General features: G+C 37.5%; 2 protein-coding genes and 1 pseudogene across 2 annotated transcripts; all 3 read right to left on the reverse strand.

The window, feature by feature from the left end:
* Positions 1–1,360: 1,360 nt before the first annotated feature.
* On the reverse strand, positions 1,361–2,870 carry CLDN17 (claudin 17). Its single transcript, XM_025449829.3, has one exon. The coding sequence runs from the start codon at positions 2,426–2,428 to the stop codon at positions 1,754–1,756; it is 675 nt and encodes a 224-aa protein (XP_025305614.1). The 5' UTR covers positions 2,429–2,870; the 3' UTR covers positions 1,361–1,753.
* A 29,623-nt stretch (positions 2,871–32,493) lies between these two features.
* LOC112661780 (elongation factor 1-alpha 1-like) lies at positions 32,494–42,063 on the reverse strand (annotated as a pseudogene).
* A 7,078-nt stretch (positions 42,064–49,141) lies between these two features.
* CLDN8 (claudin 8) lies at positions 49,142–51,411 on the reverse strand. The gene has a single exon (XM_025449920.3). It carries the CDS (start codon positions 51,071–51,073, stop codon positions 50,396–50,398), a length of 678 nt encoding a protein of 225 aa, XP_025305705.1. The 5' UTR covers positions 51,074–51,411; the 3' UTR covers positions 49,142–50,395.
* Between the last annotated feature and the right edge of the window lie 20,678 nt (positions 51,412–72,089).

The following is a 72,089-nucleotide window of genomic DNA, read 5'->3' on the forward strand; positions in this document are numbered from 1 at the left end:
GACACCTTTTCAACACACCCAAAATTTAGGCTTTTTGGAATGAAGTTTGAAAAAGAAAACAATCTTAGGGAAAAAAAATATGTTTAAATCATTGTTTTTCTTATTTTATCATATCATTTGAAGACATTTACATTTATGTGAACTTTATCATTACATATTGCTAATTTTTTAAATATAGTTTTATATTACCAAGGGTTTGACTTACTGAAGCCTTGCTGGTGGTTTATAGAATAGAATGGGGGTTTGATGTTAACATCTAGTCTTGAGTTACCTCTGATTTAATGTTTCAGAGTTATTAGATGGTCTTCTAAGGATAGAAATTCATTCTGAAACTGACCCCACAGTGAAATATAGCAACATAATTGAAAATATGTAATTATTTTATTCTATTATTTTATTAAAGATAGACATGCAATAAATATTTGGTGAACAAATTTAATCTATTCATTGCAAATATGCACTGAAAATTAAATAACTTTATTATAAAATAAACACAATATTGAAGAGTTGGATATATAAACATTGATTGGTTCACAAGATATTGGAGATATTCAGATGTGACCCATAGGAGTGAATTTGCCCCACAAATACTCATATCCTCATCCTCCCTGACCCCACACATACTTTCAAAGCTGATATTGGCACATTAAATATGGCATGTTATATGCAAGAGAAATGCAGAATTGAGAAAATAATACAGATAATTCAAGCAAAACAAGATGCTTTAGCCATACCTATTTATTTATTACAGAGTAAAATGGAGGTACTTATTTTAGCCTGACTAATTGCCTGAATCATTACCTTAATTCTTCATTTTACTTCGCGTGTATAGACCTGAACAATGACTAAAGAATAAAACAAGGAACAGAAACCATTCCATTCAACACCCAAACCTCAATTCCCTAATTAGGAGTGTATTTCCTCTTGATGAGAGTTGAGGATTCACAGCCTTGTACTGATGTACCTTATCAAGACAGATAACTTCTGTTTGTGTCGGTGCAAATCATAGGTTATTAAACATACTACTTTTCATTTATCAATTATTTTCCCTTGAATATATAATCCCAGGAAAGTTTAATTGTATAAATTAGGTGCTTTAAAACCTTTTTCATAAATTTCCTAAGAGAAATCAGGGCTCCCCTTTCCCCTAAAAGTGTTTAATTACTGATGCATTTGAGTTTCTGAAAGGAATATCAAATCTTTTCATTAGATGGACATCTCCGTATTTTGATAAATTCAATTAAAAATTCTTGTTTGATATCTATTATTTTTCAGAGTAATTGCTTAAGAAAGAAAAACTCTATATTTCAATTGTTACTGTATTAATACAAGAAATAATTTGGAGGAAAAATAACTTAGGTTTTGTTTTAGAATATGTTTTATTTCTGTGTATTATCAATTGCAATAAAATTTTCATTTCTTAGCAGATGAGATACGATTGTCAAAAAACCGTAGTTATCACTATACTAAGGATATGGATATACCTGATTTTTGACTATGCAAGTTGGAATGGGGATTATTTGTGTCTAATAACAGTAAATGCTTTTAATACATATGAGGTCAGAATGTCCAAAGCAAGTCATTTCTATTCCTCCCACAGGTGACAAAGTACAATCTATATACCCTTTATACTTTCATCTCAATTTAAATGCAGCCATAAAGCAAGTTCCCGTGCCTGACATACTTACAAGTGTCTGGCAGGACTCTATAAAACACTTTGATTGTAATCCATAGTTTGAGCCGAAAGCAGGTATTAGACATAACTGGTGGAAGTCTTATTAAGCACTGTCACATTCCTCCGGTTCTCTGTGTGTGGCACACAATATCCAGGGGCTGGATATCTGTGTCTTTGCTTCTTTCTGTTGCAACAGCAGAACCCACAGAGCAGACCCCCTCCAATGAAGAGGACAGCAGTGCTCGCCCAGCCCAGGAAAAGGGCTGCTCCCAGCTCTCGTTTCTGACCCACGTGGATGGCTGGGTTGTAGAAATCCCTGATGATGATATTGGCTGTCCAGCACACAGGAATCAGAACGAAAATGCCGGTTAGGATGAAGAGGACCCCAGAAGTTCCCAGAAGGTACGCTTTGGCCCTCTCATTAGAGCCCGTGCACTGGATCTGCTTCATGCCACAGATGCCAATGAGCAAAGCGATGAAGGAGAGAGCAACCGCCACACACATAAGGGCTCGGGCTGCTTCTAGGGCAGGTGGGAGAGCTAACAAAGAGCTATAGAACTTGCACTGCAACCGGATCTTGGCTTGTCGAACGCAGTTCATCCAGAGCCCTTCCCAGAGCCTTTCAAAAACAATAATGTTGCTGCCAACAAAAGCTGATACCCTCCACTGAGGCAGAAGGGTTGTGGCAAGAGTCCCAACCAGGCCAAAGAACCCAAGAACCAGACCAGCAATCTGTAGGGGATAAAATGCCATTGCCTCTCCTTTGAAGATTGAGCCAATCTGGAATGGTAGAAGCTGCTGGAAGTCCAGAAGGTGGAGGAGGCCTCTTTGAGTCTACAGCAATCTCTGATGAGGTTCTCCGTGGTTACTGCCCATAACGTTTTAGTTGAAATTAGCAACAGTGAGTGAACTTGGTCTGACTAGAAGTACCTGTTGTAAATGCATGCTGCCTTTGTACACACTCATTTCTGTATGGATTATTTACTAGTCATATATAATTGTTTCCCAGCCAATAAGAAGGTAGCCAGAGGTGTGTCAAGAAACACTGCATTCAACTTTGGTATTCCTCTTATTATTATTGTCTTAGCAGTGTTGTAATTAAATGTCAGAGCTTCCATTGTGGATTTCTAATTACAGAGCTGGAAACTTCCTGTTGAAAAACCACTCTGATAAAAAAGCATAAATACATTTGTTAAGTCACAACTGGAGACAGCGCCAAAACCTTGCCAGTTTTTTGGAGAGCAACTGAGAATCGCTTTGCACTTTAGATAACCTATTACTGTCTTCTAATCTAAGCCATTTTTCTTTAATATGGCTAGTCAATTCTGTTTTTTTTTTTTTAAGATTTTATTTATTTATTCATGAGACATATATAGAGAGAGGCAGAGACACAGGCAGAGGGAGAAGCAGGCTCCATGCAGGGAGCCCGATGTGGGACTCCATCCCGGGACCCCAGGATCTCACCCTGGGCCAAAGGCAGATGCTCAAGGCATCCCACAATTCTGGTTTTAATATAGACTTCTGGACATGGAGAACTGTTTAGATATTAGTTTCAAGACTACTTACTTCTACTAAAACCACTGATGCTTTATAAAAGGAGGAGTCCTAAGAAAAAGAAATTCAGATTTCAGTTTATTCTTAAGGGCCGGGAAAGAAGAACATAGAGAAATACCCCTTATAATTTAATTTCCTGGTAATCATTATATTATCTTTTAGGTAACCCTTTGTCTCCAGTGAGATGTTTTGTGTATAAACTCTCATTAGCTGTTTGTTCAATGGCAGTTTGAAATATATCACATTTATAAAACCTAAAAGTGTATACTCCGTTTTTATGGAACAATATAAAAGTGGCCCTTTGAACTAGCTATGCAATTACTCAAATTCAGATAATAGAAAACTTTTTAGGGAGGAAAGATATTTTCAAATTTATCAGGCTGAAGTCTCCCATTTGTCAGATTCAGAATGTGAGGTCTTCAGAGTGCTTGACGAGGCTAACTATGTGGTAACAATCTAGAAATAAATTTGGTCTTTACCTTACCATGCTTACTGCCTCTGACTAGTCTGACTCAAAAGGGGAAGGGAGAGATGCTTTTCAAGTCTTTTCATATGAATGAGACTAAACCTGAAATTAATTACCTTAATAGTTTTTCAAATAGTTTTTAAAGCAAGCAAAATTCTGTTTTCAGAATTTTCTGAGGCTGTTTCAAAGTTCAAGAATCAAGTTGTCATCGTTGACTGCCACTTGCCTGCCACTGCTCAGATACCACAAGTGCTTAACGTGGGAAGCATGGACCTTTTCCCTTTTTCTTTCACACCCTATTGCAAGGAATCCATTTCAGGGATGAAAACTATTCAAAAACAAGCACAGCAAGCATATTCCAGCTGGGAGACATTGCAGTTTGCCACAGGTCCATCATCTTAGTCAACCACAGGCCAAGAGCCATCCAATACCATCCAGATTTAAAGAGTCCATTAATTGAATTAGGAAATATGAACACCATTGAGTTTTTAAGATGGGTGATTATCTCTCTGTTATTTATCCATTATCTGTCTTTGTTGTTGTTGCTGTATTAATACCATTCTAGACCAAGTGAGAACTCCCTCTTTAAGGAATGTGAATCATTGAGGAAATAGATGACTTCTGCGTAGTTCAAAATTTCCTAACACCAGCTCAGAAGGCAGGGTTTTCTCTGTCTTTGTTCTAGGCTCCTGAGACACAAGATTAGCCATTCTCACCCTGAAGGGATTTGCCAACATTACTCTGACTTGTTGCTTCCACTTCCTCTTCTGTGTTCTATTTCCTCTTCCTCCTTCTATCTCACTTCAAATTTCATCTTTATTTTGTCCTGGAAGTTCCCAACTTATTGTTCTTTTCCAATTGTTTGACTTCTTCATGAGATAGAATATCTTTTGTATTACAAATAAACATGGGAGCATTATGTTTACTTAGAATATGGAAGTACATTCTGACTATAAGAATAATCTGTGAAACATAAGTAATATGGGAGCTTTTATTTTTTGCCTCTCACAGCCAAAACTAATGCTCAATGCTAGCTTTACTTTCTTGCTTTATATTTAAAAAGAGGTATTATTTTCCTTTCCAACTTTTTTGTTGTCTTCTACCTCCTTGGGAGCCCTGGTTCCATTGATAATTCCCTCCCTTCATTGTATCTACATCTTCCTCTCTCTGAGTTGTCCTTTATAAAATAAATATATTCAATTCCCTCCATATTAAAATGCCATCCTGCCAGAAATGTGTTCCCTGCAATTTATGCATACACAGCTTGTAATTCACTTATATTTTCCACTGCTCCAACATGGAAGTCTGACTTCAGTCACAGTGTTGGCCACTAAAACCTTATTAGAAATGTGACAGACTTCCTGGGCATTCTTACCTGCTATCTTCAAATAACACTTGTATATCCTAGCCTCATTGGCTTTTCTGTAGAGGCTGAAGGAAACCACCATTTTTTAATTGACACAGTAAAGAGCATATGCTTTGGAGGGGAAGGGGCTTGTTCCAGTCTTGTTTTGATGCCTTAGCCATCAACTGGTTCTGCATCACAACCTGACTTCTCCTTATACCAATATACTCCTTTCCCTTCTTTCTCTCAGGTGTTGATCCCAAGAGCACCCCTTAGTAAAAATAAGACACCCTAACCTCCACCTTAAAGACTGCTTCACAGGATACCCAGCCATTAATAGACACCATATTCTTTTTTTTTTTTTTTTTTTTGAGAGCAAGAATGAGAGGAGGGGGGATGAGCAGAGAGATAGAGAAATTGAGAATATCTCAACCAGTTTCGATGCTGAGCACAGAGCCCCATGTGCAGCTCAATCTCAGAACCCTTAAATCATGATACAAGCTGAAATCAAGAGTTGGATACCTAACCAGCTGAGCCACCCAGGTACACCATTTGATACTGTATTCTCGCTTATTAAAAATGTTTCTTGTTGTAATATTGCTATGCCTTAGTTCTACCGCCAACCTCTCTCATGTGAATCAACTCAGGGATAACACTCTCCTTGCCTCTGGTCTTACTCCTATCTTATCTGTATTCCATCAGGGACTACACAGAGCCTTCTGAATCAAATTCTAAACATGCCATCACCTTGCTTAAATTCTCTCAATAGTTCTCCACTTGCTCCAAGATAAAATCCAAGTCCCTCTGCTTGGTGCAAAAGACCAATCTTTGGACTGGCTCCTGCTCAAATTTAAAACTTATCTTCTGACCATGACTCCATCCCATGCCTTCACAAACTTACATTTTAGTGAGAGTAGTAAATAATAAGCAAGCAATTAAAAATATATGGAATTAGAAATTGAGATATAGCTGTGTATAAAACCACAGAGTATAGAGAAAATCTCAAGGTCGTGAGATCGAGTCCCTCATCAGGCCTCATACTCAACATGGAGCCTGCTTGAGATTCTCTTTCTCCTTCTCTTTCTACCCTACCTCACTTGCGTGCTCTCTCTCTCAAAACAAACAAACAAACAATTTTTTTTAAAATCTGTATTTGGGGAGAAAGGATTGGAAAGACACAAAATAGAACATGAAGAAACCAGTTAGAAGGCTATTGTAATCGTCCAAATGGGAGATAAAGGAGGTGGTCACAGAGGACAGGTCATCATCACCTGGTACAAAGGAGTGGATGGATTTGCACTGTGCATGGGAATTAAAACTGGAGTGTTAAGTAGTGAGCTAGAGGTGAGAACTGATTCAGGTATAACTGTCTTCATTGGCAGGAGCAGCATTGTATGAGGGGTGCATGTACTGAGGGAAGAGACCCTTGAAGGATGGGTGACCTTTTAGAAATAGGTCAAGAGTTACATTTCAGATGTAGAGTCTGGTTTGCCCATGAGCCATCCCAGTAAATAATGTAGAGAATTAGATATTTTGCAGCCCATAGGAACTGTCTGGACTATACACAAATGTAAGAATTTGTAACCTCCATCCTGGCCAGAAATTATGATCAGATCATAATCAGGACTCTGACAATACAGACTGATGATTCGCTTTATTGTCATGTCCTCCTGGGACTTGTTCTGAGGTCCTAAAGAATCTAATTTAGGTTGCAGGACTTTTGACTTCTCCCTATAAAAATGTGTCAGAGTTTTACCTACAGCATCAGCTTCCAGTGAATAGGAGTGGGAGTGTAACATCTGTGTGGAAAAATTAGGACGCTCAAAGCATCCTCGTCTTGCCTTACTTTTCTCCCTTTACAGGAGATACACACCTGAAAATGTTCAGACATTCTTCCAACTTATTATGTGTCTATTTTGAAAGATGATGTCTTGTCCCCCTCAGTGGCCAGTGCAAGTCTTAGCAAGTACAAATGAGTTGAAAAGTTTTAGTTGGGTGTCTATTAGATTGATTTGAAGCCATATGGGAGTAAATGCATGAATATACACATATATAGAGAGATTCCTATGCTATTACTGACTTGGGTATAATGCTAATCTCTCTACCTAAAGCACACTTCCCAATCCCCCTGACCTGTTCATACTACCCACCTAATAACCATTCATTCTCCTTCAGGTTTGGATCCAAATTTAGTCACAAGAGAAACTAGTGCTGAAGGAGATCATATCAAACTTCAATTCTATCCCCTGTCATTGGTTTAGCCTTCCATAGTACTGCACATTTTTCTCCAGAGCATTTTTTCCCACCAATTCTAAATAAATATGCATTTCTAATTATGTTTATTTAAGTCTGTTCTGATCTAGAGTATAGATTCTATGAGAACAGAGACTGTGTCTACTTTGTTTACCATTAGATTCCCAGTATACAGCAGAGAGCCTGTATCAGACTAGGCCAGCAGTAGTGAGCTCAAGAAATATTGTTTGAATGAATAATGAATGAATTAATTAATACAATGTTTCATTTAAGTAGGCTATCCTCTAACTTAAGGATCAATATTTAATTATATCTTCTTAAATTATAAATTCACAGTTTGAATACTTCTCTCTGGAGTTAAAGACTGGATTTATGTAATGAAATGTACTACATAACAATTTAAACACCTCATTAAAAAAAAAAAAAAAAAGTTTCCTATTCCAGGAATGCATTTGGGGTAATCTAAAAACCAACTGAATTAGGTTTAATACCACTGGGTAGTCAATCAAATTCATCCTATTATCTTGCATTACTACCTCAAATTTCAACTGTCTTTGGGCTACTTACATGTCAGTATTTAAAATTGACTTTTGTATGAAACCAATCAGGGAAATCTGAGTTCTCTCCAGGTAATGAAAAACCTATATTCAATGTATGTGTTCTTGCTTCCGCAGATAGTTGAGAATATGCTATAGAAATCTTTGAATTTATCTTCCTCTCTCCCTTTACCTTCTCACCTTCATTTTTTGCACCTCATACAGCTGTAGAAATCACTGAAGACAACTTGTCAAGATAGGCAACAAAAAAAGGAGACTTGTGATTAATGAAAAGTAAATAAGGATTTGGGGGACAGGGTAAAATAAGACTAGAAAATAGAAGATAGGTGCAGCCCTAGGTGGCTCAGCAGTTTAGCACCACCTTCAGCCCAGGGCATGATCCTGGAGTCTGGGATCGAGTCCCATATCAGTTCCCTGCATGGAGCCTGCTTCTCTTTCTCTTTCTCTCTCTCTCATGAATAAATAAATAAATAATTTAAAAAAGAAAATGGAAGATAAAAATGCATGAAGTTTTTCCACCAAATAGGTGCCACATTTGCTAAGCATTGGCCATGAACGCCTCTACGCTTTTTATTTATTTTTTTAAGATTGTATTTATTTGGGAGAGAAAGAGTCTGCATACAGGGAGGGAGGGGCAGAGAGAGAGAGAATCTCAAGCGGACTCCACATTGACCATAGAGTTTGACGTGGCATGATCTCGCAATCTTGAGATCAGGACCTGAGCCAAAGGCAAGAGTCACTTGCCTAACTGACTGAGCCACCCAGGCACCCCTTGTCTCTAAGCTTTTTAGCAGCAATATTGTGTCCATGCAATAAAAGCAAAGACATGTCTTTAGGAGTTGCTTAACTCTCCCTGCTTCTGACACCAGAAAGAACTTCTTTCACTATGGAATACAATGAATAACATCCTTATAGTAAATAGAGTAGACAAATTTGTCCAGGTGTTCTTATTTTACAGGAGTCTATACGATGTTCCAGGTGTTCAGGTCTTAAATCAGTGGCTCTCAGTCTGACTGCACATTAGAATTACCTGTGGGAGCTGTGAAACAATACCAGTGCATGGGGCCCCACCCCAGAGCCATTAAATTAGGAACTTGGGGGGTGGGGATGTGGCTTCAGAATTTTCATTCATATTAGGTTTTGTTATATCAGATTTGATACTGTAAAAGCACCCCCCTGTGATACCAACAGCCAGACAGCATGAGAAGCACTGGTTCAGAGTTTCTGTTTCAGTGGTTCTCAGTTTTGGTTTTTAATTAGAATCATACAAGGGAAGTTATTAAACATATCATGTCTCACATCAAACTAATTAAATCAGAATAGCTCAAGATGGGACCCGGACATCAGTATTTTTTAAGTGTCTTAGGTGATTTTAGTATGCAGCTGGGACTGAGAGGCACTGATCTATATGAAAAGATGGATTGTATATCCTTAAGGTAATTTTATATTCATATTATTTCTCTCCATAGAGCTTTTGAGACTCGAGAGTGAATCTGAGGTTATTCTCCTTGACAAGAATCCGGAGTGTAAATATTTTATATTTCTAGTTAAACTCCATCTTATGTGAGTAGGTGGTGAAAGAGCTTTGAAATAAAAATGATGAATTTATTGCTCTTATCTTTTTGCAATTAGGCAATGCTATTTTTTAAAAAGCAAGTGAGGGCATGATATTTATCCATTATCATTGAAAACACCTCCACTAGAGTATTTGTATAGTGCTTCTCAACTGTGAATTATGTTCAAATACCTTTGAAGAACAAGTTTTTAAAAAACCTTTTATATCATAATATTACTTCAGTTATGTTCAAACATAAAACGTAGTATAAACTTTTACGTTTATGGCTCTTACAAAAACCATAAAACCCAAATAATCAACAAATTAAATACAAACAAAACTGCACAACTGATATAATTTAAATTATCAATGTTACTTTGATTTGGTACATAGTATTGAATTTCTGAAACTAAATTTTTGTTGTTAGATTTATTAGCAGAAAGATACACTTTTATACTTCACCCTCCACAAATCATTTTTTATTTGTTGGCTATCCAGTGTGATACACCATTATCTGAAGCATTCATTTATCACTGTCATTTTTTTTTCGTTTTAACAAAGAAATTGTTCTTAAACTGATCCAATATTCTGATGAGCCAAAACATTTGAGAGCCTGTTCATAAGCAAAATACTGGCAAATTAAAATGTACTGTTCTTTATTGCATATTTACTTCTATACTTACTAATGAGCTGTGCAAAAATCAGATCCGTTCATTGCATTGGACCCAAATATAAGAAAAGTTTAGCAAGCTCTTTCTTTACTTGATATTTCCTGAGTGTCACTGTATATCGCAAGAATTCAATATCCCACTAGCTAGTTCTGTGACTCTGAACTCTACATAAGTACAATGTGCTATGACCACATTTTACCTGCATTTTAAAAAATTATGTCAGTGTGCAATGTCATGTTCACAAAGGCAAATCAATGTCTCTATTATATGATTTAGCAAACTAAAGACTAATTTTGAATTTATTTAAATTGAAAACTATCACTGCAAAACAATTATATCTGTATAAATAGTAAAAATAATTAAACCAGTAACTATGTTATGCAGACCAAATATTCTTACTTTAGTTTTTTAAAGACTTTATTTATTTGAGAGAGCGCAAGTAAGGTGAAGGGCAGAGGGAGAGAGATGAGCAGACTTTCCACTGAGCAGGAACCCAAATGTGGGGCTTGATCCCAGGACCCTGAGCTCTTAAGATGAGCCAATATCAAAGAGTCAGACACTTAACCACCGAGCACAGGTATCCATAATATTCTTACTTTAAAATTTGAACAGGCCAACCTGAAAGAAGTCAGATCAAGTATATTACATGTTGAATGTTTTCACTTTAGATAATCACTTGGGTCAGTCACAGGGCAGGAGGCAAGTACAACTATCATCCAGACAAAATCCAACATAATTGAAAACTCTCATTGAACAGAAATGTCTCTAAATATTTTGGAGACTCTCAAGTTCTTATGGATATGAGTTTAAAGACTACCAAGAGATCTTTCTAACCCTGTTTTTCTCTTCTGTACAAATTGATTAGACAAAATAATTAACATAAATTTGTTAACTTACTGCATATAGTAAATGTTTTCCATATGCTAATTTTATAATCAAAACGATCCAAATATATTCATTTGATACTTATTTTATGACATTCCTTTCATATAAACAGTCCATTTTGTTATATTTCACATAGACCTTTTTATAACAGTTTTATTTATTTATTTTTCAATGTTTTTAATATTTTATTTTATTATTTTATTTTTTTAATAAATTTATTTTTTATTGGTGTTCAATTTGCCAACATACAGAATAACACCCCAGTGCTCATCCTGTCAAGTGCCCACCTCAGTGCCCGCCACCGAGTCACCCCCACCCCCTGCCTCCTCCCCTTCCACCACCCCTAGTTCGTTTCCCAGAGTTAGGAGTCTTCCATGTTCTGTCTCATCTAGAAAAATTTAAGAAGCTCATACAGAGAGTTTTATATCTCACACCCAGTTTCCCTTATTGGTAATACCATTCATTTGGTATGTTAGTTATATATTTTGGAGGTTCCTCAAAAGGTTAAAAATAGAACTACACTACCATCCACCAGTTGTACTACTAGGTATTTACCCCAAAATACAAAAATAATAGTTGAAAGTCATATATGCACCCTAATGTTTATAGCACCTTTATCTACAATAGTCACATTATGAAAACAGCTCAAGTGTCCATCAACTAATGAATGGATATATTTTTTCCCAAAAAACTTTATTGTTTCAAAATGTTATTGGTCTCTGTGGGGCACCTGGCAGGATGGAGGGAGGCCTGGGCCGGGGCAGGGCTCTGCCCATTACAAAAATCAAAGGCTTTTATAAAAAAAAATGCTATAAATTGATATTAAAAAAAAAAACGAGAGAGGCTGGAGGAGGAAGCGGGGGGGGGCGGGGTGTCAAGAGAGTGAGGGAGGAGGGACCAAACCTTCAACCATTAATGCCTGAATCTGGTCAGGAGGGAGGGGGAGAGTCGGGAAGGGTGGGGGGAGGATACAAATAATATTCCATTTTATATATATATATATATATATATATATATATATATATATATATATATAATAGAATATTACTCAGCCATAACAAAGAATGAAGTCTTGCCATCTACAATGACATGGATGGAGCTAGAGAGAGTCTTATTCTAAGAATAAGTCAGAGAAAGGCAAATACCATATGATTTCATTCATATGTGGAGTTTAAGAAACAATACAAATGAGCAAAAGGAGAAAAAAAGAGACAAACCAAGAAATAGACTCAACTATAGAGAACAAACTGATGGTTACCAGAGGGGAGGTGGGGGGGATGGGTTAAATAGGTGATGGGATTAAGAAGGTATTTGCAATGAGCACCAGGCATTATAGTATGGAAGTGTTGAGCATATTGTACACCTTAAGCCAATATTATACCTTAACTAATTGGAATATAAACATTTTATTTATTTATTTGAGAGAGCATGTGAGTGTGCCCACAAGTGGGAAGAGGGGCAGAAGGAAAGGGAGAGAATCTCAAGCAGACTCCACATTGAGTGTGGAGCCCCACTCCAGGGTCAGTCTCATGACCCTGAGATCATGAGCTGAACTGAAACCAAGAGTTGGACACTTAACCAACTGAGCCACCCAGAAGCCCCAACTAAGGAATTTAAATGAAACTTAAAAAAAGAAAAAAAAAGATGGCTAGGGATGCCTGGGTGGCTCAGCGGTTGAGCATCTGCCTTTTGGCTCAGGGTGTGGTCCAGAGTGTGGTCCCGGTCCAGGATTGAATCCTGCATTGGGCTCCCCACAGGGAGCCTGCTTCTCCCTGTCTGTGTCTCTACCTCTTTCTGTGTGGCTTTCATGAATAAATAAATAAAATCTTTAAAAAATTGCTAGACTTTTAAAGGACGTGCACCTTTTGTTTTGCTTTTAAGGAAATAAAAATCATAATAAACTTGCAAAAAACATATTGTGATTTTGTATATTAGAAATAACACTATGAAATCTGCATTTATGTTATAGCTCTGTGTGTTGCTTGCCTTAAATTTTACTTCTGCTTTGCTTTGTTGTACGTACTTCACATGATGCCAATGTGCCAGAAGTCAATTAGTATTTTCCCTCATGCTTTCTTTTTAATTTCTTAGCATGCTCTGCCATAAACTATTCCAGTTCTCAAGAAGATTGTGATTTTTACAAGGAAATTTTAATACATTGGTCTTTAAAAATACATGATGTGGGATGAGAATTCACTTGAATTCTTTCTTAATATCTTTTAGCCAATTCTATCTACATCTTTTATTGAATAAAGCATTGTTTTCTTGTTTTTTAAAACAGGCTTTCTTTTTTACACATTGTAGGAAGCAGAGTAACAGCCCTGCAAAGATATTAACAACTTAATACTTGGAACCTATAAATATATTCATTTATATGGAAAAGAGTTAAATTTGCAGGTGAACTTATATGATTGCAGGTGAATTTTAAGATTGGAAGATTATCTTGGACCACATGAATGGGCTCATGGTAATCAAGAAGATCCTTAAAAGTGAGAGACAGAAGAGGAACAATCAGAGGGATGGCAGCATGGAAAGGAGAGCCAAATGTTGCTAACTTTCAAGATGAAGAGCAGAGCTCATGAGTCAACTTCTAGAAGCTGGAAAAGCCAAAGAAACAGATTGTCTTTATAGAGATTCTGTTAAAAAAAAAAAAAAAAAAAAAAAACCTCTCAAAAGAACCCGGCCCAATTTAATACTTTGATTTAGTCCAGTGGGACCCATTGTGGACCTCTTACACCTGGAATTATAAAATAATAAATGTGTGAAGTTTAAACCACAAGTTTGTGGTAATTTGTTACAGCAACAATAGAAAAAATAGACATACTATATCAAATTGCCCTATGGTTGGGCTCACCCAGCACCTTGGATCTCCATACCTCTTCCTCTGCAGGCACACTCGTGGTGATTTAATCCAGCCTCAGGCTTGAAAACCATCTTCAACTTTTTATCATCAGTTGTTGACATTTCCTTGAAATCTGAACTCATCTGTCTAACCTGATGGACATTTCCCACATTGAGGTCCAATAGACATCTCACACATAATTTATCCATAACTAAACTCTTGATTATCGAAACTACCCCCAAATTACTTCTTCCCAATCTCAGTAAATACAATCTCTACATGCCCAGTTTCTTAGACCAAAAAAACTTGAAGGCATCCCTATCTCACACCTTTGGTTCACAGCCAACATGCAATCCATCACAATTCTTTATGTTCCACCTTAAAATCCAAAGTCCAACTATTTCTCACCTTCTTCATCCCAAATATTACAGTCTAACCTACTACTCTACTGAAATTGTTTTCTAGTTAGTCTTACTCATGGCATTTTTCCTGTTGCTGTTTATTCTCCACAGATCATGTTTCTCGGTTCTTCCTATAGCTTTTCATCAAACTTAGAATAAAATCCAGTATCCCTACAATATGGTCCCTAGATCCTTTGACGTAAGCTCCACTGTTCTGACCTGAGAGCCCTCCATGCTCTCTGCCTTCATTTATGTGCAGAGCTTCCTATATGCTTCTTTAAGATCACTGCTCAAATGTTACCCAGTAAGAGGAGACTTCCCTGACCAGTGACTGACCACCCTATCCAAACTGGAATTTCTCTACCACTCTGTCATTATTTCCTTCTTTATTATTTCTTTAAAATCACTTATCACTATTAAACATTATAATACAAATCTATGAGTTGATTTTTTAGTTGTCTTTCCATATAAGCAAACTAAGAGAACAAGGACATATCCTGTTTTATGTCCTAATACACCCCAGTATTTAGACCTATGCCAGGAAGATAGTATGGGTTCAAGAAATACTTTTGAATATCATATTTAAAGTATACTCATATTGTTTCTAGATTTTCTATTCTACCTCATGGTCTTATAACTTGATAGAAATCTGTTCACAGTTTTTGTCTGCTTTTGTAACTAGGCCGGTTTTCTTTTTAGTCTAATTTTCACATCATCTTTTAATTATTGTAATTTTATTTAAAAAAAACTGTTGTACACATTTTAAATACTTTTGGCCTTTTTTCAGATGAACTTTAAAATAGACTTGTTAAATTAACAACAAAAACTACATTGGATTCTGATAGGAAATAAGCAAATCCTATTATTAGACTAAGAATGACCAACAGTCATATGAGATTAAAGTTTATTATAGTCTCTCACTTGATTTAAAGTGTTTTATTTTGTTGATTTTATTTCTAGATGTTTTATCTATTTGTTATCATTTGGATCCTGTATCTATTATACTCTGAAACTGTAAAATAAGAAAACTGTTAACTTTTATGCATTTATTTTTTCCCCTATCTGAACTATCTGCTTATTTCTAACGATTATCTACATTTTGCAAATGAGGACATGAGGCAACCAGAGACAGTCAACAATGTTCAGAGCCTGACTTCAAGCTCTGATGTATATCTCAGTTCAAATGAGATATATCATGTTTTAAGTCTCTTCCTGCATTTGATGGTATGCTTTTGGCTGTCAGGGACTATGTCAATTCATAAAGGTTCCACCTCCTCCCCATAAAACTTATTATATTATAAAACAGTGGTTCTCAGTATTATTCCCCGAGGCACATTTGGCAATATCTGGAGACATTTTGTTCACACTCGGGAGATTCTGCTGACATCTAGTGAGTAGGGATGCTACTGAATGTTCTGCATTGTGCAGGGCAAGCCCCCAGCATAGAGAGTCATGGCTAATAGTTCGGTAAGCATGGACATATACCACAAAGATGATATATGTCATTACCCATGTGATCTGCATTATCACTTATCATTATTAAGACTCAAGATAACCTCAGAAGGTTGGCATTATATTCATCTCCATCTTTCAGGAGAGGATACCAGACATGGCAAACTAGGGTGGGATGTCATCCAGCTAATGTAAAGCCAGGATTCAGGCTCAGATAAGGTGGCCTCAGAGCCACATTTTACAATTCCATATGCTACTTTAGGTTTGTTGCATTTAATTAAATTCGAGTTAAGTGCTCCTTTAACCTTAAAAATGTATGGATTTTTCTTACAAAAACAAATTAAAAATCAGTAACAATTGGCACTTAATTATAAATTGAATTGCATAGAGATGGAAAATTGTCAGGTTCTACCATGGTTAATTTGAAAGTTAATGTTTCACCGTGAAAGATGGAAATATAAAACCAAGGCTCTCCACCATCTGAATTCAGTGATTTCTCCTGAACTTTTTAATGAGGATCATAAAACCTGATGGTGAGAACATTTAAAGTTTTATGTAATACTGCTTAACTATATAATAAGGTAGTGAATATTTTGTAGGGTTTAGTGGTTAAGAAAAAATAGATAGACACACCTTCCTCTGGCACAGAAAATCCAAAGGAGAATATGATTCACCAAGACCCTTTATAATGACTAGTGTCACAGGATAGAAAAATTTTAATAAGAGGATAGATAATTGTACCGTGGCCTGAGGAACAAAGGCTTTATACACATTATCTAACCTTACAACATTCCCAAGAGAGAGAGAGCAGGAGTAGGTGCTACATCTGCACTTAGTCGTGGGAAAAGTGAGAATAGAGAGCAGCTCAGTGACTTGACCAAAGGCATTCCAAATCAGTAACAAGAAAAATGTTTTTAGTGTCCTCTGCTTTTAAGTACTCTTCTTTGAATTAATATTTCTTTTGTAGGAATATTTGTAGTATGCTTTGCAATTCTAACACATTTTCAAGAGTTTTTGGGTAGATATTGTGGCCCAGCAATGGCTCAAACTAACTATACATAATTAACAAGTATGTATGTATCATTTATCAGCAGTTTATTTATCACTGTTGAAATGCCCCACTTCAGGGTGATCTGGCTATGACATTTGTCACCCCATTGATCAGGGTTGATTGGGCTGATCTGGTTGCCTAAGCAGGTGTCCCTTCCTTCCTCACCACTTCAGGTACATCCCTCCTGAAGCTGAACATTCTGACTCTCCCCCATAAAGACTGTTCTTGGATCAAGGGTGTATGAGTAGTTGCATCTGCTAGAACCTCCAAACAAACTCTCAAGGTCTGTTTGTAAGAGAACATCGGGCAATCAAGCTTCCAAGACTCTGAACACAACCAAATGAGGCATTGCATACGGTAATCTGCCTTTCTTTACAAAAATAAATAAATAAAGCTCCACCTTCAAAGAGCTTACCATCTTCTTTAAGAAGCAGGATGGGACTGGAGGGTATTATGCTGAGTGCAATAAGTCAATCAGAGAAGGACAATCATCATATGGTTTCACTCATACATGGAATATAAGAAACAGTGGAAGGGATTGTAAGGGAAAGGAGGGAAACTGAGTGGGGAAAAAAGGGATACAAACCATGAGAGACTCCCAACTCTGGGAAACAAACAAAGGGTTGTGGAAGAGGAGGAGAGTAGGGGGAATGTGGTGAATGGGTGATGGGCACTAAGAAGGGAACTTGATGAGTGCTGGGTGTTATACTATACATTGGCAAATTGAATTTAAATAAAAAAAAAAGAAATAGGACTAGTAGTACCTTGTACTGATTAGAAAAATGCCTAATGTGTGTTAGGAAATTTAAAAATTTAACAATATTTATTCTTGTAACTGACATGATTTTCTCCCTACAACAACCTAGTGAGATAGTTACCAATTTCATTTGCTTTTTTACAGAGGCAGAAAATTGAAACACAGAGAAGTTAGATGAGCTGCCCGAGGACACAGACGGTATCTGAGATAGAAACTCAGACCAGGAGATTGCCAAGTACACACTCTTGATCACTACGCTACATGTACAAACTTTAAAAGTTGTCAAAAAAAAATAGTTGTCAAGTATTGAAGAAATGAAATAATGTCTGCAGGGATCACTGGGAAATATGAAGGTGCAGTATTCAAATTGGGCCTTTAAAAATAAGTAAGATATTCCTCCACCAGTGGTTCTGAGTCAGAGGAATACATTTTAGGAGCATTCTTGAAAAGGAAAGTATGTGTTTGGGGGAAGTGGTATTTGCCACAACCATTGAGAACTTGGCTGGCATTTAATCAATGGGAATCTATTGGTTATCTTGTACAAACAAGACATAAAAGACAATCCTTTACAAAGATGGATTGTCCTGTATCTTACACAACTTCCTAGTGATTTTGAGGATAGTGTGAAAAGCCTTGTTTATGACTATGAACATAGAACTCTACTCCACTTTGAAGTAAAAACTTTTTTTTTTTTTTTAATGCAAGACAAAAAAATCCAAGAATGCCATAACCAGTAATTCAAGGGCAAGGGCAGGTTGAATTTTCTTTTGTTGAGAACTTATATTAAAAACTCTTCATCATTTAAAAAGTCCCATTGTCCATGGCAATGGTAGTCAGGGAATTTTAGATAGAAATCTAACATTTGTATTAGTCTATTTTTGTAGCTCTCATATTGACAGTGAATCCACATGTAAAGCAAGCGTCTAATTTTTATATCTTTCAGTGTGGAAGTTCCAATCAATCACATAATAAAGTATGTATTATCTTAAATAAACTATTTTCCTTTAAAATGTTCCTTACATTATAGATAGGAAATAATAATGACAATGACAAATAGTCCAAATGACTATTTTATATAATCTGTGATATGCATTTCAGAATATTCCATAGGACATGAGCAAATATTTTATATAAAAAGGTGACAGGTCCAATAGAGAGGGATATCCTCATTTAGATTAATATATGAGAAAAGGGCATGGATAGTAGGACAGTTTCATTGATTCATTTTCTATCTACATCAGCTCAGGTAATGTACCTGCTACCTACTATGTGTTAGCTCACTCCACTGTGCAGTAGTCACAGAAAAGTAGGTAAGAATGGTAAGCCCCTGATGTTATAGACTTCACACCTGTAATGTAGAAAAAAAAAAAAAAAAGTACTACTTAGAAATAAGGCAAAATAAGAACTACATGTCCTTTCAATGTCATGTAGGAACATTGCTTAACAGACTCAACCAAAGATTATTTAATTTTTTAGGGGATTGTATGTTTGTTTTACTTGATATAGACTATTGGTTAAGGCTCAAACTTTGTGAAATTATATGCTAACTTACTCTTTTTCCTATAAAAATGCAAATAATTTCTGGACAGAGGATAATTTATGTTTTATTGCTCTTGGGACACTAAAGAGGTTTGTCTTTAACTTATCTCAATATGGCTTTACTCAAATACTCTTGCAACCAGCCTTTCTGACCCAGTGGCTCAATTAGTGGTTTAAGTACATTTTTGAAATGCATTTATATTCTATATTGGCACAAGAGTCATGTTTTTAATTATTAAAAACTTTATTTTTATACATTTTAGTAAGATTTATACAGTAAAGGAATGAGGTTGGGGTAAATATTAGAGAGCCTTAGAAGGAGGAGGAGTTTAGAATTTTGGAGATAGAACATTGAGGCCAATTATAAATCTCCTTTTTTAAATAAATATTTTATTTATTTATTTTGGAGAGAGAGAGAGGAGGAGGAGGGAAGGACAGAGAGAGGGAAAGAGAGAATTCCAAGCAGGCTGTGTACTGAGAGTGGAGCCCAATGCAGGGCTCGATTTCCTGACCCTGAGATATGACCTGAGCTGAAACCAAGAGTTGGATGCTTAACTGACTGAGCCACCCAGGTGCCCAGCAATTATAATTTCTTAAGCAGGTTATTTACTTGACAGGGACAGTATTAAAATGAATCATAAAATCTGACAAAGATATTTGTATATTTTTGTTCAATTTAAGTCAGCGGTTATTTAATTTCCATTAGAGAATCTTCTTGTGCTATTAAGCATAGGCTATCAATTCAGTACTTTATTTTTTTTAATTAATTAATTTATTTTTTAAAGATTTTATTTATTTATTCCTGAGAGACACAGAGAGAGAGGCAGAGACATAGGCAGAGGGAGAAGCAGGCTCCATGCAGGGAGCCCGATGTGGGATCCCAGGACTCCAGGACTATGCCCCAGGCCAAACGCAGGCGCTAAACGGCTGAGCCACCCAGGGATCCTCAATTCAGCAGTTTAATTGACATTCATCACTTTATGTTGACCTTGGAAACCAATATTCTATCATTTACTCATTAAAAAAAAAAAAAAAACTTAAAAGTTTTGAATGAAAAATCACTTTAACACATAGGAAGTTTTCAAGAAAATAAGAGAAATATTTTGAGAATAAGAACTAGGTAGAAACTTTATCCTTAGGAGATTAGCAAAAGATAAAGCTATGAGTAGCCTTAGGGAATCTACCATCCCTGGTAGCCTAGGATGACTGGTTGGGATGGCTGGCCCCACAGGACTTTGGCAAAAGCTTGGATTCATATTAGACACCCTAGAATAAGGATAAGATTCTCAAAGAGCAACAACTTAGATTAAAATAGAAAGAATTTCTACCAGTAAGTCCAACAGAAAGTAAATTTGTTTTACCTCAGACTCGAATTTCACAAGTAGCCTGAGACATTGCGGACATGCAAACATTTGGGTCTAGATTAAGACTGTTTGCCTGGTCCACAAAATTGCAGGCAGGGAATTTTAATTTAAAGCAAATCTGGGTTGGCGATGACTTAAATTGCCTAACAGAAACAAGTGTAACTCTTTTCTGAAGGATTCATCCGTGAATTCCCATGGACAGGTTTTCAATAAATAGAACTCATAGTCACAAATCCCAAAATACACAAGGAAACATCATAATATGTGAGAACTGGCAGAAGAAAAAAAAAATAGCAGAATGAGACCTCCAAAAACTTGATATTGAGATTATTGGATACAGAATATAAAATGAAAATATGTATGATAAAATAAAATGTAGACTCAAATTAAGAAGGTAAAGCTTATTTAAAAAATGAGCAGGTGTGTTAGAGACAAAGCAAAACAAAGGGAAATTGTAGAAAAATTAAGAATAAAAAAATTGAAAAATTGATTTTACAAGAGATTAAAAATATTGGAAAATACACTTTAAGAATTATTTATGTGTCATAAGGAAAAAGTTGGAAAATAAAAAAAAAAGTTTAAGTGTTGGGAAAAGACAGAGGAAGTCAAAGTGAGCTTAACAGGAGTTACATTTAATTGCAGATAATATATAGAATGAAGAAGGCCATAGTCAGAAATAATGAATAAGAATTTTCCCGAAAGTCAGAATCTGAAATCAGAATTTCCAAGTAGTCAAAGTTAGGTCTCTTCAATATATGATGTTTAGAAAACTTGACAGCTACATGCAAAAAAGAATGAAACTGGACTACTTTTTTTACACCATACACAAAAATAATCTCAAAGTGGACTAAAGGCCTAAATGTAAAACCTGAACCCATAAAAACCCTAGAAAGGAGCATAGGCAGTAATTTTTCTGACATCAGCCATAGCAACATTTTTCCAGATGTCTCCTAAGGCATGGGAAACAAAAGAAAATAAAACAAAACTAAACAAAACAAAACATTGGGACTACATCAAAACAAAAAGCTTCTGTACAGTAAAAGAAACAATCAACAAAATGAAAAGACGAATAGTTAGAAAACACATTTAATTCTATGCAGATAAATACAAAGATAAATACATAATACCATATGTATTATGGTAAGTTGCAGAACACTAATGACAAAAGACCTTAATACAAAGAAACAACAATTAGAATAACTGTTTTAATTTAATTTTTAAAAATTTTTGCAACTTTATTGAAGTATGACTGGCAAATTCAAATATTTAAGGTATACAATGTGACACTTTCAAATATATATACATTATGAAGTGATTGTCATAATCATGTTAGTTAACATATCTATTAACTCACCTAATTACCTTTGTGTATGTATATACTTATGTGTGTGTATGTGTGTGTTTAATAAGACCACAAGAGATCTACTCTTACAGCAAATTTCAAGTACACAAGTCATTATTTTTGTAGTCACCATGCTATACATTAGGTCTCTACAACTTATTCACCTTAAACTGGAATCTGTACTTTTGACCAACGTCTTCCCATTTTCCCAATTTCCGATCCTTGGTAGCCACCATTTTATTCTCTTACTATGAGTTCAATTTTTTGGATTCCAAATATAAGTGAGAGTTTTCAGTATTGATCTTTCCACGTCTAACTTACTCTACTTGGTGCTATGTCCTCCAAGTTAATCCACACTGTTATAAATAACAGGATTTCTTTCTTTTTATTTTTTTTAATTTTTTTAAAAATTTATTTATTTATTCCTGATAGACACAGAGAGAGAGAGAGAGAGAGAGGCAGAGACACAGACAGAGGGAGAAGCAGGCTCCATGCAGGGAACCCGACGTGGGACTCGATCCCGGGTCTCCAGGATCGCGCCCTCGGCTGACGGTGGCGCTAAACCACTGAGCCACTGGGGCTGCCCTTCTTTTTTTTTTTTTTTTTTTTTTGTATGATAGTCACAGAGAGAGAGAGAGGCAGAGACATAGGCAGAGGGAGAAGCAGGCTCCATGCACCGGGAGCCCGACGTGGGACTCGATCGCGTGTCTCCAGGATCGCGCCCTGGGCCAAAGGCAGGCGCCAAACCGCTCTGCCACCCAGGGATCCCCCCTTCTTTCTTTTTAAAACTGAGTAATGTTTAATTTGGGTGTGTGTGTACCACATTTTCTTTATCTATTCATCAGTTAATGGACACTTGGTTTTTTTCCACATACTGGAATAATTATTAGTTATTGTGAATAATGCAGCAATGAACATGGAAGTGCAGCTCTTTGATACACTGATTTTACTTTCTTTGAATATATATCCAAAAGTGGGATTCCTGGATAATGTAGTAGTTCTGTTTTCAATTTTTTGAAGAGCTTCCATAATGGATATACTGATTTATGTTCCCACCAATGATGTACAAGTGTGTATCCTTTTCTCTACCTCCTTACTAATACTTGTTATCTTTTGACCTTTTGGTAATAGTTATCCTAACAAGTATGAAATGAAATCTCATTGTGGTTTTCATTTGCATTTTCCTACTTTGGTATTTGTTGTTTCCTTTCTTCTGATAACTTTTGGTTTGGTTTGCTCTTCTTTTTCTAATTTCTTGATATGTATAGTTATTTTAATTTGATGTCTTACTGTTTTCTTAACTTAGGTGCTTATCACTATGAACTTTCCTGATAGAACTATTTTTGCTATATCTATCTCACAAGTTTTGATATGTTGTGCCTCCACTATAATGTTCTAAGATTCTTTTTTCTATTTCTTTTTTTACTTCTTTGATCCGTTGGTTGTTCAAGAGCATGTTGTTTAATTTCCACATAGTTGTGAATTTTCCGATTTTCTCCTGCTAATTGATTTCTGGTTTTATATATACCACTGTGGCCAGAAAAGTGAATTGATATAATTTCAATCTTCCTAAATTTGTTAATACTTGTTTTGTGACTTATCAGGTGATCTATCCTGAAGAATGTCCCATGTGCACTTTAGAAGAATGTGTATTCTGCTGCAGTTGGATGGAGTGTTGCATTTACATTTGGGAGGTCCATTTGGTCTAAAGTGTAATTCCAGTTCAATGTTTCCTTATTGATCTTCCATCTGAATGATCTATCCATTATTTTAAATGGGGCATTGAAATCTTCTATTATTATTGTATTGCTGTTTCTCCCTTTGGATCTATTAATAAGTGCTTTATAAATTGAGGTTCTCCAAAATTGGGTGCATATATATTTACAATAGTTATATTCTCTTGATCATTTGGCCCCCTTATTATATAATGACCTTCATTGTCTCTTGATATAATTCTTTATTTAAAGTCTGTTTTGTCTACTATAAGTATGACTACTGTTGCTCTCTTTTGGTTTCCATTGGCATGGAATATCTATTTCCATCCCTTCACTTTCAGCCTATTTGTGTGTCTTCTTCCAATCCTAGAGTTGGTCAGCTTTCTGCATGTACTTGCATGCCTTCTGCAAAGGCTCCCATTCATTGTCCATGGAGGCATGTGCAGGGTACCAGCTACTAAGGGTTGATGAGACAAGTGGCACATTGAAGTGGGTGAGTCAGTTGATGGGTCTGTAAAAGAAGCATCCCAAGGGGCAAATGGGTGGGCTTCCTAATGGAGTATGTTAAGTAGTAGGATCCATGTCCCTTTAATGAGTTCTGAGCCCTGGTTGTCATGCTGCCAGCCTCTCCCAATCCCTCAGCCACATCAGTCACCTCTTCAGAATTGAGCAAGACAGAAGTGGGCCTTCTGAACAGCGTCCCACTTGGCTGGTCTGGGGAAGCTGGGCGCTCACTCCCTATGCTTTCACTTTCCCCATGAGAGAAATCAAAGGCTCAAGTATACTTTCTTGGCACTGAGCTGTGCTGCTTTGGGAGAGAGGTGATGTGGGTAAAGTGAAACTGTTCTTCTCATCCTCTTCAAAGAATTTATTCTTAGATTTTTTTGGTACAACTGTGTGCTGAAACTTATCCACTGAACTCTCGGACTCCCACAAAGCTACTCTTGTCCATTAATGACTGTCAAAATCAATGTTTTGTGGTAGGGATATTGGTAGAAAACATCTATTCTGCTGTATTGCTGACCTGATAACTATGTTTTCAAGAGTAACAATGAAGCTAGAAAACCATGCAATAATATCTTTAGAAATCAAGATAGATTTTGCCTCTGAGATAGATGCAGTCATTTTAGATTGGGTGAGGAACACAGGCAGAGAAATATCTTCCTAATTTGTCTTGCTAATTCCACATCTCTAAACCCCCAGTACATACAACAGATGTAAATTCAGTGACTATTATTTGTTTAGCAAGCAATATCTACTTGTGATTTCAGAAGTAAATAAAACATAGCCTCAGCTGCCCAGAACAATAGCCCTTCCCTCAAAGATATCTACACCCTGCTCCCCTAAATCTGTGAAAATGTAACCTCACATAGCAAAAAGGACTTTGCAAGTGTGATTAAGGTAAGGATCTTGAGATGGAGCCATTGTGCTGGATTATCTGGCTTGGCCTGAGGTAATCACAAGGGTCCTCATAAGAAGGAGGCAGAGGGTTCAAGTCAGAAAAAGGACATGTGGCAATGGCAGCTGAGGTTGGAGTGACACAATCTAATGGTGGAGGATAAGGCCATGGATTAAGGGATACAGATATCTTATAGGAAGCTAGGAGAGGTGAGGAGACAGACTCTTCCCTTCTAGAACCTCTCAAAGAAAGGCAGACCTGCTGACATCTTGCTTCAGTCCTAAAATATTCATTTTGCACACCTGACCTTTAGGACTGTAAGAGAACAAATGCATGCTGTTTTAAGCCATTAAGTTGGTGGTACTTTGTCACAGCAAGTAAGGAAACCAATTCCCAGTATTTCATACTCTCTTATAAGGACTCTGTGCTATGTAACACTTATGAGTGGTTAAGAAATAATTATTATAATGTACTTGTTTGGCTCAGAAGAGGGGATGGAGAATAGAGAAGAAGGGACAAATATTTTTATAGAGAAATCAAACATGAGCTAAATCTGGAAACTTGTGCGTTTGCCAGGCAAATAAACCCATGGATTATCTCTCTCCACATGCCTTCCCCACCTCCCTAAGCATGGGGTTTCAATTAGGTTCTCCTCATATGGGCTCGCAGAGCATGCTGGTCATTGTCAGACTTGCGTCACTTGTGCTTTTTACTCCCTGTTATAATAGTGGGAATCCTCTTCTATTGGGGTTTATGTCTCTGGCAATAAAGGAGGACCTGGTCAATAATGGACATGGAACATGGTTTTTCAAATCAATGAATTGTGGAAAAGGAAATGTTATGAAGGTCATAGAGATGTGAGTCTACTAGTATTTTCAAGGAACCAAGTGTCATTCAGTTTTATTGGAGCATAAGATTCAACTCAAGAGGAACAGAGATTGAAGAGCTGTATCTCACCTGTTGCTGAATAATATTATATTGGGCACCTTCGACCGTGTAATTCTCTCTCCATAGCTTCTGATGTTATTAGGGTGGCTTAGTGAAGCATTTTCCGTTGGAATTTATGGTTCTGGACCTGTATTACGGATTGAAATGACCGTTCTCATCAAATTAGTTGCTATTTCCTTTCATTTAATCTCAACCAAATTGAATACACTCTTCAGTTTTCCAGCTCCATGCCATTGTCAAAGTTCTTCATTCATCCACTTTTATTTTATTTTTTTTTTAATTTTTTTTTTTAATTTTTATTTATTTATGATAGTCACAGAGAGAGAGAGAGAGAGAGAGAGAGGCAGAGACACAGGCAGAGGGAGAAGCAGGCTCCATGCACCGGGAGCCCGATGTGGGATTCGATCCCGGGTCTCCAGGATCGCGCCCTGGGCCAAAGGCAGGCGCCAAACCGCTGCGCCACCCAGGGATCCCCATTCATCCACTTTTACCTGAAAATTTCCAAGTCCTTCATACCCAACCAAATCTCCAACTATTTGTCGTTCAAGTTTATCTAAATTTCCATCTAAATGAACATTTTCCTGATTTTTTTCCCATACTCACCTTCAGATAGGAATTATTTTCTCTCACTAATAAAACCTATAGTGCTTTATCCTTCTCTTATGAAAGTCTATCACTTTGGATGCCAGTCATGTGACTCAGTTCGTGCCACTTTCTCCTCATGTCTGGATTTAAACATCTCTAGGATGATCTCTTACTCATCCATTCAATTTTGTCTCTTTCAATACCCAACTTAAATTTAAAACACTATATGCTCAATAACAGTATACTGAATTAATTTTATTTTGAAACTAACACCAATATAAAGTGTGATGAGTGGATTAGTATAAATCTAATGTATTATTTGATTCATTCTTCTGATATAATGTGTGAAGTGTATTAAATAATGTTCCCAAAAGCTGATGGATACATTTCCCAGTTATGCAAATTTACATTTATAGTGCAAGATGAGTTTTGTCATCTGTCAGAGAAAGTAGAATCTATTCTTAAGGCATTTCAAGTTTTGTCCTTTTAAAGCAACAGGTGGGCATTATTCCTGCAGGCAAGTCTGCATTGCACCTTGAAAACAGCAAACAGCCACATAAATCAGCTGTATTCTTTCACAGAATGGTTAGAGAAATGTACAAAATTACACAAAAAGAAACACATAAAGCCTAAGAGAATTCATGATCACAAAAGGTTTCACCTTACTTAATATTTTAGTTGAGACTCTTGATAAATAAAAGTGGTTTTTGCTCTTTTTGTTGTGCTTAATGTGTGTGATTCACATCTAAGAGAAAAAAATGTCAAACCTCCCCTCACCTAAGTAGGAAAGCCTTCAAAATTTGATCAAGCGGTGACCTCTAGAGTATAACATTTTCTAAAGAATATCCCAAAGCTAGCAGCCATAAATAAATAAATAAATAGATAGATAGATAAACAAACAAATAAAAATGCAGCCCTTAGCAGACATAGATTTACTAATCAGTCACTTGGAGAGGAAATGTGTAAACACTGTGGATATTTTTCATATTGATCATAACTCTTGCCCAAATCATGAGAAGGCTTATAAAATAAGCTATACAGGGTTGCCACGCACTTGTGAGTTCAGTGTGTATGAAAGGCTTCATTGAACAATGTTATGCTTTGTACCAGGTGCTCTGCTGGTTTGTTTTTGTTTTTGTTTTTGTTTTAAGAAAGAGAGAGAGAGCTGAGAGGGAGGGGAATGGAAAAGGGCAGAGGGAGAGGGATAACGAGAATCATGAACAGGCTCCATGCCCAGTGCGGAGCATGACCTGGAACTTTTTCTCATCATCCTGAGATCATCGATTGCTTAACTGACGGAGCCATCCAGACATCCCTCTGCTGGTTTTAAGCATGTGTTTGCAAATAGAAGTGCTAATTGTTTATGCACTTGCTCAAATGCATAGTCCATGGATTCAGGGTAGTTTTACCATTTACCTTTTTCTTTTTTTTTTTTAAGATTTTATTTATTTATTCATGAGACACACACACACACACACAGAGAGAGAGAGAGAGAGAGAGAGAGGCAGAGACACAGGCAGAGGGAGAAGCAGGCTCCATGCAGGGAGCCCGACGTGGGACTCGATCCCGGGACTCCAGGATTAGGCCCTAAGCCAAAGGTGGCACTAAACCACTGAGCCATCCAGGCTGCCCCTACTTTTTTCTTATAATTAATGTAGAGTAATGAAAGAACACTTTAAAAAATGAAAAAACACAGTGTTCTCTGAAGCATATTCACATCAAACATGGAGCACATTCACATTGAATGTAAATGTAGAGGCCAGATTAGAAAATGATTTTGGGCTTCAAATAGATAAGTCAAACATCAAAAATTATTGACATTCAGGGTCTTCTGAGTTCTAAAAAGTTACCAATAAAGCCCCTAAACATTATTTAATAAATTTAAGTGCCACGTATTTAATATTTATCAATAATTGGCCTCCCTAAAACTAAAGGTGAACGATTTAAAAAAAAAATAAGCCATTATCTTGGCAAAACATTAGCCAATAAACTTAAGCATGAAAAAAAGAAAAAAAATGCTATATTTTTAAAAACTTTCTTTAAAGTTAGTTTCTTGAGTTTTTCAAGAACTCATAAGAAGGATGAGTATATGTTGCTTTCTCCTCATTGCAATGCAGCCACTCACCCCATATTTGCACAGACCAGGGGCTTTATGCTGGGCTGTGCCATAGGCAGGTTTGGTTCTCAGGACACATCTCCTTGACTCTACTCTCACCATGACCCTGATTTCCACAACCAGACCTGAAAAGAAAGAAGAAAAATATAGATGAGATTTAGGTGAAAATAAGTCTAGTCAAGACCTAGTATACATGCCATTCTGTTAGCTCCTTTTCTTTTCCACCTAAGAGTCTATCTTGAAAATTTTTATTGCATTACATATTTGTCCAGCTCAATTGATGCTGTATTCCACTGTAGGAATGAGCATAAACATGATTTAAACATAATTCATGTATGGGCAGCCTGGGTGGCTCAAAAGTTTAGCACCGCCTGAAGGCTCCTGATCCTAGAGACCTGGGATCAAGTTCCATGTCAGGCTCCCTGCATGGAGCCTGCTTCTCCCTCTACCTGTGTCTCTGCCTCCCTCTCTCTCTGTTTCTCATGAATACATAAATAAAATCATTTAAACAAATAAAATTAAAATTAAAAATAAACATAATTCATGTAATCTACTGATTAAACAATTTTTTTCCATACTGAGAGTGAAGGATACAGTAAGGCATTTTTAAAACTCTTTGAAGAAAACTATATTCATTAGCAATTACATTTGCCTTTTTATAACACATATTCTCCTGAAGTTGCTTAAACAAGTTAGATGTTTATTTTTCTCTCTTAAAAAAAAAAGGGGGGATCCCTGGGTGGCGCAGCGGTTTAGCGCCTGCCTTTGGCCCAGGGCGCGATCCTGGAGACCCGGGATCGAATCCCACGTCGGGCTCCCGGTGCATGGAGCCTGCTTCTCCCTCTGCCTGTGTCTCTGCCTCTCTCTCTCTCTCTCTGTGTGTGACTATCATAAATAAATAATAATAATAAAAAAAAAAAAGTGTAGTGTTTGGCAGCTCAAGGCTGGCAGGGCTGCTCTGATAATTCCTCAGGGATGGAAGTCTGTCTGCCTCCTGCTCACAGCAATCAAACATGTGGCATTGGTCCGCAGAGTATCAGAATGCCTGAGTCACCTCCAGGCAAAAGGGAGGGGAACGTGCAAAGGATCGAAACCCTGTGCTCCCAACGAAGTCTGTCTCCATCAGAAAAAAAACAAACCAAACAAAACCAAATTTTCTCTGAAGCCTGACTTAGGAGACTCGCACTAGATCTCAATGGCCAGATGTGGGTCATATGGCAAAACGAGGTCAAGGAAGACTCGGCATGGGCACATTTTTAACATAGTGCATTCTTGCTCTAAACAAAATTGAGATTCTCTTAGTAAAAGAGAAGGAAAAATAGATCCTGGGCATGTGACTATCAGTGTCTGTGCCAGAAGTATACGCTTATACTTAAATGGTGCTTAAATGCCTGGTGATGCCTCGGGCTTGATCTTGTGTTTTTTTTTTGTTTTTGTTTTTGTTTTTTATTTATGATAGGCACACAGTGAGAGAGAGAGAGAGGCAGAGACACAGGCAGAGAGAGGGAGAAGCAGGCTCCATGCACCGGGAGCCCGACGTGGGATTCGATCCTGGGTCTTCAGGATCGCGCCCCGGGCCAAAGGCAGGCGCCAAACCGCTGCGCCACCCAGGGATCCCGATCTTGGGGTTTACCTATGTGTCTCTGAGCCAGAACACTGGTGCACATAACTTGTAGTTTAAGTCCATCAATTTGTCAAATATATTAAACTAGAATTCTATAAACATTTCCCATTTGTAATGGTAGAGGAGGGTGGAGAGAAACTCATCTATTTCTTGTTCCTTTCACATCAACCAGGCAACATGCTGCCCAAGATTTCTAGACAAATAATTAATGCAATTGTCCTTGTGCTAAGAAGGACAAAAGCCTAATTTATGATAATGACGAAAGTTTCCATAACTGTAGGATAAAACAGCTGACAGTTCCGTAATACTTTTCCTTGAAAGAGGTCAATTCCAGCTCATGGGTTTTCTTGTTCATCTTTACAACATACATATTATCTCCTGTGCTTCCAGTGCTCTTGTTTTTCACGCCATTCAACTACCCACTTATGTGGAATTCAAATCTTGCCTGCCTGTTAGATTCATCCAGGAGAATTTTGAGGAAATACTAATGTCTGGAATCCATCCCCAGAGATGCTGATTTAATGCAGGCTTGACTTGCACTCCCCAGGTGATGCCAATGTGCAGCCCCACAGATCAACTTCCTACACATTCTTATTCTCATTAGCTTCACCCTCCCAAAGCGTATTCTCAAACTTCCTACTCTCTGGCTTTTATCACCTCCCTATGCGATTGCCAATAACTCTGGTCCCACTGATATCTACAGTTCATTGATTTGCCATGTTTTTAATGTCTCTAATTTAGATGCTGTCCTCATTTTCTTCCTAAAGCACCTGAGTTTCCCAGCCTCAATTTTTAACCCCAGTTTTCCCGTTTTGTTTCTCTGGCAAAACCTGTTTTTGATTAAACCCAACTCTCCACAGACTCTGAAATAGGTCTCTGAGGCTAAATATGACTAAAGAAAGAAATTAAACAAACAGTCCACCACCACTAACCTCAAGTGGGTCCTTATTTCTTCCATCCAGTCTACATTACTCTTCTCTCTTCTATTATTTGCCTAAACTCCTATCGCATACTTTCCCTCAACATCTCTCCCCAGTTCTCCAATTGTGGCTGATGCTGTTGATTGAAATTTCACTGAAGAAATGGAGGAAAGGCTTCTGCCACTGAATGTATCAACTGGTTGCAACTCCATTTAATACTACCCCTGTTAACTAAAGTGAAATCCTACCAATGTCCACCCGTTTATGTACTGCATCCCATTTGATAGCTTCAGGATACAGGTTGAAAGACATCATTCCAGATGCTGCCATCTCTCCCCTGCATTATCATTTTCCCTTCTTGATTGTATCATTCCCAATAACATTGTATTCACTTTCCTTGCTGCTACTGCAAATTGCAACACATTTAGTGACTTAAAAGAACACCAATCTATTAACGTACAGATCTGGAGATCTGAAGTACAAAATGGATTTACAGGGCTCCATATCCTTCTGGAGGATTTAAGTGAGAATTCATATCTATTTTTTCACCTTCTAGAGGCTACCTGAATCCTTGGCTCACAACCCCTACTTTCATCTTCAAGTACAGCAGTGTAGCATCCTTGAATCCCAAGCATTCTCTCTTTCACACACACACACACACACACACACACACACACACACACACACACACATCTGCTTCCATCTCCTCCCTTCTCTCACCCTCTTGCCTCCCACTTGTCCTTATAAGGACCCATGTAGTTACAATGGATCTACCTGAATAAATAATGATACTGGATCCACATAGAAAATCCACACTAATCTCCTTCATCAAGATCATTAATCCAATCTTGCAAAATCTTTTGCTATGAAAGGTAACAAATTCACAGGGCTTGGGGATTAGGACATGGCCATATTCTGTGGGCCATTATTCTGCTTACTGTAAACATTCAAACCTATTGCAATACAACCAAACTTTTTAAAAGAAAAAACAAAAACCTTTCCCTTGGCCCAGCAGCCCCTTCCTAATGCAGTTTTTTACCTCTTTCGTTTTTTCTTTTTTTCTCATTAAACTTTTGTTTTAATAGGTCTCAAAATTCTGTGACAGATTTTTGGTCAAGTTGTTTCCATTAAAAAGTACTGATTTTAAAAACTAATAACTTAAAACTGTCACACACATACAAAAAAAAATCCCCAAATGGTCCACAAAACATTCTCCTTACCTTCTGAAGATTTTATGATGCATTGTTCTCATTAACCAGTCTTTTACTATTAAACTTAAATGGCCAATTGACACAGACAGTTCTGAGACCGTTCCTCCACCACTGATTAAGACTGGGGTAGGGATCCCTGGGTGGCGCAGCGGTTTGGCGCCTGCCTTTGGCCCAGGGCGCGATCCTGGAGACCCAGGATCGAATCCCACGTCGGGCTCCCGGTGCATGGAGCCTGCTTCTCCCTCTGCCTGTGTCTCTGCCTCTCTCTCTCCCTCTCTCTTGGTGACTATCATAAATAAATAAAAATTAAAAAAAAAATTTATAAAGACTGGGGTGGCAGGGGATCCCCAAGTGGCTCAGGGGTTGAGCGTCTGCCTTTGGATCAGGGCCTGATTCCAGAGTCCCGGGATTGAGTCCCACATCAGGCTCCCTGCATGGAGCCTGCTTCTCCCTTTATCTCTGTGTGTCTCTCATGAATAAATAAATATTAAAAAAAAAAAAAAAAGACTGGGGTGGCAGGTGTTAGGGATAATATTCATTTAGCCTTCTGAGCTTCCTGGGCAGACTTGGAGACCTGGCCAGCTCCAGCTGCCTTCTTGTCCACCGCTTGGATGACACCCACAGCAACCGTCTGTCTCATGTCACCAACAGCAAACCGGCCGGGAAGAGGATAGTCAGAGAAGCTCTCAACACACATAGGTTTGCCAGGAACCATATAAACAATGGCAGCGTCTCCAGATTTCAAGAACTTGGGACTATCTTCCAGCTTTTTTCCAGAACAATAATCTATCTTCTCCTTCAGCTCAGCAAACTTGCAAGCAATGTGAGCTGTGTGACAGTCCAGCACAGGTGCATATCCAGCACTGATCTGACCTGGATGGTTCAGGAAAATCACCTGAGCCATGAAGCCAGCTGCTTCCATTGGTGGGTCACTTGCTGTTACCTGCCACATTGCCACAATGAACATCTTTGACAGATACGTTCTTGACATTGAAGCCCACATTGTCCCCAGGAAGATCCTCACTCAAAGCTTCATGGTGCATTTCAACAGACTTTACTTCAGTTGCAACATTGACTGGAGCAAAGGTGACCACCATGCCAGGCTTAAGAACCCCAGTCTCCACTCGGCCCACTGGGACAGTACCAATACCACCAATTTTGTAGACGTCCTGAAGAGGCAGACACAAGGGCTTATCAGTTGGATGCGTTGGTGGCAAAATGCAATCCAGAGCTTCAACCAGTGTGGTTCCACTGGCATTCCCATCTTTACAGGTGACTTTGCATCTTTTGAACCAAGGCATGTTAGCACTTGGCTCCAGCATGTTGTCACCATTCCAAACAGAAATTGGCACAAATGCTACTGTGTTGGGGTTGAAGCTGATTTTCTTAATGTAGGTGCTGACTTCCTTAATGATTTCCTCATATCTCTTCTGGCTATAGGATGGCTCAGTGGAATCCATTTTGTTAACACCAACAATTAGTTGTTTTACACCCAGTGTGTAAGCCAGAAGGGCATGCTCATGGGTCTGCCCATTCTTGCAGATACTTGCTTCAAATTCCCAACACCAACAGCAACAATCAGGACCGCACAGAGACCTGCCTGTAATCATGCTTTTGATAAAGGCTCTGTGTCCTGGGGCATCAGTGATGGTCACATAATACTTGGCTGGTCTCGAATTTCCACAGGGAGATATCAATGGTGATACCACGTTCATGTTCAGCTTTCAGTTTATCCAAGACCCAGGCATACTTGAAAGAGCTTTTTCCCATCTCAGCAGCCTCCTTCTCAAATTTTTCGATAGTTCTTTTGTCGATTCCACCACATTTGTAGATCAGATGGCCAGTAGACTTGCCCGAATCTACCTGTAGACTTGCCCGAATCTACCTGTCCAATGATGATGATGTTGATGTGAGTCTTTTCCTTTCCCATTTTGGTTTAGGTTTAGTGGTGATTTTCATGACACCTGTGTTCGGTGCCAAACCTGTTACGGAAAAAGATTTTTTACCTCTTTCTTAAGTAGAGTTGACAGAGAGCTTCTTACTTATCTTTAAATTATCTCCTCGCATTCTACTAATGTTCAAGTTTTGTTCAATCAGACTTTATTCTTTACAATTTCCACGAAAACTATTTTGAAAGCCATGAACAATTTCTATACTGTTAAACTTCATCATCAATTCTTAGTTTTCATCTTACTTAACCCATCAGAAGATTTGTCCCCAGTAACAACGCCTTACTCTTACAGTGCTTTCTTCACTTAGTATCAGGGAGGCCACTCTCTCTATTAGTTTGTTCCCTATCTTTCCAGTCACTTTTCTCATTCCCCTTGTGAATTCCTTCTCATTTTCCCAGCCACTATAACACAAAACTGCTTCAAGGTGACCATATGGATGGCTTTAACTCTACACACATGCTGACAGTGCCCACACTTTTATCCCCAGTCTGGAGCTCTCCATAATTCCCTTTGTAAATCCTATAGGTGTCTCAAACTCACTGTGACTAGAACTAAATTGCCAGTTGTTGAAATAGCCACCTCAAACCACTTCATCTTTTCCCAATTTTATCTCTTATCTTCCAATTTCATGCATCTAAAAATCTTGGTTTTTGTCCTCTTGTCCCCTTTTTATTTCACCCTTCAGACTTTACCCATCAACACATCTGTCAGATTTGCCTTCAAACATATTCAAAACCAAAAGTCTTTCTATGAGGCTCACTACCATCCGCCTCTTCTAAACCACTGCCATCTTTGTCTACATTACTGCAACCTGGACCCCAGCCTTCTCCCCTGCTCCCTACAGTCTACTTCAACACAATAGCCAGGGTGATACTCTGAGAACAGAATCATATCATGTCATTCTTCTGTTTAAAGCTCCAAAGGCATCTCTTCTTACTCTAGAGCTTAATATATGGCATGCCTCTCTGGACTCCTATCTGGCCACTCTCTCTCTCTTTTCTGTACTGACGCTGAAAATGGTCATTTTTTTTCAAATCATAAAGCAGTCTCCCCTTCAAGGTTATACTTGCTCTTCCTCCTTTCAGGAATTCCCCTCCCTAGATATTCCCGTGGTCCAGCCCTCACTTCCTTTAGGTCTTTGCTTAAGTCTTGCCTTGCCACTCTACATAAGATAAACCTCTCTCCTGCAAGTACTCATATTCCTTAATTGTGATTTATTTTTCTACATAGTACTTTTCCAAACCTGTCATATTCTATATATGGAAATAAGTGAGGACTAACCAAAGAGAAAAGCAAGGCTATTTATTCTGAGCTTGCTACATAGCAAAGAAGTCAGCCGTTGTCATATGTGTTTGACAGACTCAAAGGCAGGCAAAGGAATGGGAAAGCTTCATAGTGGAAGTAGGGAAACTTCAGGTGTGCCCTGATTGGGGGCTGTGGGCCCAGGAAAGCCATAGGCAGGCTAACAAGAAGGTAGGCATCCTATGTGATTAGTGAGGAGTACATATTGGGCTTTCTCTGATTAGTCTTAAATTGCAAGTAGAGGCAAAAATTAGGGAAGATATCAATTATTAATTGAATCCTGGTCACTTGGGGTCAATTGTTATAGAAGTTATTGTTTAGCATCCCAGATTATTACTAGAGATAGAATGCTGATTTATAGCAGTCTGGCTTCCTCAACTGTTTATTGTGGATAAGGGAGCTGGTTTTATGGGCAGGTTGAAACAGGTTGTAGGTCAGAGTTCTATTTTTATACTTGGTTTGGCCATTGTCCAGTTATATATTCAGTTTTTTGGCCATTCGCTTCTTTGGATATCCATTGTCAATCTCTTCTCACTAATATGTAAGCTGGGGGCAGACTCACTGTCAAGTGATTTATTATGTGAGCAACCAGGATTGATGCTTATGAATTTCCTTATTCCCAACGTCTCACACATAGTCCCACCTCAGTAAATATTTGCTGAATGAATGAATGAATGAATAAAAATGGGGAAGATAGGAGTTCACCTATTTTGATGAATGGCTAAATGAAGGATAAGTCACATTAGGGAGAAACGGAGACTGAATTATTTCAGTAATTTGAAAAGCTATCATCAGCAAATACTATCTCTCTTCTCTATTTTACTTCTGTAGGTACAATATCCCTTGCCTATAAAAGACTTGGAAATTCCTACTAAAACTATGGAATCTCTAAAGAGAGTTTTAAAAAAAATTCATGTAGTACAAGGCAACCATGGTCTTAATGTTAGAAATCGCATTGCATTGTTTTCCTTCTAGTATGACACCCTTTTGAAAGCTAAATAAACAAGAAAAAAAATAGATTTGTGACGAATTCTAAATTTAAACCACAGTAATAGTGAGTTCTTCCACAATCTATCCTGACCTTTAGCCTGACCTTTAGCAAGTTTTGACCTTCTCAATTTAGAAGGGTGACAGTTTGGTTTTTTTCCCTTAAACTGAGAGCGCCCCCTGGTGTTGTGTGATGTTAACTCATCAGTGGTATCTACCTTTCCATAAAGTGTGAGCGTTGAGTACAATCTCCTGAGTATGAGCAAGAGAGGGGTTGTAAAATAGTAATCCTGAGTTCTGGGCCCAACCAGTTGTTTTCTGACCATCTTTATTGTAGAGAACCATTGATCTACTAATTCTCAACTGAGCTCAGAATTTCAATTTTTTTTTCCAAAAATCTTACTTTGTCTTCATCACGAATATCTGAACATCTACTTTTAATATTTAAGTGGTACACAGTAATCACTTATCTTTCAAGAAGGACAGTTTGTAATTCAATTATTATTGGGAACACCTACACTGTTCTGGGCCCTAGTTAAGTGCTTTATAGGCATCATTATATAGAATCTTATAAGGAACTAATTTATGAGGTTCTGTTACTATTATGATTTTGCAAATGATAAAACTGTCTAAGAGGTTTAATAACTTTTCCAAGTTTTCAGAAGCAGTGGGTTGCAAAGGTGGGATCTGCAGTTGGGTCTGTATAACCTAATGGCTTAGGTAGCTTAACTAGTCTACTATACTATCTTTTTACATGCCAGATTTTGATTTGTCAGATTCTTGTCTTTTTCATGAATAAAGCAATCCAGTACAGTAATATGTATATAGATTACTTACTTTCCATGGATGTTCATGTGATCTTCTTAATTGGAACTCAAGTTTCAACACTAAAGGACATATCTTGTCCTAAGAAAAATTATGAGACAGATCAATTATTTAGATCCCAAGAATCCTGCAATTTCAGTCTAAACTCCCTTCATCATCCCTTCTCTTATTTTGGCTTTTTCTCAGATACTTCAGGCCTGGTGCTCTTTTGAACATCATAGAAATCAAGAAGGAACAGCCTTACGGTTAATGAAATAAAATATATTTTAATTATAAAAAGGCCCTTCAAGATAATTCAAATCTCCTTAAAAGTCAAGATTTAGAATGGTGTAGATAGGTAGGTGCTCATTAATTATTTGTTGAATGAATGAATCATACATGCATGTAATCCATTCAGGGTAGTCTACAAAACCCTAGAAATTATGTGCAGACTTTGCATGTGTATATGTGTCTATGAATGTGTGTATATATTATATATATATATGGGGTATGTGTGTATAATATATATGTATATATATTATATATGGTGTATGTGTGTATAATTTTTTTAAGAAAAGATTTCATGACTTTCATCAGATGCTATAACAGCTCTGGAACCCATAAAGGCTAAAGGCTATCCCTCTATTTGCCTACATTCTGAATAATCCAAGTTGACTTCAGCTTATCTAGACTTATAATTTATTATTCACTAGTTTGACATTCTATTGTTAAGAGTCCAACATTTCAGTTTATGAATTTCTTCACACAGACTACGGAATATGTTTTCCCAGAGTTGACACTGAGTGATGCCGAGACCCTCTGGTCTGGTCCTGGAGGAATTGGTGAACACTGAGCTTGATGCAAATCATCTGTAAATGTTTGGTGAATGAAGGACTGGCTCTTTTGAATTATCAACCTCTGAAATTTTTAGAAAGATAAAATTTCAGGAGATTGATGTTAAGCTTGGTGAGAAGAAGAAGAGATCTACCAAAATAGGACATGAGAAATAATAGAGTATTAGAAAGACTCTCATTTTTAACTAGATTATAGATGCTTGGAGAGAAAGCTTCATCACCACTTAGGGAGTGCGTTTCCCATAAATCTATCCTTTATGCTATAATTTTGTTATCCTTTTCTACAATGATAGATAGGATTCTTCTTCTAGCATGAACACAGAGAGCCTCCAGAGATTATCTATTTCATCCCAATAACCAGACCAAGCTAGTTAAATTTAAAAATCACCATTTATTCTTTTAAAACCTAATGAATATATGCAATACTGGAACTAATTCTACAGAGATAGATAACTGATTAAAAATTTCCAAAGCACCTTTTTCTCCGGCAAGTACCCATCTCTGTTCCATATCTTTGTCATGTGCACATAAAGTTCGATCCTGCTGAGAATCTGAAACACATTAGTACATTGAGTGATGCTTTTACTGGGAGCAAGTAATAATTAGGACATGTTTAGTTAAAGCCTTTCGTCTCTTAAGAAGTAGTATAGTCAGAAAATAACAAAATGACCCCAAAATAAAGAAGGAAACACTGAGAGGTAGAAAATGTTTTGCTAGATTTTTAAACAATGTTGACTTTCCATTAATTATTGGAAGTGAATCAGTAAGTGAATTTGTTTCAACATATATGTTGAGTTAACCAAAAACAAATCAAATTGTCTTATTTACACTATATAACTGCTGAATGAATATTTAAGGGATATTAATTTGAGGCACTAAAATTATCAACATTCCTGGGATACAGACCAACTCAATCTCCCACAGAAATGGAAGTGATACTAGCATGCAATGATGGAAAGGCATGGGCTTCAGATTCGGATACATTCAGATTTGTGTATTGCTCTTCCACTTCCTTACCCTCTTATCTCTTTGAAGTGGGATTTTGGATGATTTCCATTTTTGGTGCATTGCTAAATTTTTAAATGGAAAATACTACATAAAATTTCATATATATACCTACATATGATATGCATAGTCAGAGGCACAACGAGTTAACAAATTGATCTTGAATACAAAACAGTAAGATTGGATGGATTTTGGAATTTAGGCACCAGATTCAAGGAACCTCATCACAGAATTTTGGTCTGAATTAATCCAAGGTTTATTTTCAAACAGCACATGGTAAATGCACAGTCCTCCATTATCAAGGAATTTGTGATGTCATGTCCTCAAGACCCAGGGTCATGTACGCTGAGATGGCAGGCTAATTTCATGCCACCCAGTAATTCAGACAGACTTCCTAGTAAGCCCAGGTATTAGTGTTTGTTGAAGACATGGCAGACACAAATTGATGTTTCTGGATAGGTTCTCAGTTCATCAGATTTTCAGAAGACTCACTATTAAAGGACTATTGCTTATATAATATGTTCTCAATAAACACTTCCTGCTTTCTGGGTTTACGACTTAGCTACTTGACCTATATAAACAAAATCCAGCAATTTCTTTTATCATTTATTAACTTGGCTCTTGTATAAATGTTATCCAGCTATTGAAAATGTTCTCCAGGTACCCAAGAAAGGAAGCATATAAGGTCATTATTGGTTTCCAGAGACCATGTACCTTAACTGTGTAGTATGGCCATCGTCATAGATACCTTACCTATTTGTAAGCCTTGGCAAATATAGTGTAAATCTTTTCCTGGATTAAGTCTCCAGATTTCTAGTGTGGGCAAATATAAATGAGAACAAATAGCAGCATAGGAAGATTTTGGTTCCAACATAGCACTAAAATGACCTTGAATTAGGGCCATTGACAAAAATAAAATGGCACCTGTATTTTTGAACTTGATACCATTCCCTCAAAATTCATAATTTTAGAGTTACTTAGAAAAAAAAAGAAAAAAAAAGAATTACTTAGAAATGTTGCTGAAAATTACACAGTTAGTTGGAGAAAGCATTAAAATCCCGACTTCTTTCCTGAGGTTCTAGTCTTCTACCCTGGGCCTGATAGATTTTTGGTAGAAGGCTTTCTGATTAAATCTTGATTTATAAAAGCAGTCTCCAACTGAATAGTGCCATCTGTGTTCTAAATCCAAACTGCTCTTACATCACAGTGGATTTTGAAATTGGTAAGAATAAATGGGTGCAAGACACTACCTGAGAATGCCTGCCACAGTTGAAAAGAAAAAAGATTTTATCTGGTCTCTTCATTATTAATACATTTTCTTCTTCTTGGTGTTCATTGTGTAGTGAACTGGCACAAGCACTCTGTGAAAGTATTTTGTTAAGAAGTCAGTAGAACTGAAGTGTATCCAAGACAAGTATCCACAGACTTGATGAAACTACCAGTCTTTATATCAATTAGTGATAATCTACTTTTAAAAGATCCAGAGATCAATGAAGCAGAATAAATAGCCCAGAAACAGACAGTGAGACATGCATGCATTTACTACTTGATAAATAATGCATCAGCAAACTACAGGGAATGGATTATTTAACAAATGGAGCTTTAAAAAAAATGAGCTACTTGGGAATTTAAATGTTTGTATTTACCTGTTACCATGCAAAAAAAGTGAATTCTGTCTACAGAATCAGACAAAAATCAAAGTCAAATGACAGATAGAACAAAAACTACTTGCTCCATGGTGCTATTAAGGGTAGAACTCAAACATACAACTTATATTTGTTTACTTGATTGGACTTTTTTTTTTTTTAATTTGGATATTGCCCAAAGAATGTAACAAGCCAGCTCTTACTTTTCTCTTAATATTGTTAATTTTGCTTGAAACATTGTAAACCATTGATTTTCCATCACAAGGCTTTATATCCACAGGTCTGTAAAAATGTGATTTGCTTCTTTTCTTCTAATCACCCACCATTTTGTATTCTGTTTTGTCATTCCTCATCACCTTTCCCTATAGTTTTATGGTTCTTCTCAGAGTTCAATGATCTTTCCTAATCCCTTTCCACCACAGTTCTGTTTTGATTTTCTGCCAAGTCAACCATCTACTGTTCTCTGTATACTTCTACCCATAAAATATGTTCATTTATAAGTTCATTTTTTTCTCACTATGAACATACTTGTTTATTTAAAAATGAAAATACAAGGGCGCCTGGACAGTTCAGTGGCTAAGTGTCTGCCTTTGGCTGAGGTTATGATCTCAGGGTCCTGGGATCAAGTCCCACATTGGGCTCCCTGCTCAATAGGGAGTCTGCTTCTCCCTCTCCCTCTGCTGCTCCCCCCATTCATAGTCTCTCTCTTTCTCTCATTCTCTTCTCTCTCTCTCAAATAAATAAATAAAACCTTTTAAAAAAAGGAAATGAAAATACAGAAAAAAATTTTAAAAAGTAATCACATATAAATTTGCATTTAAATCAATTTCTTTCCATCTGTTTCCTTGTGTGTATGTATGTGTATGTAAGTGAGAGAGAGAGCAATTTAATCATGACTATGGTGAGTATGGAATTTTAAAACTGGTTTTATTCTATTTTTATAACATTATATCAGAAAAATTATGTAGGTCATTAAGGATTCCTCAGTAGCAGGAAAATATGCAATTGAGTGGACAGGCACACCATCTCTCATTTAACCTTTCTCTATGGGACTCTTAGATTGTTTCCAATTTCCGTCATTGTAAGTAATGCTCAGATAAATGTCCATTTACAAAACATTTGGAAACCTCTCTGATTATTACCAAGCATAAATTTCTAGACTATGGAAAATTTTCTCATCTGTGTTTTTTCTTATTATGGTTTATGCTGGAGAAAATGTAAAAACAAAATTTTCCAACCCAGAAAATTCTCCACAAAGGTAGTAGGGAAAGAAATCTTTTTTTTTTTTTTTTCAAAAGAGCACATGTATGCAAGTGGGGGAGGTGGGAAAAGAGAGAGAGAGAGAAAAAAAATCCTAAGCAGACTCCATTCTGAGATCATGACCTGAGCTGAAATCAAGAGTCAGATGCTCAACCAGCTAAACGACCCTGGTGCCCCAAAATCAGTTTCATTATTGAATAAGCATTAAATCAAAATGTGATGTGCATGACAGGCAATCTGCTAAGGGATTCCAAAGACAAAAAGGAACCTCACCTTTTTACATAGTCAAGTGGATACAGCCCATTACATACCTGTTTTCGAGATAAACAATTATTCCTCAAGCAAAAGGACTTGACAAATACCTTTGTCACACAGAGTTCTTTCCAAATTTACTTGGTAATTAGGGTGATAATCTATATCTATATTAACTAATGACATTGTCCAGAAGAGAAACAAACTTCTCGTAATTTTATGATTAGTTGTTTTGCAACTTGGTGCAAGATTTACACTCCCACAGAAAGCACAGATAGGTGCTATCTCCCCTCATGCTTACATTTAAAAGGAAGATCTCTCAAGTCCTACAGAAAGACATTCCTGGATCACAAAGCTGACAGAAGACCTGTCTACAATCTAAAGAATTTATATGTATTTCAAAGAAAGGAGAAAACACAAGTTTTCTAATGTAAATGTTCTAAGAAAAAGAAGAGGAAGGAAATCTCTTCCCCTCCTCTTTTTTACAGAGAGAAATAAGCCTCTTATTTTTAATTTATAAATGTCTTTACACCTGCTTTTGTCCAATAGGTAACATGTTTCCTCTTATCTAATTTAAAATACAAAGCACTTTTTAAGTTGTGCCTATGTTTCATGAAGTAAGTGCATTTGAAAGAAAATATTCCCTTTAATTCTTAAAACTTCACTTGGACATAGGGTGGATTGAAAATGGTCTCTGTTCTTTGACAGTCCTCCCATTGTACAGTAGAATTTAACTTCCTTTCTTTGACCCTGTGACGCTTTTGACCAATTGCGAATGGTGAAAGCTACACCAGGTCTATCAAAAGTAGTGTTTCTTTCCCTTGGATCCTTAGGGCCCCTATCCACCATGCTAGTCTGACTACCTTGCTGGAAAGACATGGTGGAGAAGCCCTAAAACCACACGTACGAGAAGATGGGTTCATCTGAATCCAGACTTTCAGACATCATTGCCAAGTGCCAGGCAGTGAGGCAAGTTGTTGTTGTGGGTTCTTTAGACCAGAGCTACCAGCTGCGATTAGTGCTATAGGCCAGCTGAACTCTGCTGGGATTTCTAACCCACAAACTCATTACATACTAAGAGGTTGTTGTTTTAAGTCACCAAGTTTTGGGACAGTTTGTCATTTAGTAAGAAATAACTAGAATGGAGCCCAGCACTCAATCTTTTTTTCCTCTTTTAATTCTCCCTTTGATAAACATAAAAGAATTGCATCGAGATTCAGTGTTGGACCATAGTTGGGCAATAAGGCTAGGCTTCATTGACTTCAGAAGGCTTCTCTACTTTAAAGCTGGAAAAAAAAAAAAGTTTAATTTCTAAAGCATTTCTACAATTTGGCATCTAATAAATCACAGTTCCCACTTCAAAGAAGATCTCCAGGTATCTACCCATATCTCTACTTTAGGTGGGGGAAAGGCATAGGAAAGCTGATCTAATTCAGACAAAGAGAGAGAGAGAGGTAAAGAGATTCATTTATGATTTTTGCACAAGTATATTTTTACTGGCTTGCAGACAAAACAAAAAAATCTCCAACCATGGGCTTTCTTCTTTCCTAACTCCCTCCCACACATCAATCACAAAAGAAAAAAAATAACCAAAGATAGAAGCAACAAAGTTAATGATATTAGAGACTGGTAGTTAAGGAGGAGGATTGGGTATCTGGAGAAAAGCCAAGTAAGAAAGAGGTGGGTATATGGATGGTTTTCTTATTTGTTTTGTGTTGCTTTGTTTTGCTGCCTGTTAGTAATATTTATTCTATCTTTTAAAAAATTAAAAGACAAGAAAAAAAATTTAAAAGACAAGAAAAGCTGATTTTTCTTTTAACCCATTGCTAAGAAGGATTGTATAAATTCTTTCCTGAATCAAGAAAATGTTCAATTCTGATTTTCTTTCTGTTTTTTTTTAAGTTTTTTATTATTATTATTTATTTATGATAGTTACACAGAGAGAGAGAGAGAGGGAGAGACATAGGCAGAGGGAGAAGCAGGCTCCATGCACCGGAAGCCTGACATGGGATTCGAACCCGGGTCTCCAGGATCGCGCCCTGGGCCAAAAGCAGGCGCTAAACTGCTGCGCCACCCAGGGATCCCTTTCTTCTGATTTTTAAATATTTTTATAAAAGTTTCTTTCTGTTTCCCACATATTCATATGTATTTATTGGCCTACGAAGAAGAGTCAGGGAAAGGGGCAGACAATGGAGTTTAGCAATATAGGGTAAAGACGATTTATGATCCATAGTGGTTTGAAGGACAAGGAGGGGGCCCACTGAGCTCTTAGTCTAAGAAAGACTAAGTTTGCTTTGGTGGAGAGGTAGGCCGGTTGGTGCACATCTGTCTCACAGCAGGACCAGCTGACACTGGCTCACCTGGCCTGGGGGGGATGTGGGTGCAGCCAAAGGGAGCCAGGATAGCAGCTCAAGGGTGCAACTGTACCTGACAATAAAGGATGACCACAGTGTTGCAGATCATCAAGGTCTTGGGGAAAAGAATTCCTGGATGGCAAAGAAATGACATGGAGCCTGGCAGGCTAGAATATGAGCATTGTGGCGCCTGGGGTAGAAGATGGGAAGAAAAAAAACCCTGAATCTGGACTGTTAGATGATTTTGTTTTCTATGCTAAAGGTGTCCAATTATCTGCAAGAGTGGGAACACAGCAGTTCTGAACTTGAGCACTAATAGTGGCATAGTTGTAGTGGTTTCCTGAAGCAAATGTTCCTCCAGGCTCTGGGCCAGCCAATTCCTTATTGTTCATTGCAAGATTCATGGCTGCCCAAGGCTTCCCTCCTTCCCACATTCCTTCCACCCTGCATTGCTTTAGTGCTGCCCTCAGAAGAGCTTTATGAAGGACAGGGTGCTACATCCTAGACTAACCACAAAATGCCTTTCTCTCTCACTCACAGAGGAATGAGGTTCTTCCTGGGAGTAGACTCCTTAGGTTAGGGATGTGCTCTCCCACGGCCTTTACTTAATAATCCACCACCTAGTGGTGGAAAGATTGGATACAAGTATGATTTTTTTTTTTTTTTTTTTTTTTTTTTTGGTTATTGTTAAGCAATTTCTTATGGTTGGTGAAAGTTTGCACACGTGGGTTTTGTTTGTTTTTGTTTTGTTTTATTGTGACTTTAAGAGTTTAACTACAAACTTTCTTTTTAGTTTTCCTAGGCCTCAATGAGCCCTTTCTACCTGCAAATTAGAGCCTTTTATTTTATTATTTTATTTTATTTTTAAGATTTTATTTATTTATTTGACAGAGAGGGAAAAAGAGAGAGAGCACAAGAAGAGGGAGCTGCAGGCAGAGGGAGAGGGAGAAGCAGGCTCCCCACTGAGCAGGGAATAGGACGTGGGGCTCCATCCCAACGGGCTCCACCCCAGGATCCCAAGATCATGAATCTTAACTGACTGAGCCACACAGGCGCCCTAAGCCTTTCATTTTAAACACTGATTTTTCCCTGTCAGGGACTGCTTCTCCTTCCATCTGGTCTTTATTCCTCTCTACAAATTTGCTCTTTAGATCCTTGAATTTGTTCTCTGAGTCTTCTGTATTTTTCCTCACGAATTGCATCTTTTCCTCTGTTTGCTCTGTGTTATAAGCTTGTCTTCTACTTGGGCTTCCAAACACCCAATTCTTTTATATATATATATATATATATATATATATATATATATATATATATATTTTAAAGATTTTATTTATTTATTCATGAGAGACACAGAGAGAGAGACAGGCAGAGGGAGAAGCAGGCTCCATGCACCGGGAGCCCGACGTGGGACTCGATCCCGGGTCTCCAGGATCGCGCCCTGGGCCAAAGACAGGCACCAAACCGCTGTGCCACCCAGGGATCCCCAAACACCCAATTCTTATCTCAGCATTGACTCCCCTCAACTCTCAGTGTCCTACAGATTTTTTAAAATGTGGAAACCACATTATTCAGTAACAAGGAACCCTTTAATCCTGCAATTCAAGCTGCTTTAGGCTCTTATTTGTTTGTATAAGATGCCCTCTCTTTCCCAGCAGATCTGTTTCCTCAAAGGTTGCCTGCTAGTTATGAGCTTTCAGCCTGCACTTCCTTTTTCTGGCAGTTGAACCCTGTATGTGATTCTAGGATCTCTTTTCCTTGTGGAAGTTAAGCTGTTGTAATCAGCCACAGCACGCCCTAGGGTGGCAGGAACCCTCATTGTTGGCTGGTGACCCAGTGACCTGAAAGTCGCCATCTCTCTGCTGGGGCCCTGGAAAGTCACCTCTGAGCTCCCAGTCCTCTGGATTCTCACCTTCCAAGGCCTCAAAATAAGAAGGAACCTCCCCCAGTTTTTCTGGCATCTGAAATTATCTCTCCATGACTATGCAGGAGTACAGATGCCTCCCTCCTTCCAGGACTACTTGTAAATTAGATAGAACCCACAGGTCTCCACGTGTGCCACTTATGCCGAGCACAGAGCTTCAGGCCTAGCCTTGGGCCTCGCACCAGTGATCCCTGGCTTCTCATTAGTCTGTCCTTTCTTCCTAGAATCTGGCAGAGCCTGAAGATCTGCAGAAAGCAGGCCTCTGGGCTCTGCCTATTGGCTAGGTCCCAGCTACTAATTTGCTTTGCGCTTGGGAGAGTGGGATCAGGGCTGGAAGGAGGGGTTGCCGGGATCCAGGCAGCTCTGGGAGGCTTTCTCAGGACAAGGAAGGAGGCCTGGAGAATTTGAAATATAAGGCCTATGATAGAAATCTAGAAAAATACAATGTATTCCAAGGGGGAAAAGATGATGGATGTTAGAAACTAAGAAGCAGCAAATCGTGCATATGGTTTGAGACTGGGGAGATGGAGGAGAAAAAGTGTAGCAAAAACTGATGATGAGGTCTATTCTGGGGTTCAGGGAGAAAGGGTGCTGTGACCAAGGAGGCATAGGGAGCCCAGGGGATGAGATGGTGAGATCACACTTAATTGTACACAAAGTTTACTCTGGAAGGGATGCCTTTGGAAAATATCGCCCTAGGAAAAACATAGGCTCTTGATTTAGGATACACACACACATACACACACACACACACGTGTGTATATATATGATATTATATATAACATCACTTTGAGACCAAATGTTTTCATGATCTCATATATAATTTACAGAATTCTTAGAAGATTGATATGGTAAAGAAAGAAAAGCACCAAGCACATGGTAGACATGCAGTAAGGCTGCATTTCTTGCTCTTCCCTCTTAACTATTAGATCTAGATTCCTTGAACACAAAAACATCCCTGTATCCCTAAAACTTAGCATAGTGCAGCCTAATGACTGTTTGTGCAGTGCATGAAGGAGTCATTTTGAATAAAAAATCAGTAGAAGAAGTTCCTGGTGGAGCAGCAGGTGGTACAGTAAGAAAGAGCAGGGAAAAAAAGGGTGAAAAAAAAACCCAGCTCTAAGTTCAGGTTGTAAAACCATGTCCTCTGTGTTCTTTCCATCACGTCACCTTGTTTCTCCATAAAACTACGTTATAAAACAACATTATAAAATGTCCTCTTGTACATAATGTGCCACTAATCAAACCATCTCCCAATTCCAGTGCCTCTGTTTCAAGATATTAAGGAAGCCCTTTGGCATATAAATTATTCTAGTTTCTGGACATTGACTTTAGAATTATTATCATACTGGGTATACGCTGATGGTACTGTGTGATAACGTTTGCCATGATGATTATAAGACAGATCTCCCTCCCCATAGTTATCACCCACGAAGGTATTTGGGCCTACTTTATGGCAGTGAAGCATTCCTACAAGAATTAGGGGGGTGAGATGCATTTTAGGAAGAACTGAGATAGGAACATGATAGGGGGCTGGGGCAAGAAGATCCTGCAGGTCTTGACACAAGTCTGGAAGCCTTTATCAACCAGGTAAGAAAGAGCTGAGGTGACAGCAAGTGTAGAAAGTTGGAGAAAAACTTCAGAGATACTCAAGAGGCAGTGCCATAAGGAAAACTAGCAGTGTTATAATTCTGCAGTAGAGAGAAGAAGAAAATAAAAATTGAATTCGGGGCTTTCAGAAGAGGTTTCTAGGTAAAGGGGATGTTTGGTCAAGACCTACTTAGAAGACTGGATTACCTCTCCAAGGCCCTCAGTTTTCCTTGCTTTCTGTTCTCATGAATGGTTTGAACAAAGGGGGCAAGCATGCTTAGGCTAAATTAGCATTTGGCTGTTGCAAAATCACCAACCTGGGAAAAAAACACTAACTTTTCCTAACTATTACTGGTTAAGCATGTCATTTCCACATGCAAAGATAAGGTGATAAATTGAACACTCCTGAAGAAAATTACTTTCTCTGGAGAGAAAAAAGCATGAGCTGTGAAGTCAGATGGTCCTTATTCTTTCTCCTGACTATTGGGTAATCATTGAATTGTTCCCAGGGGTCGTCATCTGAGATTATCTTTAATGATATAATTTGTATAAAGCAGTAGAGGTCCTAGCATATAATATGTGCTCCTAAAAACATTAGCCCTTGTATTAATTAATGTTATTTCTCCGAGGTAGAAACTTACTTAGCTATGAAGGTTTTATAGAAATGGGTTAATAGTAGCTTAATAGAAATGGCTCAAACTTACATAATATTGACAGTAGATAGATTTGTTGGAACCTACAGCACTGTCTCAATAAGTTACAAATACATTGTCCACATCAAATATTAGTGTGTGAATCCAATGATTATAAAGAATAATATTAAATAATATACAGTATTTTATATTCTCAAAAAGTAATGCTGAATCTATCTTTATATTTAAGATGTGGCCTCTTTTTACAATTGGAAAGCCAAAAATATCAGGATTCTAAACCCTTTAAAAGTTAATAAACAGGAAAAAAAAAGAAAAAGAACAAAAGAGTATCAAATTTATAGAAAAGGCATAATTTATTAACATAAAGGACATAAAACAGATATATACGGTCATTTAGGCTAGCAAAATACGGAAACAAATTTCAAATTGAATTATCAGTTGCATCAAATTTGGGGGAAACACAAAGGTATGATATTTTTCTATCCCTTAGTAAATCTGAATAAAAAAGGAACAAGTTAAATATTTGCTTTTGATGGGATTCAAATGACAATCTGATCTTTGGTATCTACAGATACCTCAGGAACAGATAGAGTATAGACAGGATAAATTGTTTTTGATTTTTGATAAGCAATTAAAAACTAAGATATATTATTGTGCTATCCAGTTATTTATATTGCTAAAAGCCCAAAGTCTGTATTCAAATAGTTGTTAAAATATTCACATACATACATGATTTCTTGCCAGAATGCATCCTTCTCCACCATAAAAACTTCAGAGGGGGAAAAAAATCACTTTTCTGAAGTCTTTAATGTTTCTTAGACTACAGTTTTATCTTTCTTCTTAGACTAACCCTGGAAAAGCAGTTTGAATGCAAAGCCCCTTGACAAAATATCTGCCTTTTAAAAGATGTTCATTTAATATACAAGAAAAGAAAGGCCTCTGGGGAAAGAGGATAAAGGAGTTAGGATTTCTAACTCCTAGGCTGAAAAACAAGATATCAGAAAGCCATTTAGTTTCCTTTACACTGATGATTAAAGCCTTCGTTTTAACCTTCGTTATAAATCAGGCACATTAATCGCTAAGCTGTTTTTACACAATTAATATTAACCTTCTTCAATCTTATCCCTGATTCCCCTGAAAAGCAATAGTTGAATTTTATTTATTCAGTGTATTGAATCAGAATTTCATTTAAAATAGAGCCCCGTAAGCCTGTCTCTATTTATCTGAGATATAAACGTCATGCTGATCTACATACACAATGCTGTGTCATAGAGAAATCACAGTTGTAAAATAATACAGTCTTTAACAATGTCATTTTGAAGTAATGGCAAAAGGAAAAGATGCATGAATCATTTTAGAAAATGTATTACTGCACTTCCTAGAACAATCAAAGCACTGTGTGTAATATCTCATTCTGCTGAAATAGCTTATAGAATCATAAATAGCCAATGCACAGTTCCTGTAATTAATGTTAAGAATGGCAGTTAAGAATGACAAATCAATGTTCCTTTGGGTTCCATTTTTAGAAAACAGTGGGCATTTCAGTCATTGGCATAGCTTTATCGGTAAAATTAAAAACTAGACCCAACTAAACATACTGACTTCTGGAGTACACGCTCGGTGACTTCTTTTCCATGTGATAGCTTTTTTGGGCTGTGCGATGGGAAGGTATGGAGTATCTGTAGCTTCTGCTCTTCTCACTGTAACAGGAAACACAGCAGAACAGGGCCCCTCCAGCGATCAGCACCAGCGCGGTGGTCCAGCCTATGTAGAGAGCATCTCCAAGCTCATGCTTTTGGGCAGTCTCCACTATTGGGTTGTAGAACTCTCTGATGATGGAATTGGCCACCCAGCTCACCGGGATGAGCACCAGGATGCCCGTGACGATGAAGATGATACCAGCTGTCAGCAATATGTGTCCCTTTATCTTCTCATCGTCCCCAGTGCACCTGGTACATTTCATGCCCAGGACAGCGGTCATGAAAGCCAGGAAGGACAGCACAGACGCAGCACACATCAGCCCTCTGGATGCCTGTAGGTCTGGAGAGAGAGCCAGCAGGGAATCGTAGACTTTGCATTGCATCCTAATGTTAGCTTGTCTCACGCAATTCATCCACAGTCCCTCCCAGAAGTTTTCAAAAACCACAATGTTGCTTCCAATGAAGGCAGACACTCTCCACTGAGGCATGATGGTAACAGCCAGTGTGCCCACCATGCCAAAACCACCAAGCACCAGTCCAGCAATTTGCAGAGCGTAGGTAGCCATGTGTCCTCCGAGATGGGTGTTAGGCCACCAAACTCCTGAGCCAGTAGGGCTGCTCCAAAGCAAGTTTCTCTGTGCCTCAGGAGAGAACAGTTTTCCTGTAGTAATGAACTCAGAGCCCAGTGATTTTTAAAAGAGCCTGCTTTGCTACTTCCAGCTAGATTAAATCCAGTGTTGGCTGGCTGAAGTGCCCCCCCCCCCCACATTGACTAGGACAGGTAAACTTACAAATCAGGTGCAGCAACTTTCTCAGCCAATAAGAGGGGGATGGTAACCCAGGTGTGTCTAAACCGACAAGAGATACTTGGAACGACTGGACCTGCACATAAACATTCTTTGTACCTCTCAGTTTTCCAAGAAGACAGCAGTAGGTTTACCTGCAGGCACAATTATGAATGTTTGCACAATCATCAAGAAATGCACCAATCTCTTGCAACATCAAAGGTGTACTTTGTACAGGCAATTCTGAAACTCTTTGTATGAGCTCCTGTGACCAAGGTATATAATAAAACATGTACCTAAGAAATTGGCCAGGACGGTCAAATTGCCAAAGTGAAAGGAGAGTAGGGGATTGATGGATTGCTCATACTTGGGAAACCACATTCTTTGGGACACATGTGATCCAAGTGGTTGATTTAATGTGTCTACAATTTCAAAGCAAGCTTCACTGTGGTGAAATCAGGGAACTGATTACACCAAAAGACAAAATAAGGTGAAAGTAATTAAATATGCAAGGTTGTCCTCTTCCATGGCACCGAACACATGTTGTTCTTTTTAGAGCCAGAAAAATGACTTTATTGGTGTTTTCCTGATAATCTTGATTTATTAGAAAAATAGTCACAAAAACAATACATTAATCCATAGGATTTTTTTTCTTTCTTTTTTTCTTTTTTTTAGGATTTTCTTATGTAGCAAGCACTCACACTACCAAGCAATGAAGTGAATTACAGATTTATCTTCTTTTGTGGCTCTATCTTTGCTTCTCTGTCTTCCTAGACTCCAGGAACTAGAACCTGCAGATGATACAAGAGTCCTGAGTCTATATAAATGGCTGATGTTTCTATATAAAATATTTACAGGATAACGTGACTGTATTCATTGAATCAAATTGTATTAGGTGTTGAATAACCTGGTCTTTAATTGTATTAGGTGTTAAACAACCTGGTCTTTAATACTTTGTCTGCTAGAGGAACTAGAAGCTCCTAAATGTAAGGCAATTTAAACTGTCTCTTCTCAAAATAATGATGTTGACAGTGGTGGCAGAAATAAACATGCATGTTGATTTGGGAAACTTCCACTAGCAATTTTCTCTGGAGATCGACCGCAGTGCTCTTCCTTTTCAGATCTTTTCAAATTTCAAGCTGCATTTTCATCTTATCTTTACATCATAAAAAGTCTTTTCTTTACAATTTTACTTCTTCTTGCTCACTTATTGAACTTTGAAATTTTAATAATTCCAAAAATTCTGAGTAGTTTACAGAGGTTATGGAAACAAAGTGGTAAATGGTCTGGATGGGAAGAGGGAGATGCCGGAGTGAACTGTCTTTGGTAAAACAAATAAAACAAAAGAAATAGACAGTTGTCCAAGTTGTTATTTTATTAGATTGGACAAGCCAAAGTTAAAAAAATTGACACTTGATATTTACAGTAATTTTCTCACTTGTTGCCTTGTTAAAGGACTAAACTATAGGGTGTTCCTTATGCTAACGGAAATAGCTAGCATTTTCTCCTTCAGGCTTATATGAGTTACAGATTTGTAGTGGAGAGAAAAATTGATTGATCTTGGAAAAATAATCTGCCATGCTCAGCAAAATAGTTGAAATCAAAACAGCAGATTTTTTTTTTTTCTTTAATTGCCAACCTGGGAAAAGGAATGGAATAGCTGATTGAATTAATGACTAAATATAAATATATAAATTATATATATATATATATATATATATATATATATACACACACACAGAGAGAGAATCAAATAAAAATTTCTTTTTCTAAATGCATATATGAAATGTTTTTGGTAGCTCTGTTTAGATATTGCTAAATATTCCCATAAAAATGGGGAAAATTTGAGACAGAAATAGGAAATTACATATGTGAGAGCCTCTGCCTTCATAGGAGCTGCTTCCCAAGTGGACACTGATGCACTGTTGACTTCTTATACTCACAAACCTCTCCTCCCTTGAGCATCAAGCTTTATTTCATACACACACACACAAATATTTTCCTCACTTCAAGGATATTAATTCTTTATCACTAAAATTGTCCTGGCCAGAAGATTAGGATCGGAATGAGAAACCAACCCTGGGTTCGCATTAGAATAATTATAGAGTCTTAGCAGGAACTAGCCCAGGGCATCCAGGTAGGTTTCTTATCACATAGTGATCCATTTAACCCCATGATATTTTGAAATAATTGTGCCCTAAAAATTGTAGGAAATGAGATAAACAGAGAGAAACGGTAATACCAAGTTTTCTAGGGACAGAAAGGCCTAAATTCAGAGATGAAACAGTCAAATTAACTGCTTACCTGCTTTTCTATAATATTATGTCTCTACAAAGTGAGTAACTTGCCTGCAAAATTCAGAAAGCAATGATGGCTGGAGAATAAGCAGATTGATAACATTTTTGCTGTTCCTTAACTCAGAACTACAGAGCAACCAACACAGGTTATTCTATAATCTGTACCTCCATGTCTATGGAAGAAGCAAAAGATTACCAAGAACCATAAAAGAAAAGCATGCTCATGTTGACCCACTGTATTTGCTCTTTGGAGATCTCCCTTTTGTCTATATTATCAGAAGCATGATTTAAATTTAGCAATTAAATTTGTGAAATTAAATTCAGCCCTGATAACTACATAACACATGCAAATGCTTTCCTCTTATAAGTGATAACACACAATGTCACTGTCAGACTGCCCTTGTTTTTGTCATCCTTATTCCTACGGCAATTAGTCTTTAACCAACAATCCTTTAGTCTGGGGTTTCTATTAATTCTTATCACTACTTGAAATAATCTTTGCTTCTGCCAGTCAAGCAATTGACAATTTCTATTGTTTTCTGAATTTGCTTTTGAATTTATTTTTCTCTGTTGTGTTGACAGTTTTCAACCTGTATTTATTTTTAATTATTTTTCCCTGCTAATTAACTGTACTTGGCTGATCATCTTGTCCTGAGAAAACAAGTGAACATATCAATAGATCTCTTTGTATGTGGTTCCCAAAATAATATTGTGCATTGCTACATGTTCTTGAGCCATCATCCTATTTGTCCTTCATGATGACCAGCTGTTCATGTTCTCTGTTCTCAAAGCCCTTATCTATTAAGTAGTTCCCTCCATATTTGCCACCTCTATGGTTTATATTTAATTGCTCTATGTACTCCTTCTTGTATAATAATTTTCTAGTGTCTTAGTCACTTCAGCTGCTTTAACAAAATATGAGAGACTGGGAGCTTAAATAATAGAAATTAATTTTTTGCAGCTCTGGATGCTGGGAAGTCTGAGATCAAGGGGCCAGATGGTGGGGTTCTAGAGAGAGCCTTTTTTTCTGGTTTGCAATTGGCCATCTTCTTGCTGTACCTGGCAGAGAAAGAGATCTACTCTTTTTTTCTTCTACAAAGGACACTAATCCTGTCATGAAGGCTCCATCCTCATGACCTCATCCAAAAATCACTGCATTAAAGGATTTCAAACACAAATTTTGGCGGGAAACAAAACTGCAATCTATGGCATCTAGATACTAGCTAATCTAATTAAGTAAGCCACATTTGAAAGGTCTGTTCTTTTTTTTTTTTTTTTTTTTTTTTTAATTTTTTTTTAATTTTTATTTATTTTATGATAGTCACAGAGAGAGAGAGAGAGAGAGGCAGAGACACAGGCAGAGGGAGAAGCAGGCTCCACGCACCGGGAGCCCGACGTGGGACTCGATCCCGGGTCTCCAGGATCGCGCCCTGGGCCAAAGGCAGGCGCCAAACCACTGCGCCACCCAGGGATCCCGAAAGGTCTGTTCTTAATGTCTCAGGAGTTCTCTTTATTTCAGGATTATTCCCCTTTCCCTCCCCCCAAAAAACTCCACATAAATGTAAATAACAAATAGACAGTGGGAATAGTGATCACTGAAATGTTTTTATTTTCTACTTTCCATTGCATTTTTCATTTCTTAAAAATGAAAATCTGAGTTGCCATGAATTCTGACATATCTGGGGAAATAGGTCCATGTGCTTCATTGAGCATAGTATATGATATCCCCACTAAAGGACTAGAGATCCAGGGAAATAATTCTTTAAAAATTAGGCTATACTGTGCAATTTTTTGTGTGTGGGGTTAATGAGTAATTTCTATCGGCAGAATTGACATGAACTGCCCTAATTCTAATGAGCTGGGAAAACTTTTTAAAGGAGCTAGAATTTGCTAGTAATAATAACAACGGGGGATTAAATGTTGCCTGTGTCAAAGGCTCCTTCTACGCACTAGACTTTTATGTTTAAAACCTCCTTAGGAATCACCGTTTTCTAACTGAATATATTAAAACGCAATAGAGACTACACCTTTTCTAAGGCTACACAGCTTTTTCTTGTTGATTCCCCACAAATGGAACTCAGATTGGGACCTAAAGCTTGAGTCTTTTCCTATATGTTTACTATCTCCTCCAAAAAAAAAACAAAAAAACAAAAAACAAAAAAACAAAAATAACAACAACAACAACAACAAAACTGGAGAAAGAATTTCTATGACACAGGTGGTCAAAGTTAATGAAAACAATGAAATTTGCTCAACACAGTTTTTTCCTTCTTAGCATGTTGTTGAAAACTTTAATGCCAAGCTTTGTGATTTTTTTTCAAATATCTGATACACTGGAATTTGCAGTCTATTTCTTTAGATACTCTGTTCAGAGACATTTTTACTGGGGCAACCACACCACTATTATTTCTTATTTAGAGTTTCAGAGTCCCCACAATGAAGTCACCATTGGTATTCTTTCGTACTAATCTCCCATTCTCATCTCCATCAATTACAGACTTGGTCATGGTATTAATTAATGACCTAGGGCAGCTTGGGTGGCTCAGTGGTTTAGCACCTGCCTTCAGCCCAGGGTATGATCCTGGAGTCCCGGGATCCAGTCCCACGTCAGGTTCCCTGCATGGAGCCTGCTTCCCCCTCTGCCTGTGTCTCTGCCTCTCTCTCTGTCTCTCATGAATAAATAAATGAAATCTTAAAAAAAATTAATGTTCTAACCTCCACTGAAGATATTTTTGACGAAAATAAGAATTAAACAAAGTCAGGGCAATGAAGTGAACAGCCTTTGGTACCAGTGCCCCATTCTTATTAAAATACAGGACAACTCTCCTTCGTGTTTTGCAGAGATGTGTTAGTGGCCCACAAAGGTGTGATGTCATGGTCACCTTTATTAGTTCACTAGAATTCTCTTTCCAGTGACTCATTAATATCTCTTCTACCTTTGGCCGAAAGTCAAAATAAAAACAGTTTTAAGTTGCATAAACTGTACCCCACATATCTAAGAAATTGTGAAACAAAATTTTTTAAATCTCTATTTCATGCAATAATCCTCTCTGTTGAAAAGTGAGGGATGATGTACACCTTTGAATGAGGAGAGTGATCTATAATAGAACTGAGACACAAAGTCATCATCTCCCTTAAGAAAGGAGATAGAGGGGATCCCTGGGTGGCCCAGCGGTTTAGCGCCTGCCTTTGGCCCAGGGCACGATCCTGGAGACCGAGGATCGAGTCCCACATCAGGCTCCCTGCATGGAGCCTGCTTCTCCCTCTGCCTATGTCTCTGCCTCTCTCTCTCTCTCTCTCTCTCTCTCTCTCTCTGTGTGTGACTATCATAAATAAATTAAAAAAAAATTTAAAAAAAGAAAGAAGATAGATTTCTGGCCTGGTGGAGACCTTAATTAGGACTAGAAATGATAGCATCATATAATAGATAGGGTCAAAAAAGAGCATGTCTCATAGTTTTATTTTGAATCCAGAGCAACTCACATCAAGTTTAAGTCAGGTTACTTACAAAAAGGAAGAGAAAAGAAAAATGCATGTAAGATAAAATCATCAAAATGACTTGCCATGTTTAATACACTACAAGGAATATTACTTAATGCTATTATGCTCGTCTTGAGACCTATCCAATAATTAGGTTATATTAACAATTAAGATTATTAAATGATGCAATTAATTCTATGATATGACCCTCCCAGTCACCTTATTAGGACAATACTATTATTGTATCAATTTTACTGAGGAAACCACGAGTAAACTTACAAAGTTTAAATAACTCTCCCGAGGACTCATGATTAACAGGTAGAAACTCAAGCCTTCAGGACCTGAGGCCATCCTATTTACCCAATATATCATAGATCTGGCTCTAAACCTAACTCATAGTTCACAACATTTTATAGCTTTATCTCTTGCTGTACTCTGGAATAATGCTCCGCGCACTATGGGTTTTCAACAGCATTTTGAACAGGGCAAAGAGAAATAAAGTATCTCTATTTCCTACAGCAAAAGCCATTGTTCAATATGAGGAATCATAAGACAGAAATTTATGGGTGAAAAGGTCACATACATAGAAACACACACACACAAACACACACACACACACACACACACACACACACACAGGACCTTATGAGCAAACAGTAAATATGGGAGCACAAAAAATGACTTTGTCTTGTACAGTTGGAGTTAACAGGACAGGGAAAAGTAATTAACCAGGCAAATAGAGCTAAGCCATGTTACTGATTAATTTACAAAACAATTAACTTTCCACTTAAAATTCAAATTAAGATTCTGTCTGCCTTAGGCAACCAGTGTTTGCAAATTTTAATAGGGTTAGACATTAAGTGCCTTTTTTAAAACCAACTTCAGACCACACGAGTAAGAATATTATTGGAATAGGCAGTGCAAGGCATTCTTGGTTTTCAGTTATTTCAAAAAAGACAGAAAATATTATAATATATTACGACACGCTGGATTTATCAATATCTCTTTGGGAGATTTGGGAGAATATGAGGAAAAGTAGAAGTACAAATTCCTATCTCAAAACTTTATAGGGATTTTGTAATTTTTGCAAAATTTTCAAAATGATGTCTCAAAATATCTGCTGAACATTTCCAACTGCCCAACAAGTACACTAATATAGGACTCCAAGATGGACTCCAGGGATCAAGAAATATAGGTCTTATGTCTGCTTTTTATGATTTTTATATATGCACAGTACTGAGGGGGCCAATGGGAGAAAGAGCTGCTGAGTTAATTAACTTTGTCATACTAAACTAAATCATTAAAAATAATAATGTCAGTCTATGATTTTACAGCTTTAAAAATACCAGATTTGTCTATTCCAGTATGATAAACAAAAACTCATTCCTCAATCCTTTATGCATAAGTCAATAGGAAGGGGTTGCAAGGGCACTACCAAATATTTCTTTTGAAGATCTTTTGATAGAGCAACTGTGTGTTTTTATATTCTTATGCTGTTATTGCAACACTGCAGACTGTGGTCTTCTCAAGAGCAAGAGCTTTGGCCTGCTTTATATTCTCAGTGTTCACCCTGAGTTCAGACTATATAAGACATTGGATAATTGTGGGCTGAATTGAGTCATGGTCCTAAATTTGGTGACGGTCTGGTCAGTAGCTCTTGCTTTGTTCTATGGTAAGATATTGCTCCAATGAGCCAAACCATTCTTTCCACCTTAAAAAAAACATATGGTTAACTGCACAGATATATGAGAGGAACAGCTAATGTTCATCCCCATAAAAAAAAAACACCTCTAAGGCATTTGGCACCTTTTAAATGAAATCAAACAACCCTAAAAGCCCTTCCAGGAGCCGGTGAATGATCAACAGAGGCAAATCGGCTGTCTCTGGTAGTCACAAAACTTCCCGGGTTCAATCAGCCTGCTATGTCTTGTCTAATCATCCCTTCCTTCTGACCCTTGTTCTTGCTATCTTCTTTAGGATTCCTACTAAAGAGAGGAATCAGCTCTCTTTAGTAGGAGAGTTTCAGCTGGCCCTCTAGTCTTACACTCAATCACCACATTTTATCTCATTCCTTTGTTACCAAACTGGTTGGTCCTACTGTGCCAGGCTTTACTCCAGATCAAGAGCTTGGAACAGGAAAGGGTGTCTGTACCCAGCTGCAGAATGAAACATTAGACCCAAAATGGGTGTGAGTGATCATCTGCCCACCTCATTCTATACATTAGGGACTAAAAACCCCATGAGGGCAGGAGCCATCTCTGCTCTACCCACCCTTGTATCAAAGAACTCATACAATTCCCAGGACATAGATATTTATTTAATATCACACAGATAGTACTGAAATCTCTATGCCGTAGCTCTTGATATTTCCTTGGTGACTCTGGGTAACTAGGATATTGCAACTAAGAGAACCACTTGTTGCTTATTTATATATTTGTCTATTTTGTTTGTTTGTTTTCTCCAATAGAATATAAACACTACAGGCAAAAATGACAGTCTCATTCACTAACGTCATCTCCAACTACTAGAACATTACCAGGTTCATAGCGGAGCTCAGAAAATTGTTGATAAAATAAATAAAGAAAATAATTAAAGAAAAAGCTCTGAGAAGACAGAATTTTGTTAATCTCCTCCATTATATAAACCTTATATAACTTTTTCAGACTTTCTCAGGTCAGTGCCTAGGCAGAAAAGAATCTAAAATAATACTCAGCTTTGGCTCTAATAGCCTCTCACTATATCCTCTAAGAGGTCAAAATAATGTTCCAGTGGACTCATGTACCTTGCTTCAGGTTTTGTCAGGTTTCTTAAGTATTTTCTGCATGTCCACTTCCAAGTTCTTATTTATTCTACCTCCTTTCTCTCTCCTCAGTGCACAAGTCTCCATTTTTCCACTGCATACTATTATTAGTCTAATACTCCTCCAATAATTGTGGCAAATATTGGTGGACTGGGAGCCTAGGCTGCCATTCTTGTTTAATATACAATTTCAATGTACTGGGGAATTATCCATTATAATTATTATTCTCTAAATATACTAACAAAAATAGAAGAGAAGAAATGATGTAGAATATTAAGTAATTTATTAAAAATGAATACTCTTGTAATATGTTTGTTTTTTAATTTTAAAAAGTACCTGTATGTATATTTCATGCATTCTTTCATTGGAACAGTAAAATGTATTCCCCTGCTACTATTTAGGAGTTGTTCTGATGTCTTAAGAAACTTTTGCTTTCTCTGACCATCTTTAATGAGTTTATTTTTTTGAGACAGTGAGAGGGAGAGAGAGAGAGAGAGAGGAGAAGAGCAGAGGAAGAGGGACGAGCAGCAGATCCCAATTCGGGGCTTGATCTATGACTCTGAGATCATGACCTGAGCTGAAATCAAGAGTCTGATGCTCAACCAACTGAACCACCCAGGCATCCCCCCTGACCATCTTCAAATTGGAATTCTTATGAGTTAATTATGTTGCCAGGAAGGGGTTTCATTTAGAAAGAGCCCTGAGCTACTTAAATAGCAGTCTCAATGGCTTTAGCCTACCTTTATCAATTTGCCTTGTTCTGACTTACTCTGAACTCAGGAAGGAAAGAATGTGAACACCCACTACATATGAGTTAATGATAAGGCCACTAGTGGGTTGTTATTGGAGACTTACTTGGGCTTCCAGCGAACAGACTAAACTGTAACCTTGAAAGAGTGATTTCATTTGAAACTAATTAGAAATTTGCATGGATCACCATTTCTCTGTGTGTATGTTTCTCTTACCTTTCAATCAATTTTGTTTCAAATTATATGCTATTTTGAACAACTATTTTTAGAATTAACAAAACATTAAACGTTACTAGGAGAAAATTAGCATTATTTAAATATGCTTTTGACATCTCATATTTGGTGGCTCTCTCAGGGGTAGTAACTCAGATGTATTTATATGCATACGGGACGGGACATAAAGGAGTGACTTTCAGATTCTACTTTGCAGATTCTACATTGATTGAATGCTGTACATGAAAATATAGCCATGTAACACACAAAAAGTACAATTTTGAATGTAACATCTATCTGAATGCAAATATAATTCTTACCAGTCACTTGAGATTAGGCTCCATTTAAATAACATTTGTTGGTCTTCTAGCACATGCTAGAAAAATTATATACTCTATAATTGAATTAGGCTATTCCTTAATTTGGAGATGGAAAATTCCCCTTTGGCACAGATTCTAACACACACACACACACAAGGTCTCCTGGTCCCGCAAGTTTCACAAAGGAAAGGACATTCTTTCCCCTTCACAGAGCAATTCACAGCTGACTCTCTGAAGTCATGGTGGGGAACCTCAGAATAGAATAGACTTACAGAGAACAGACTTATTTAGTGAATAGACTTACTCTTACAGTAAATAGACTAGAAGACAAAGGCAGTAGCACACCTGAATTTTGACACCCTCAAGTTCTGATCTCACAGACCATTGTCTAACTTTATACCTTGCCACACCTCACTCATCGATGTATTTGTTATGTTCTATGGCCACACTCTATCACCCTTGACTCTAGCCTTGAAACCTTAGTTACAATGAGTCCTGCATGTCAGACATCAGTCATAAAAGAAAATGTAAAATCAATCAGCAAAGTTCAATTCTGGGAAAATTATCAAGTCCATTTTTTATCTATAGAGAAAGTTTCCTGTAGGTAAACACTCCCAATAATGATATCTTGACTCATTTTAAGTCCTTCATTTGTTTATTTCTTTATGAATTCAGCAATATCAATTCTCCAGTGACTACAGGACAGACAAGGTTCTAGGCATTGAAGATCTAACCACGAAGAAGGTACAGTCCCTGCTTCAAGGAGCCTATGGGCAACTTAGAGGAGAATAGTTGTTGTGAGCATTTCCAGCCACCCATCCAGTAAGTTGTAAAATCATAGGACTTATCACATGATCTCCTAAATGCCTGCAGGGACCAGGGCAAAATTTTAAAAAGAATGAAGCAGGACAGCTAAGGACAGTGCATGCTCTCCTAGTGGAGCAAAAGCTACCCAGTCCAGCTGATGTTCCTAGAGTTTTGCATTCTTACAAAGCCAGAAATCTGTTTTTTTTTTTTTTTTTGATGGAACTCTCCAATTTTTAACATTGCCAACAGTGTGAGTGCTGAACAAAATATATGGAACAAATTTGGCTCAAAGTTTGCCAGTTTCTCACCCTTTGTCAGCATCCATGACCTCTAGGTATTAATTGCTATCAAGAAAGTTCCTTCCTTGAGTGGTCACTGACACTACCTATGTTTCAGTTTCTCCATCAACACCAGGAAAGCAGAACCAGCTCGTTGCTTCCATGGAATGTTACAAGAATTAATGGTCCTGTGAAGGACTTAGATCTTGGATAAACTGTACAAATAAACACTGTGATCACTGATATTATATTTCACCCTGAAGAGTTGCAATGGTTGTATCAAACCATGGTAATCCAGTTCTGCATGTTGCACAAACACAGTAGAGGACAAAGTAGTGAGAGCCACTTAATATCAACTTCTAGATTTTTCCTTAAATAATACTTTCAATTTATTTATTTGTAAACTACCTAGAGCAGTTTGAAAGGCTCCCAAAGGAAATTCAAAAACAGTCTTCATTTTCAAAGGTAACCTTAATAATTTACAAGCTGCTCATACTAGTTTTTCCACGTCAAAAATTGTGGGGATGTAAAGTGCTTTTAAAATATTAGGGAAGAGATTGGCTGGTCAAAATCTCTTACAGAACATAGCATACCAATTTTTCCACTCTCCAAAGGGCACTGGTTTGCTCAGTGGGAGACAACAATAGATTACAACCCCTCTGCTGATCTTTCTAATGATGGATGATCCCTGAAACAAGGAAGTGGCTAGAGCGAAACTGGTTTCTGTCGATTCAGCTTTCCCTAACAGAAATTCTGTTTTGATAATATTGTTGCTTAGACAAAAATTTTTATTTACCTGTGGCAATGTGTTGCATGTTTTCTCTTGTTTTTCTGGTTCTGCCAGTGCTTGGGAAACAGAGGTCAATGTCACATGTTGTTTAGGCTAGTGGCATGAGGTATGCTCTGTTACTCGGCGACATCTTCGTTGTACACGGTACACAGTTGAATAGCACACAACTGCCTGTGAGAGAGACATATTCCAAAGAGATCCAGATTGTCCAGTGTTGAACAGGAAAAATTAGCATGTCAGATTAGATAACACAATTCAATCAGATTCATCATCCAGTGATTTTTTTCCTGTAAGTGTTCTCTCAAATATTATGTATGAGGGCAATAGATTAGTCTAGATTTTCTTTCCCCCAAGAAATGTCACTGGACAGGTTTGGAGATAATTAAATATGGTTAACTACATATCTGGCTCCTGTGGGTTGCGGAGGCCTCTTCCCTGACTGGAAACCATTGTGCAACGGTATAACCCAAGTTATACTGTAAGTGTGAATAGAATGTCCACTCTTGGATCAGACAAACATAGGCTTCTTAAGCATTTCAGTTCAAAGCACTGTGTAGCACCCCTCCCTGATATGTATCAACTCAAGAAAAAGATACTCTAACCAAGTGCAAGAAATGTAAAATCTTAGGAAGATGTTGGTCTTATAAGAACATATGTAGCTATAACTATATAGTTACTTTCACCTTATGTCAACATCATGTTCATATTTGTCACTCATTTGAAAAAACAAACAAAAAACAAAAAACACTGTGCTAGAGAACCCCCCAAAAAAGTTAAGCTCTTCTTTTTTTTAAATAAATTTATTTTTGGGGATCCCTGGGTGGTGCAGTGGTTTGGCGCCTGCCTTTGGCCCAGGGCGCGATCCCAGAGACCCGGGATCGAATCCCACATCGGGCTCCCTGCATGGAGAGCCCGCTTCTCCCTCTGCCTGTGTCTCTGCCTCTCTCTCTCTCTCTCTGTGACTATCATGAATAAATAAATAAAATCTTAAAAAAATAAAAAAATAAATTTATTTTTTATTGGTGTTCAATTTGTCAACATATAGAATAACACCCAGTGCTCATCCCATCAAGTGCCCACCTCAGTGCCCATCACCCAGTCACCCCCACCCCCCACCCACCTCCCTTTCCACCACCCCTAGTTTGTTTCCCAGAGTTAGGAGTCTTTCATGTTCTGTCTCCCTTTCTGATATTTCCCACTCATTTTTTTCTCCTTTCCCCTTTATTCCCTTTCACTATTTTTTATATTCCACAAATTAATGAGACCATATAATGTTTGTCCTTCTCTGATTGACTTATTTCACTCAGCATAATACCGTCCAGTTCCATCCACGTGGAAGCAAATGGTGGGTATTTGTCGTTTCTAATGGCTGAGTAATATTCCATTGTATACATAGACCACATCTTCTTTATCCATTCATCTTTCGATGGACACCAAGGCTCCTTACACAGCTTGGCTATTGTGGACATTGCTGCTATAAACATCAGGGTGTTAAGCTCTTCTAATAGCATTTGTCATATGGCTTAAGATACGAAATACCTAGTCTTTTAAGTGACTTAAGAACTATTTTTAAACCTTGCCACCAATGTATAAACATGAAGATAATTCAAAACTCTTATGGCAACTTTGAAGCAGAGGTAATAGAAATAATTTTTTTTTCTGTATTCTCCTAAAATAAAATTGCACAGTATAATAAGATTGCTACATGTACTATCTGGGCTTAGGATCAGATGTATTCTAAATAAAATTGTTCTTACAGGACTGACTTATTTCATAGTTGCCATATGGTCATGATGACCATCAAAAGGGCAATATGAACTCACAGATGAGTTCACAGAGTACACTGTGATTAGATAAACTGAGTTTCATATACTCAACACCAACTGTCCTAACAGTGCTGGAAAAGTAATGCAGGCTTACGTTTTCATTCCCAAAACACAGACCTAACTGTCTTGAGGTATTTGGTTATGAGTTCATCAAGCTACTAGGCATATTATCATTATTCTTTAAAACAAAGACAGGAAAATTATTAAAATACAGAACTCAATTAATGTTTAAATTTATATATCCTCTATAAAATTGTGCCTTGGATAATACTGTGCAGATGTGGAATTTATGAGTCTTAGCTGCAGAGCAAAGGCTGATGCCACTAAAATATCACAGAATCTTCTTGGAGCCCAAGGGCACTTTCTTAAGAAACTCTACCGCTATTGTAGTCATTAATGTTTTAAATAATATAAAATGAAATTTGATGTGTCATGGTCTTTTCTCTGGCACTTAAAAAATTTTTAAAAGGCCATATGTAAATGAGACTGAATGGCAACAGTTTTTTTTGTGTATAGAGGGTCACCCATAGAGTGGTGATGAAGCGGGGGGATCAGTAACTTACAGCATTTATGACTATTGAAATCTACAATCTGCCAGTTGCTTTGAAAGACTTAGAGTATTAGTCCTTGTGACATCCCTCCAACATAGATATCACTGTCTCTATTTTCTGGGTTAAAGAACTGAGGCCCACAAGAATTTAACTATACAACTAAATGAACTCTACACAGCAGAGTTGGAAGACCGACTTGACTCTCTCTTGCTCCAAAAGTCCATACTCTCTCTAATTCAGTACACTCAGTCTTTAACCTCAGTTCATTATAAAAAGCAATCTGAGTAGAATGTTTCCTTAAAGGAATATGACACATTCAACTCAATGTCACAATATCAGTATCTTAGATAAAGAACAAAATAATTAAATTTACTTTCAAAAAATATTGAGAATTGTCTAAAAGTATTTGAGTTTTAGATTATGGTCAAATTTGAAGGGGGGACTCTCTTGGTGCAGTGGAATATAAAAGAGATACAAGCATGGAGAGAAATGGGGGAGAAACTCTGAACATAGAGATCACAAAAATAGACAAGAGAGAGGAAGTGACCTACAGGTAAGAGGGAAAGAACAATGAGGCACACATAGATTTGAAGAAGGCACAATTGAGTTTAGCCAACAACTGCCAGCCTTGTTGTAATGTGTCCTGCTATACTGAAAAGGTTGAAGTGTGAATGATTATATTTTCCACACTGCTTTTCTGGTTATTCTGGACATTATTTAGATTGAAAAAATGGAATGACCTTGTGTGAAACATGTTTTGGACACCAAGTTACATATGAAAAGAGTGGATGGTTGCTGCATATTCATTTTGTTGGCATTGGTAGTGATGAGGAGATATATTTCTGGAGATATGTTTATAGTGGTGACTAGCTAATATGGAAAGAAGTTTCTAGATACTTCAAATTTCACATCATGGCAGAAGTGCTGCCTCCATTGGTGGCCCAAATATGCTTTGTGGTTTGAGGGATTGTTCCTAAAGTCTCAGGCTATAGTCTGTTCACTTTTTGCAACAATTCTGTGAGCCATCTCTTTGTTTGCTTGTTTGTTTGTTTGTTTGTTTGTTTATTAGAGACTCAGAGAGGCAGAGACATAGGCAGAGGGAGAAGCAGGCTTCTTGCAGGGAGCCCAATGTGTGACTCAATCCCAGGACTGGGATCATGCCCTGCACTGAAGGCAGATGCTCAAGCCCTGAGCCACCCAGGTGTCCTGCCATCTCTTTCTTTGGAAATACTCCTCTGTAGCCTACCTGGCATGGATCTGTGAGCTTCAGTTATAGATTCTGACTAATACAGAAAGAGAGAGTTGAGTTGGGTGGGATAAAAAGCAGTGAGGTCCCTGAGTTTTTAATACCAGTGTTCTTGAATGGAACTATGAGTTTGCTTCTCAGTCAGTTTTGGAATGTTGACTGATTAATCTTTGTTCATGAGGGCTCTTTATTTGGCCTTTAAACATTTGGTGGGCCCACTTTGAATGTGATAATGCTCATATCCTACTGGTAGGCAAATTCATTAGTACCGATCAAGAGATGTACATCTTAGTTACATAAAATCAAATCAGTGTGCCAAAGTTCCTGACTCCTGGTGGATATTTAAACATTGGTAATAGCCTTTATTTTGTTTTGTTTTGTTTTTAAAACTCATTATGAAATCATTATAGACTATCAGAAAGAGGCATGATGGAGAATAGCATGCCAATTTGAATTCATAGTCAGTTAAAATGAGGAGGAAAGAGCTAAGTGCAGCCAGAGGCAGAAACAATGAGTCTATGCCAGCCCACATGAGGTGTAGGGAAGAAGAATGGCTTCTACCAATATGTCAAGAAATAGAAATAATATACCAGAGGAAATACGCCCATTAGCAAATGACTGGGTAAAATGAATGGAGTATTTGATATATATATATAGAGAGAGTATATATATATAGTAAACTGGGTAATTACTACAGGTTCACAAAAAAAAAAAGAAAGAAAGAAAGAAAGAAAGAAAGAAAGAAAGAAAGAAAGAAAGAAAGAAAGAAGAAAGAAAGAAAGAAAGAAAGAAAGAAAGAAAGAAAGAAAGAAAGAAGAAAGAAAGAAAAAAGAAAGAAAGAAAGCTGCAGAATGGACTGAGGTTAAAGACTGAGAAGAAGAAGAAAAAAAAAAGGACTGAGAAGAGCTGCTCTACCCAAGTGAGATGAAAAAGGAAGTCTAAGGAAATGCTCATTAAGAACTCAAAAGCCTCCCCCCAAAAAAAAAAGAAAGAAAGAAAGAAAGAAAGAAAGAAAGAAAGAAAGAAAGAAACTCAAAAGCCTCAAGTTGAAGTCCACACATTCTTCTCTTGGGCATTTTGCTTAAAAAAGAGGGGAGGTTCCTTTTCTGAAATCACAAGTTTCTTAGATGTGACGATTTCAGGTACTCAATCACTTCATGGAAGGGAATCAAAGTATATCTCACATGGAAAAATGGAGATCATGTGGAAGCCACCCAAATCCTTGGCCATTCACCAACTGTGATAATGGTTTCTGATGTGGGGGAGGATTTACCTCTGGGAACATTAAACAATAACAGAGCAGGAGCAAGATTCCACCCTTGGACTGATATAGACACAGTAAAAGTCAATAGGCCTTGAAAGTGGGTTAATATGCCATAGAATTTGGCTTTATGATTTTATGGTGATTGAATATCTTTCATTATAGAGAGAGACTGAGGGTGATGGGGAGGGTGGGGTATGCGGAAAGGAGCACGATGTTCACAAAAGGGCACACCTCTCAGCTTATGACCTCGTGTGACTATATGACTCTTCCCACAGCTGTTTCCTTGGGTGAAATCTTAAGCATTGTTACTCCTGTGTAAGGCAAACAATATTATACTTGATGGGATTTCACACTGAAATTCAACTTGCTTTTCCCAAGAAGATAGTTGATAGCATGACATTTAAATTGCCACTCTGTGTAAATGGGAAGATGATATTATTCTTACTTCCTAGCAGGGAGGGGACTTTTCCCAGCAAAGGGACTTTATCTCAGTCATTTTCTCCCTCAAGGGGAACAGATGAATATTGATTCCCATAGACAATCTTGAAACAGTAGGTCCAGTTGAGAATGTCATGTCACAATCCTTGGCAAGGTGAGCGTTTTTCAGAGATATTAGAAAGGAAAGGTCATTTTCCACCTCCTATCTCCTAATTAATAAAGTGTTGAGTAAATACATAAGCCAAGACCAAAATTTAGAATAAAGGTCCCAAGAATCGTGACCAAAACTCCTAAGTGATTAAGTGACAGAAGAACAATGTGAGATTCAGGTGCTTAATTACACCTGCTATGGACCCTTGCCAATTCCTAGGGAAGAATGAAGAAGAACCCCATGCTCTTCAAGCAATCCTTTACAGAGTTATTTTTCTCTATAAATATGTAGAACATATACAGATTTTTTTTTGTAGGCAGAAATACGGTAAATCACCATTTGACTCAGGTGGACAGCAGAATTGAGGTACCATGCCATCAAAATTCAAATAACTCCCATCATTTAAAAAATAAAATCAGAGATTGTTATAAAATTAATATTATGTATTTGGTTTAGCCAAGTAGAATCATCAAATCTGTTATAGAAGACTATAATGTCAATAGGAGACACCATCAGAGTTGAAATGCCTGATAGATATCCTACTAAGAGTTTATACCATTTGCTCATTCTCTTAACTGCAACCTGCAGAGAAGACAAATTGATATTTTCATTTAAATGATTCTAGATGAGTAGGGCCCATTAAAAAATAACTCACTGATTGGCATATACCCGCAAATCAACATATCTTCACATGTTCATCTGTAACATAAACTAACCCTACCAGATCCTTCCAAGGCTGAAAATATATATAAATGTATATATATAAATGTATATATATATATACATATATATGTATGTATTACTTTATATAATAATTACAAGCTAAAACAAATGGGCTATAGCAGTGAATTGCTCTAATTACTATTTTCACTTTGCTAAAGCTGTCCTCAGCATGAAGACTATTGCATTCAATAAAATTGTACTGAACATTTATAGCCTTTTGATCTTTGAGCTAAAATAAAAGAGAAATGCATGACTAAAAACATGAATAATTTATATATTTATTTACTGAAATTCTATTTGCTCAAAAATTTGCTGTTTCCTGGCCCATTGAAAATACTGTACTTCTTTGGGTAACCCCAACTATTTGTAACCAACCCTATTGATTTGAGATGGACAATATGTGTCATCCATGGTAGTACTTTTCCTTCCTACACCACAAACTTTGTTGCCAAATGATTTTTCTTACTGACCTCAGATTTGGCCTTCGAATCCTTTTCAAAATAATTCTTTGGGCAGCAGTTGCTTTGGGTCCTAAAATCTAATTGCCATCACTGATCTAAATGCTCCAAAGCAGTGATGGCTGGAAACTGGCTTTCACAGTTAGCCAGTCCCACTGTAGGATAGGTTGAAGGAAGTGCCTGGCAGTTTTGCCTCTTTATCGAGGGTAGGACTAGGAAGGCATCAAATAGGCTATTTGTTGGGATATGCTCAAGACGTCAGCCCTAAAAAGCAGATTGAGTTACATTTAATGAAGAAATGAACCAATTTGTTTTTTAATCTTGATGCTGCCCTCAGGATCCTCAGCATCCCCTCAAGTCATGAGTATCAGTAGCTCTTGTCATAAATGTTGTTATGTAAAAAAGCCTGTTCTCTCTTTGTCATACGATCATTTTGTATTTGTCGATTATTAAAAATATTACAAGGAAATAGGTATCAATTACCTCACAGTCATTCAGATGGTTGTTATCTTTAACCTATGTCTTAGTTTGATCTATTTTGTCATCTTTGTATGTTAGAAGATATTGTGCTTAATAACCAAAGAATCACAACTCTCACCTGCCAGGGTTAAAGGATGCATCTGTTTACAAGACATTCTGTCATCAAACACAGGAGGGTTGGCCTACTATCGTTAGAACAGAGTGCTTATAAGGTTAGGTGACCTGGCCCTGCTTCATTTGCCATATTTAAGCATATTAAAACCAAACCAAAGAGAAGGCAAGAGCATTAATCCAGTTTTAATTAATGGTTGCTAAAAAACTAAGTTGGCCAAGTTATGCTCCTATTAGCTTGTTTTGAAAGGCCATTATGGTAAACCACACTTTTAAAATGATAAAATCCACTGAGAAGTTGTGTAAGAGATAGAGGAAAGTAGGGCAGATGGATTCTAAACATGATTCTAATTTATAATCTACAACTACTATACTTGGTTTCTCATACTTCCAGCCCACTTAATTAAAAAAACAAATAAAAATCCAGTTTTGCCCATAGCTAAAACATTCCATATTGAAGTAGCAAGGGATTAACCAACATCAGTTCATGCACAGGACACTTTGGTTTTCTCTGTAACAACACTGAAGTCCTGCATAGTCATCTCTCTTTTTTCCTTTTTTAAGCCAGGTACTGGGATCCCTGGGTGGCGCAGCGGTTTGGTGCCCGCCTTTGGCCCAGGGCGTGATTCTGGAGACCCGGGATCGAATCCCACATCAGGCTCCCAGTGCATGGAGCCTGCTTCTCCCTCTGCCTATGTCTCTGCCTCTCTCTCTCTCTGTGACTATCATAAATAAATAAAAATTAAAAAAAAAAGCCAGGTACTTAATTATATCCTTCTAATTATTCATCCTTGTCAATTTATATCAAAACAACATAGCTACAGGGATGTTTCCTTGATTTTAGAGAGTGGGTGAATAGAATCAATTCATGGACTACCAGCCTGCTGAGTGGCCTTTCACATCCTGACACGTAATTAATGTCAAACAACTGTTTCTGACTGGAAATGTGAATTTGGTACAGGAGTCAACCAAGTTTGCTCATGGAAACAGATTAGCAAGGTTACTGAAAAGTTAGCCTTCGGGTCCTTTGAATGGGTGTGTTTTTCTGAACACATTTCATGTACCTCGTTGAAAACCAAAAGTCAGATGCCTGAGCTACCCAGGCGCCCCCCAACACTGTATTTCTTCTGAGGAAAACAGTTTTGTTCACATCTATGTGCTGACAGGAGTTAGGACCTCACTTTGGATCAGAGGGCTGAGGGAAGTCCATTTGGGAAGGAGAGCTGACTACTGAAACAACTTTCTTGAGTTCAAGTGCGTTGGAGCCCAAAGGGATAGAAGGCTGAGAGGAGATTCAGGAAGGGCAGCACATAAGGACTCTGGGAACTGCATTTTGTTTGTTGGCCTTACTGCATTATAATTTCTATTTGATATCACACATACACACACACAAACACACACAAACTCACTTTGTTCTTTGTTGTTTAGAGGGAATATTAAGATCCTGCCTGTGTCTAAGCTTAGGGCTTGTGGGGTGTGTGTGTGTGTATGTATGTGTGTGTGTGCACATGTATGCACTATGGACTTGATTCTGTTTGAAGGAAGTTGACTCGATTATGGAGGTGATCTTAAGAAAACCTGAATTCCATTCTGCAGCTAGACTAGAGGAATGATATTAACTAGACTAGAATTTCTAGAGTCTAAGCGGACTCCCAGACCATTGAAATATAGACTTGAAAGAGATTTCTGATTCCTAAAACCTTTATGAAGCCTTATAAATGTAGAAAATAAGGTTTAGAGACAAGACAGTAGCTAATAAGTGACACGGCAGTGATTTTCTTATTTCAAATCTTAATTGTTGATTCTGATTCAGGT

This window comes from Canis lupus, chromosome 31, assembly GCF_003254725.2.
Source record: "Canis lupus dingo isolate Sandy chromosome 31, ASM325472v2, whole genome shotgun sequence".
NCBI classification, from domain to species: Eukaryota; Metazoa; Chordata; class Mammalia; order Carnivora; family Canidae; genus Canis; species Canis lupus.

Excerpts from the sequence above, each read along its gene's own strand:
- CLDN8 (XM_025449920.3), bottom strand. The coding sequence starts at position 51,073 with ATGGCTACCTACGCTCTGCAAATTGCTGGACTGGTGCTTGGTGGTTTT.
- CLDN17 (XM_025449829.3), bottom strand. The coding sequence starts at position 2,428 with ATGGCATTTTATCCCCTACAGATTGCTGGTCTGGTTCTTGGGTTCTTT.